General features: G+C 49.8%; 4 protein-coding genes across 6 annotated transcripts; 2 read left to right on the top strand and 2 right to left on the bottom strand.

Annotated features, from left to right (window-relative positions):
• The first annotated feature begins 481 nt into the window (after window positions 1-481).
• On the top strand, window positions 482-1,472 carry LOC103640382 (UDP-galactose/UDP-glucose transporter 7). Its single transcript, XM_008662974.1, has 3 exons — window positions 482-550; window positions 1,043-1,153; window positions 1,305-1,472. The coding sequence occupies exons 1-3, from the start codon at window positions 521-523 to the stop codon at window positions 1,470-1,472; spliced, it is 309 nt and encodes a 102-aa protein (XP_008661196.1). The 5' UTR covers window positions 482-520.
• Window positions 1,473-4,531: 3,059 nt separating this feature from the next.
• LOC100280108 (actin-depolymerizing factor 5) lies at window positions 4,532-6,638 on the bottom strand. 2 transcript variants are annotated; one of them, XM_008660295.3, is made up of 3 exons: window positions 6,455-6,638; window positions 6,042-6,301; window positions 4,532-5,204 (listed from the first exon to the last, which is right to left on the bottom strand). In XM_008660295.3, the coding sequence occupies exons 1-3, from the start codon at window positions 6,560-6,562 to the stop codon at window positions 5,054-5,056; spliced, it is 519 nt and encodes a 172-aa protein (XP_008658517.1). In that variant the 5' UTR covers window positions 6,563-6,638; the 3' UTR covers window positions 4,532-5,053.
• Window positions 6,639-11,356: 4,718 nt separating this feature from the next.
• On the bottom strand, window positions 11,357-16,375 carry LOC100283637 (26S proteasome non-ATPase regulatory subunit 4). Its single transcript, NM_001156538.1, is given in 11 exon segments — window positions 11,357-11,534; window positions 11,908-11,981; window positions 12,816-12,884; window positions 12,975-13,072; window positions 13,872-13,995; window positions 14,891-15,197; window positions 15,278-15,487; window positions 15,569-15,683; window positions 15,848-15,953; window positions 16,072-16,185; window positions 16,272-16,375. Coding segments are annotated over 10 exon segments (1,206 nt in total). The 5' UTR covers window positions 16,284-16,375; the 3' UTR covers window positions 11,357-11,534; window positions 11,908-11,930.
• Window positions 16,376-17,080: 705 nt separating this feature from the next.
• LOC100273874 (S-adenosyl-L-methionine-dependent methyltransferase superfamily protein) lies at window positions 17,081-27,457 on the top strand. 2 transcript variants are annotated; one of them, XM_020543554.2, is made up of 8 exons: window positions 17,081-17,446; window positions 20,627-20,843; window positions 21,065-21,144; window positions 24,588-24,648; window positions 25,537-25,652; window positions 25,817-25,949; window positions 26,253-26,353; window positions 27,172-27,457. In XM_020543554.2, the coding sequence occupies exons 1-8, from the start codon at window positions 17,320-17,322 to the stop codon at window positions 27,174-27,176; spliced, it is 840 nt and encodes a 279-aa protein (XP_020399143.1). In that variant the 5' UTR covers window positions 17,081-17,319; the 3' UTR covers window positions 27,177-27,457. The 2 variants fall into 2 exon arrangements, with proteins under 2 accessions (XP_020399143.1, NP_001347410.1); NM_001360481.1 differs by lacking the exon at window positions 27,172-27,457 and having other exon boundaries at window positions 17,278-17,446; window positions 26,253-26,676.
• Window positions 27,458-60,948: the final 33,491 nt, after the last annotated feature.

The raw sequence follows: 60,948 nt of genomic DNA, 5'->3' as shown, positions 1-60,948 counted from the left end.
TTAAGAGGCCTTCACCAATTTCTGCGTGCCTCGGCTCCGATTTCTGCGCGCCTCCGCTCTGATCCCTACACCGTGTTCTGCGGATCTCCGTTGATGGAAGGCTCGCTGTGCTCCCACGCCTCGACTCTGCTCGCTATGCTCCCGTGCCTCGGCTACCCTAATAACGCGCGCCATTCCAACGCTCGCGATCCGCTCTAGTCGCTGTGCTTCCGCGCCTCCGCTCTGCTCGTTGTGCTTCCCATCCTCGGCTGCCCTAATCCACAGCGACCGCTCCCATACCCGCCATGTGTGCCACAGCGAGTGATCAGAGTTTTACTTTCAGTTGTGTTGATTTGGAGGTGTTGCAGGAGCACGTCGTCACAGTGTTTTCAGTGGAGACCTGCTACAGGTACGTACAGTTAATTCACCATGCTTGTTGTTCATCAATCCAAGTTGATTTTGCAAAATTGGGTTTATGTAGAATTGATTGAGTTCATCAATCAAAAGGATCACTCCCCTTGTTGTGTTGGTGGCTGGGTGCATGCGGGGAAAGGGGAAGCCACCGACACAGGTCTTTACTCTATTTTGCACTTCCTTTAACATACAATATATTTATTACTTAAATTATACAACCCTCACTGTCTCTAATTGATGCTTGCAAAATCTGTCAAGCTTCTCTCAGCTCAACGACTATTCAGTCATGAAATCAGATAAGTGTGGATATAGCTTATCAAGGTTTATGAGAATTCTAGCCTTACTGGGTAGTATAAATCCTACTTCTCAACATTCCTGTCAATAGATCTTAATATTCTAGGTCAATATCAGTGCTTGTCTTCTGGTGGCCATGTTTTCCAGTAAAAATTTATGCAAGCTCTTTAGGTATTGCAAAAGGCATTGACAATGTAACTGACACTCATGATATGCTCTACATTCTTGTTTTGAAATTTCGTCATTTGCAACTTAAAAATCATTTTTAGGGAAATGCATTGTTTCTTCCTAAGAACTAACAGATATTTATTACTATTGTTGTTTACCACATCCTGATCAATTCAAATTGTTTTAGGTCATTCTTTCAGTTATCTGCACCGCCACTGGTGTCCTCATTGCAGCACTTGGAGATTTTTCCTTTGACCTATATGGACACTGCATGGCTCTAACATCAGTCTTCTTCCAGGTTGTGTTATCTTCTTGTGCTTTGTTCTTACAAATTTATTCTATAACTTTTTGCTTTGTTCTTACAAATTTATTCTATAACTTTTGATAGATTTTTTAGGCAAGGTTCTTTATCTTTGTAATTGACAGTCGAATGTGTATGCACTATGCAGACTATGTATTTGATTCTGGTGGAGAAATCAGGTGCTGAGGATGGTCTTTCCTCAGTGGACTTGATGTTTTACAACAACATATTGTCACTTCCATTTCTGTTTTTCCTCATTATAGCAACAGGAGAATTCCCCCATTCTCTTACAATATTACCTGCAAAAGGTCAGTGATACAAATGCAGTATAATCAAAATTTTACAAGCACATTTAAGCTAGCAATGTCTGTGTGTTCCCTTGTCTCACCCCTTTAACTCAAGAATGACTCAAAGATTGTTCTCTAGAGTTTCTGAAGCAAATGGTTTAACACTTCGCTCGTATTCATTAACACAATAGTACTCTTAAAGTTTCTGTGTCATTGTCTGTTGTATGTCTCTATCCTAACTTGCATTTGAAAGGGAAATGTGCCCTTGGGCAATTTCTATTATGTTTTGGTGATTAAGTGTCCAACACATTTAAATAAGCTCTCATGTGCTAAATAAAGAGAGAAGTGATAATCAAAGCAAATGTATGTTTCTAGACTTAGTACATTGGTTTTTATGTACTAATATATTTGTCTAAGTGGTAGAAACAGAGAAAATAAGAAGAGAAAAGAGATGCAAAAGACTTGGCTTGGTACAGCCAAGACTCAGCTCAGTCTGGCACACCGGACTGTCCGGTGGTGCACTGGACAGTGTCCGGTGCGCCAGGCTGAACTCCGATGAACAGGCCGCTCTCGGGAAAATTTCTAGCTTGTCGTGAAAATAAAATGAGAAAATAAGAAGAGAAAAGAGATGCAAAAGACTCGACAATAAAATTGTAGTTTAAGCACAAGTCACATCATAGACAGAGTGGTAGAGGATGCTTCACTTGAGAGGTGAGGTTCATGAGTTTGATTCCTAGCTTGTCGTGTACCACGTGAATTAAATTTTGCGTGAAAAATACTGCGCCTTTGACCGAGATGGACGGTCGAGTCCTCCTTGATAAAAATAGTTTTTTTTTCTAATTTTAAACCATTTTTATATTTCTGGAAAAGATTTTCACTTGTGATTTTATTATATCAATAGATAGTGGAAATCAATTTCTACCGGTGGTTTTCTTAGCACAATCGTTAGTGAAAATCAATATTCACAAGCGGTTTTAAGTTACTCGCCCATAAAAAAATGATTTATGTTGCTCTCTAATACTGACGATTCTGAGTATAAATAGGTTGTGAACCACCGGAATACAGCTTATGTAGTAACGTACGCGATCTGCGTCGGCACCGCCATAAGGAAAATATGGTCGCACGGCCGCGTCAGCCAGCGGCGCCACCATTGCTGGCCCCGGCCACCGGAGAAAGAAAGCTCTGGGATTTGTCGGCTGGATCCTGCGAGGACGGGTAGCCACCTGCTCGTCATCCTGAGGCCAGCGAGTCCGAGGTGAGCAAGCGAGGAAAAGGAACCGCATGTGCTCGGGATGCCGTGCGCCCGTGCCGTGCTGCTGCTCTAGTAGTCAGCGCAAGTGCAATGCGATGTTTGGAGGAGTGTGCAAGATATCAATGGCGGCCACGACCGTCTGGCCTGTCAACGTAAAGTCTCATCATGGTTGTTAACAAGCACCGTATCCTTGCCTTGGCTTGACTTGAGAGGCCCCACGCCCATCATCATGGTAGTCGTTCCGCGCCCATCAGTCACTTTTGCAGCCGTACAACTTATTGCACACGCAAATTCCTTCCTATTTCGTTTCACCAATATATTATAGTGCAATTGTGACCTCTGAATTTCATCCTAATCGAGTCTGAACTCGGCGGGTCTATCCGGCTAGAGCGTTGCGTGCCACCAATACAGGCGTTTACTAGTAGAAATTAATATAGGATAACCCCGGGCAGGAGAGCAGGATAGGAGTGTCGGATCGATCGGCCTTCTGCTGAGCGCCGCCGACCATTGCATCGCGTCCACAACATCTCGGTCAATTAAGTTGCGCGATGAGCTACGTAGTAAACAAACAGCTCGCGCAGCACAGGTTCACAAAATCACAAGCGAAAAGGACCTCGCGGACGCGGACCGTGGCGGCGGCAGCCTTTTTAAAAAAAAATGCCGGCCCCGCGCACCGTTCCGGCCTCGGCTGGTGGCTCTTGCATTGCAGTAGTGCCGCGCCGTCCGACGAAATAGTGCCACTCGTCCTCGCGCGCGCGCGTGCTCGGCATGCTGATTTTAATTGCCGGGCTCCTCCTCGCATCGCAAGGGGAAGAAACTTGCTGCCACTCACTGCTCTCGGCTAACTGAAAACGAAGCCACACGTTCTACTCGCTGGTCACATTCATGGGCACGCACAGCACAGGCACAGCAAACCTCCCACTTTCGAGCCTTGCCATCACGGGCGACGACGGAACGGAGAGTTGAGAAGGAGCCTGTGGTCTGTGCCAACGACAGCACGGGAACATGCCGGCAGAGTTCGTTCGCACCGACCAGCAGGGACGGGTTCGTTCGTTCGACGCGCCAGCATTGGAAAATTCGGGAACGGGGGAAAGGGCGGATGGATCGCAAAGAGCGCATACATTGGGCTGCGTTTCGGCCTACGTACGATCTCATCCTCTCAAAATGGAGTCCCAGTGGTGCAGACGAAAGGCCGAAAGCGGAGAGTGTGCTCAGACAGAGTCGGTTGGCTGTTGGGCCATATTATTCTGTTCTGCCTTCCGTGCTTCGTTAAGGAATCGGACTGATTCCTCACATGTTATTTAGATCATCCTTCCTCGTTTCTCCCTCATTCCTCACATGTCACCGCCTCTCGCCTCCCCTCGACCCGGCCGTGCCTCCCACTCTCCCTCACTCGCGTCGACACCAGCCCGTCCCTGATTCGCTGCCGTCGTCGGTGGTCCCTCCCCCTCCCTAACGCGAGGCGTTGTCAGCTTCTCTCTCCTCCTTGAGACATAGCGTTAGCACGGCTAGTAATAACTAGTCAGTCAGGGGTAGTATCCTCCATATTAGCAATATCTGAGCTGGAGTAAAATCAGGAGAGAGAGAGAGAGTAACAAGCCGGCGGTACGTAAACTTGTCGTTGAGTTGAAACTAACGCTACGAGAAAACATCGTCTTTCTTGCATCCCAGTGCAAGTGATAGAGCTGCTATTTCGTATCCCATGTTTTGATCCCGTGCTCCACCATACTTTCCTCGTGCCAAATTGGCCCTACATACATGCTGCATTGGTGCCTATGGCGATTCCATCGCTGGTGAAGACTGCAACGGCGAGTATGGCCCTACATACATGCTGCGTTGGTCGCCAAATAGTTGCTGTTGTGTTCACTGTTCTCTTCAGATCTGAACACTTTGCATCCTTTCGGTCGGAGAGCAGATTATTCTCTGCATACCTCAGGAATTGAGACTGGCGCCCCTCCCTACTACTTTACCTGTCCGTTTTATGAAATTAGAACACACAAACTCCGACATATATTCTTCGAACAAAAAAAAAAAACGGATCATTCACAAGCCCATAACAACTCTGGTCGGAATTGTACGTAGAGAGGCGTTGCTTTCTAAACAAATCTGAAGCAGCAGCTTATGGTGCACTGGAGCATTGTTCAGTGGAATTCTACGTCGCGGAGATGGACGTTTCATTAATCCGCTGCCACTCCCTCAGCTTCTACTCCAGTAACTCCACCCATCAGCATCAGCACACCACGCCCCTGCACTGCACCATCTCTCGGAAGAACCGGGGGGAAAGCAAACACACGCGAAGCCTCGTCAGACCGGCATCATCGGGAGGCTCAGCTCATCACACCAACGCCAATCACGCTCTCATTGCGCGCGGCCTCTGATGACGTCGAAGCCCATCTCGGAGGGGTCGGTGGCCTGCACCTCGTAGTGCACCCCGTCCAGCAGCCGCCGCAGGCCCTGCTTCGACGTCGCGTACAGGATCTTGGCCCGTATCCTCGACGCCGCCGGTGACCTGCGCGAAAGAAGAAGGAAAAAAAAGGCGCGGCGGCACCAACCGCCGAGCAAACGAATCCCACCCGTCAGAACACCTAACTGCCTGCGCACCAGCAGAATCATAGCGCTTTAACAAGTGGACACTGGAGCGAGTTGACAAGCTAGCAGTAGTAGAATAACTCGGTCGGTATCGGTACTGCTTGCTCGTAGCGATGGGATCCTGATTTGTTTGCTGCTGCTCTTGTTGCCGGACACGGACAGATCAAGAAAGGTAGATGTATATAAAATATAGTTGCTCTCATTTCTGCTGACGGGTTGCTACTAACTTATTGTCAAAAAAAAAAAATTGTATGGCTGGCGGATTATTGGACAGTTTTGCCTATATAGCTGTCAACTGTCATCGTGGGCGCTGCGTGCTTTCGGTGGGCTGACAGATCTAGGCAACAGGTGGATTCAGGCTAGATCAGATTTGATAAAATAACCGGCGACCTTAACTAGCGCTGCAGGGTTTCGGACAAAAAAAAAATGATGCGTGCAGAGAGCGCTCGAGGCAACAGTGATATAGGGAGGGCTTATCAGGAAAGCTTTTGGTCCCCCCGTCATGATCCCGACCGACTTAAAGGCAGCTGGGATGATTGCCGCAAGCAACAAGCACTACTGATTGAACAGCCATTGGATCTGCAGTTTTCTAGTAGTCAATTGTGAGCTGTGTGATGCATGCCTTCCTGCACTTGTAAGGATCGAGAGGACAGGTTTCTTTTCCTTCAGACAAACGACAGGACATGGTCGAAGTCGAAGGCGATGGACGGGAAACTGAAGGCGCGAGCAGCTCAGGAATTCGTACGTACGTACGTACCAGGCGATGAAGAAGATCTTGCTCTTCTGGCAGTTGTCGACGCTGACGAAGTCGAAGTCGAAGACGGCGTAGCGGCAGTCGTCACCTGGCAGCGCGGCCACGAGCTCCTCGTACCCCTCCCCGGGGCCGCCCACCCTGTCCACCAGCACGGCGCGCGACCGCTCGTCGATCCTGTACACCACGAAGCGGTGCACCTTCTTCCACTTCATCTCCATGAACCAGCGCTGGCACTCCTCCTTCACGTCCATCCCCTCCGTCGCCTGCAAATCAAAACCACGAGCGCAGACGCACGCGCACAGCGTCATCAGCCATGGCTGCTTGCATGCGTGGTTAATTTCACGAGAACAGAGAAGCGGCTGCGTGCGCCGCCGCCGCCGACACGCATGATCGGCCGGGGGCGCGCTGGGTTTTACCATCTTGTAAGCCATCGCCATGGCTGTGGCCTGTGGATCGTCGCGGATCGGATGGACGCCCTGGCGACGGAACCGTGGTATTCTCTGCCTCCTAATCCTATCTCGCATGCAGTCACCCCCCTTGCTGCGGGTCCTTTTGGCTTTATAAAAAGAGTGCGGCAAGCAGCCTAAAATTCTCTTCTCTCCTCTCTCTCATCGAACGGAGAGGGCAATAATTCAATAGACACGTACCATTTGCCCGCCCCCACGTGATTTTTTGCGCTGGGTTACTTTACAAGTAAACCTATAATAAAAAAATATTTTCCAACATAATCATTCGCCTGTAATAGTATACACACTCGAACTTGTGACTTATATGGGCAAAAATATCCTCAAAATCTTGATGCGATTATTAAAATCTATACAAAAAAACAAGTAAGAAAAGTCACATCTTATATTGCAGTTCCACACTCTAAAAATTGCCGTTCTTATGTTAGAATTAGAAGGCGGTTTTGGTTTATAATTAAGGTTAATAATTGTTTAATTAAGGTTGAACCTTAGATTCATAGATGGACAACAATATCACGGCGACAATAGGAAAAGCCGCTAGGCGGTGTGGTTAAAGAAAAAAAAAGGGTTTGGTACATATATCATACCCCTATGTCCTAAATTAAAATTCGTTTTAGAAAGATAGTAGATTCATACAACAGTAAATGTTTTTGTTTTATTATAGAATTAAAAAAATCAAAAGCTAAAACGACGATTATTTTAGGACGGAGGCAGTACTTAAATAATGAGAACGTGGTAATTCTGTTGCCACTCTTAATGACAGTTGTCCGAGAGCAAAAGCTTAAAGCTCACCACCACTGTTGCCTCTGTGATGGCTGATGAGGACGGGCGGTTTATTTGATGGGATATCCCACGATTTGAGAGCGTACATCACAGAAAATAGACTATTTGAAGGTGAACTTGTCGGAGGTACACCTACCAGAAAAGCATTAGGGAAACAGATATTTACTACGTTGAATCGGAAAAGCGCAGCACATTGGGTCTGTTTGGTTCAGTTTTTTTTACCAGCTTTTTCGAGAATCTGGCTATGGAGAGAATCTGGCTGTGTAGAGAATCTAAGTATTATTAGGATTACGTGCGGAGGAATATAAAGTTGTCCATGGGGCTCAGGATCTATAAAGTGACGGATTATTGCTATTGCGACGACTCAACCGATTATATGTTTATGTTGATTTTGAATGGTTTTTACCCAAACGAATTTTATAGAAGCTGGCTGAAAAGCTGAGTGTTTGGCAGTCCGCAGCAGCTTTTGGTAGCCAGAAGCCGAAACAAACAGGGGCATTGTTTCATCATCGCCATGCTAACGCAGGAACCAGACTGCTCGACTCACTAGTTATAATCCGTAGAGACAAAATACTGTACAAGCCACAGCGAAACAAAGCCTTAATTACCGGACTTGCGACGTTGGACACGGCATATATAGAGGCTACTGGTACTAGCCTACGCGACGCCTAGGATACCGTCGGCGAGGCTCGTCATCACGCATGGCTCATGTGCCCTGGCCGTTGCAGTCCATCCCTTTAATTTCCAATCGAAGGCGAGCACACACTGGCCAAAAAAAGGGGGGAGAAAGCGCGCATGCACGGCACGGCGGTGGGCGGGGACGTTTAGCACGGCCGTTTCCCGGTTCCGCTCGTCTCTCTCGCCGCCGGAGCAGCTGCTTCACGGGCGGGCCTTTCGCAGCACGCGTCAGCGCTCGGATTTCTCGGTGACAGCGTGTGCGTGCGCGTGGATTTCTCGGTGTGATACGAGGAAACTCGACCGTGCGAGCTCGAGAGCTGCGCGGCACACGGACGGGCGGCAGGGCCGTCTCTTTTGCTTTTGATTCCTGCGCGCTAGCTAGCTGTGTTCAATTCCGACGACCACTTTTATTTTCTCTCTCTCTCTCTCTCTCTCTCTCTCTCTAGAGCATTGTTGATGACGCTGAGAACGACGACTTGCTTGCTTGTAATGCATCGAGATGTTCGTATACACAAGTACACAACTACGAGTGAAAAGGGAGAGAGAAATTAGGTCGCAAGCCTAGCCAAGGGCAAACGGACATATATGACCACGCACGGCACGGCACAGGGATATGAATCAGAAGCTTCATGGGACGTCGCAACTTGCAATACACGTTGCTGGTACGATCTAGCTAGCTAGAGAGAAAACACAGAACCATGGGCGGGCGACTACTAGATTGCGTACGTAGCATCATCGTAGCTGTCGCCGCCGCTATTGAGATTTGGCAGGTATATATTTTAGCGTCTGGATCGAGGTTGCCCGGAGAATAATATGCGCTTTTCATGTAACGATAAGCACGATACGAGTCGTAACTCCGGCACGACTTTTTCATATACGAACCTTTCATTCGATCGATCGTAACTCCCGTCCTTCGCAGTTTGCTGGACTCAGGCACTCAGCGGCAGCGCAATGATTGAGCGAAGATGTGATGTGCAGCACTCCGTGTACGTCCACGCAAACAGAGCGCTGCGTCCCTTGGACGAATCAAGAGCTAGCCTGGCCGGGGTTAGTGGTCCCCATTATCTACAGAACGGCTGAACGGCGACGGCGACATGTTATCGGAGAATCATCGACAGCAGCGTACGGGCGATCAGCACCCCGACGTGCGATCGACTTCCGACGACGAGGAAAGCCCGCCAAACACGACAGCTTATCCCGACCTGCGCCAACGACTGCTGGGCTCCACTTTCCATGGCCTCATGGGCCGGCCGACATGGCCGTCCGCACGCGCGAGCCGACGAGGATCGGAACGCCCGTCCGTCCGTCTGCAGTCTGCACAGCCCCACGCAGCAGAAAAGGGTGGACACACCATCGGCCCAACCTGATTGCCCGTCGATCTCGCCGAACATGACCGAGATCTCGCCGATGTTAACCCAAAGTCTAACCTCTGCTCTGAGTAGTGATAGTAATGGATCACGATTCAAACGTCTCTTTACAAAATATTAAGATCCTTAAATAATTTTAGTTTAAAAATAAATAAGAATGGAGTCCGATCCTAATCCGATTCGATCTTTAAAATTTATAGTGTAAAATATAGAGTTCATTACCACCTCTAGCTCTTAGAGATTTTCATTAATGTATCCCGACAACGAATACTACCGTCGCTATATCGACTAAGTGCCACAACACAAAAAGAGAGCAGTCTAAATGGTGATGTGAAGGAGAGAGAAGAGAGCAGGCTGTAAACTTATAGACATCTTAAAGGCTTCGTGAAAAAGACAAGTAGGGTCATATATTAATAGTGACTAGTATAATGTATGCTCGTGCGTTATGACCATACATAAATATTTGATACATTTTAAGGCACACCAATTACATTAAAAACGAACAATACATATAACATCACCAACCTCAATATCTCACAATTTTTTTTGCAAACAAGCAATACAAAATTAAACTCCACTGAGTTTCTAGAGCACCTCCTCTTTCTTTCCCTCAGTTGTGCATGGTATGGAGAGTCGCGATATTGGTTTGAAATGCTTATCGATGGGGAAGTTAAAGGCACCGTCGCGGGCGGGTGCGACGACAACAACAAGGAGGAAGCACTCATGGTGCTTGAATGGTTGGTTACACATGCAAGGAAAAAGTAATGATACGAGAAGGGGAACAAACTCGTGTTTTGTGCATGACGTAGCACGACGACGCGCGAAACTGGTGTTTTATGAGTCGAGAAGAGAAAGTTGAGGTTAATATATAACAACGACGAGGAGGAAGTGCTCATGATGCTTACATGGTTGGTTACACATGCAAGTAACAGATAAGGCTTATCTTATTTATCAGGCCAGGAGCGAGGGTACACTTTTGTGCTTTGTAAGTAACGCAAGAGTGGGTCGAAAAAGGAGATTTAAAGAAGTAAAGAAGAGAAGAGCGTTGACTACTATATAGATGGGCTAAAAGGTAGGTTGTAAATTACTTACATCCAACAACCTGCTATATTATTAACCTTGCTCTAAATAGTCGAATTAACTGAAAGAACAACATTAAAACTACTCCCTCAGCCAGCCATTCTAATTAGAACTACTCCCTTAGTAAAAAAGTACAACTATAACACCGAATTTAAGTAAGGGAGTTTAGTTTATAAAAACTAATTTTTAATCCCTCTATTTTATTCTATTTTAGGGTATAAATTATCAAATACGAAAACTAAAACTCTATTTTAGTATCCATATTTAGAAAGTTATAGACTAAAATAAAATAAATTGGAGGGACTAACAAATAATCCATAGAAACCAAACACACTATTAAAGTCATAGTAAATGGTATTAATATTTATATATATAAATAAAATTATTATTAAATATATTCTCTAGTGCTACTTATTTTGTATAAAAACTTTATAATTTTATATAAATTTAATCAAAGTTTGGATTGTTTAACTTTAAAAACCAGAATTGCTTCATATTAAAAATATTTATACTTACTATATTTATTCATATAAATTTAATCGAGTTCAAACTGTTTGACTGTCAGAAAGCAAAAAAAATGCATTCTCTTAATAACAAAGAGTAAAACACTGCATTTCTCTATATTTAGCAAAACTACGCAGGTGCCACTAGGTATCAATGTACGTGAGCAAATGTGTAGCGCATTACAGATATTATGGCTACTTTCGGAACCTCAAATTCCCTTTGGGACTAGAGGGGATTGGGGTGGAAATGAACTAATTTTCTCTCTAATCTCCTTCAATCCCGAAGGGGATTTGAGTTTCCAAACTAGCCCTGATTTAGATACCAGCCACCTCCCATGTCGCTGTAAAATTCTAGGGCAACGCTTATAACCGAGCAGATCCGCCGCATACGGCATACACGAGATCGAATGGCCTGGTTACAGCTTGAAATAAACACAAGCAAATAGAGCTTGAAACACGAAATCACTTGAACATTTATGACGAGAAGATTGTTGCAGTCACAATACAAATTCCCTCGGCATTAAGTTATAAACAAAGCACTGTTACATGAGGATAAGCAAATTTCATAGCCAAGAGAGTAAGCGCAGCCAATGCAGACCAATGTTCAATTTCTTTGTGAGCCTGCAAAGTCAGAAAGAGATGTTAATTTCCTGCTTACAGGGGAGCTAGAGCAAGGAATGATTTGTCAGTGGTCACACTAACACTAAACAGAGTTAACTTATGTGCCTCCACTACCCAAAGGCCAAAGACTTGAATGAAATCTTGGCACTTCAGTGTAACAAATAACGCTATTCGTATTCCTATATTACCTAAAGTACTTTTACTTTACATCAAACCAAACAGCATCTAAAGCCTGAGAATAGATAGGCACACCAGCTCTTCTTTTAAATCAACGTTGAAACAGCAGATAGGAGCTGAGCAAGCTATGCTGAATATGGATTTCAACAGTGGATTCTGGATAGACAGAAATATGTATGGAATAATGAACTCTTACATGGAAGCATGAACATGGCTACATCAGTTCTTCTCGTCTTCTGTTTTGTCTGACTTGTCTTCCTTCTTCTCTTGCTGTTTAAGAAGAGAAATAAAGAAACCTTCATATTTCCACATACATACATTACTAGACTAGTCAAGATTCGTAAATACAGGATAGCAGTTCATGTGAACTGGGTTTTGTTGCTTTGGGCATATTTCATTTTCACCAAACCAGTGTATCCAGACCACAAATGGGTACACAACAATTTGACTCAATACCTGCTTTGTATAAGGTATTTGTGTGCTCTCACCAGATAATGTTCTACTATTTCCATTCCATAAGATCAATTGTGCTTGTGGAACATAAAGAACTCCATATGCTATCCTAAACAGCAGGGGCAGAGCTCAGAAATCGGTGGATCCTGGAGCTGTGGGTTGTTTAGTTGAGTTGTTTTCTTTCTATTCTACATAGAAGACAGCATATCAAGATCCTTCATTGGAGCATACAAAGTCCAGATAAGGTGGAGCTCAGAGCTGGGGCTAAACGTGGGCCTTATGCCCTGTTTGGATCCATTAGCTGCTAATAGTTAGCTAGATAATAGTTCATAGCTAATATTAGCTAGTTTGATCCAACTAGTGAAATAGTTGTTAGTTGGGTATTCAGATAACAATTAGCTAGACCTGTTTGGATCCAAGGAGCTAATTATTAGCATCTAATTATTAGATCTTGCAATGGTTTTTTTGTAGCTGTGCATAGTCATTGCTTGCATATACTAACTGTGTATTTGCATGAAGATTTGGTGACAGATAATATATTAATTCTTATTTAGTCAAGGTGAAGCTGAACAATGCTATAGTCTAGAGGCAACATGAATTTCATTGCATCACAATACTGAGACCTTCACTGGAACCCAAAAAAGAACATACCTCTCCCTGGCTGTGCAATGATGCCAGCAAATCTTTAACAGATGGATCATTGGGATCAACACCAGGAAGCTGTTATTTTACACATAAAAAGGGCCAATAAATTATTGAAGCTGCAGCTAAAATGCACCTGTATGCCATTAGTTTAAGAATAATACATACCGAATTAAGGATAGATGACACAAACGTTCTGTCTTCAAACACCTTACTCATATCAGTGTCACTGGACATGTTTGCATCCTGGACAGACATTTGAAGAGCTGCATATAAATAATCAGAGTATGGGAATGTTAGATAATGATGTTGATAAAAGAAATGAACTGTAATAGTATAGGTATTAATACAAAAGAAAACAAGTGAAGCGAAGAAAATCAATGAGCAACATTTTTGAGTTATGTGAAGATGTGATGTTGGATGATACAATCTATTGGACAGCCAGAACACAGACACACATGCTATTTGCCACCCTAGGTGAAGCTTCACCCAGCCGGTAATTACTGAACGATCTTCAGTAGATCGTTCAGTAATTGCTGGTTAGGTGAAGCTTCAACTAGCGTGCGTGTGTTAATGAGTTATGTACAGTTTAACTGTTCAAGAGGGCTTGTCTATGGGAAAAAGGCAGATTAGGTGCACATTAACAGAACTTAGAAATGTATAGGAATGAAATGAACTCACAAAGGAAAAATAATTCGGTGCCATAAAAAAGAGAAGTGTTTGGGGATCATCTGATATTAGGATGAGGTGTTGGCCCTAGGAACATATCACCAATCCGCTGGATGGTTGCTTTTTCAACTTATTGTTTCTGATGACTACTGAATTATTGATCAATACTACGCTTGATCAAAAACCTTATGTTTAAGTTAATGCTGGGTGGAATAATTACTGAAGATGTTGGTTGTTTATATGTTCCCTGTTGGAACAAAAAGTGTTAACATTCAAGTTTTCATGTGAACACTAGAAAGCAGTGGTTTTTCATTTGTCACTACCAGAATTAATTGATAGCAACAAATACCGTATGCGCTAGAACTGTAGAAGCTGCAAACATAAGAGAAAACACACCCAACGCTAAGTCAGGGTCAACTGCACCAGCTTCTGCCATAGCGGAGTCAGTCACAGCTGCAGATCCTGAAGCACCGCCCTCCATTGACATTGCAAGTGCCTGCTGTAGTAGATCGTCATCATCCTGTGGTCACAGCTATGTTAGCCTTCTGACGTCCACTTGAACTACATCAACTATTAATACAAATAAATAATATACAATACAAATAGTAGAAATAGAAGATAGAATCAGCATTTTAATTGAAAAGAGTCTTTGGTACTTGCAAGTTTGCAACATTTATAAACAATACTGCAACAGAAAATAATAGTATAAATTAAGTAAATCTTGTGATTGGAAACTTCATCAGTTATAAAGTTAAGCAAGAACAAGGCACAAAAAATCATGGCACTATGCCACTATCATCAACTGAACAACACCAAATCGACGGTTGATGATAATTAATTATACGGTGACCAGAGGGTCATAAAGGAGCTCTATATTGAGCCGTGGCCCATTTTATTTGGTAGAAAGAAGTGTCAAGTTGAAATTTATATGCAGAGCACCCAAAAGTTGGCAAAGATCTCCACTAGATATTACTCCTATAAGGTTTCAACTTGTATGTGCATATGTGCCAAAAAAAAGGTGCACCTCCAAGCCAATATCTTCCATATTTTTCTTTGTCAAGCACGAACAAAAATAGATTATGTAATTAGAAATATGGGTGGGGGGGAGGAGTCAGCACATGTACCAAGCTACTTTAGAATCAATTAATTAATGCTCTGGCATATACAGGGCTACCTATAAGGTTTCAACATATGCTAGTATTGGGTGTGCTTTAACAACAATCACTAGCAGATCATCATCGAAGTTTTAATAGTCGATCCAGAAAGTATGTAAGCAAATGCACACTCAGTTTTAAATGAAATCACGGGAAAGAGTTCAGGAGAGTACATACAACCAGTCATCAAAACTTGAAGCATTTGAGGCAGGTCAGGGCATTTTTAGTTTCAACTGATGGACAGTGATAAACTGAAAATACCTTTGGCTGTTCTTGCTTGTCACCAGCAGCAGCATTTGAGGCAAGTTCTGCTTCAGCCATAACAGAATCGCTGTTTGAGCTTGAGGCATTGATATTTTCGGTATTAGATGTATCTTCTGCAGCCTTTTTTGCAATAGCCTCTTGCCTTGCTCGTTCTTCTTCCATAGACAACCGCAGGGCGAGTGCCAACTCTGGATCTACATTTGGGTCCACACCAAATTCAAATCCAGATGCTCCAGTAGCTACGGCAGCTGCTGCGGAAGCAGCAAAACCACTTCCACCTTCTTCACCAGTAAATATAGGAGTGCTGGATAAAGAAAGAAAAATAAGGTTAACATATATGCAGCATAAGAAAACTTAGAACGCAGGAACATGGCACCCAATTACCTTAGGAGGACATCAGAGAGAGCATTTTCACCAGGAGGGACATGAACAATGTGACTGCTATCACTGCTGTTAACAGCAGCGATCAATGCTTCCAGTTTCTCAGGCTTTTCATCATCAGATTCACCAAAGTCAACAATGTCAAGAGCAACATTGTTCTTTTTCAGCTTCTTCCCGATTGTCTCCAAAATTTTCTTGTCGTACTTCACAGGACTGATACACATGACGAGATTCATTAACCTAAATTCAAAGAGAATTAATAATTGTCATACAAGTTAACCCACCCAGGCCTACCTTCCGATGAATGCTATAATCCTCTGCTGCTGCCTCTTGTTCTGGCGATGCTTTAGCGCAAGCTGAGCAACCTGGATTGCCGCAGCCAAGTTTGCCTCAGCACCAACTTCCAACCCTATACAGCACATTGTTGTGCACCAACTGGTCAGGAAACTACAAGTACCATGATCTAACAACTTATGAGACAGCTTAAGCAGCTGCACTGAATCCCTAAACTAATTGGCGAAATTCGCCCAGCACAATAGTAAAGCAAAGATTTTGGGATCGATGTGAGCTTACCGTGCATACAGGCGAGAATCTTCCCGAGGTCGCTGGTGGGAGTGACAAGCACGCGGACGCCCTTCCCGGCCATCGTCATCACGCCTACTGTGTTCTCCGGGTTCGACTGCACCCACTCAACAACCAGAAGCAATCAGATCCGGAATCCCAGAAACCCTAGCCCACAGGAAACATCGAAAGTTCGATCGATTGAATAGGTGGATGGAGAGACCGCCGGTTGGCACCTGGGTCTTGGCACCGCATATGAGGTTGACGGCATCGGCCTGCGCCTGGAACCGCGACGGGGCGTAGTCGCCGTTCCGCATCCACTCCGAGTTGTCTATGCAGATCATCGTCGCCTGCAGGGGAAAGCCAATCGAGGGGAGGAGATTAGTTGGGGATCGAGTTCACGGAGCGAGAAACGGCAGCAGGGCGCATGTCGTACCTCGAGCACCATGTCGCCGCCGCTGTCAGGGAAGGGCTTGCGCTGGTTTGCGGAGCAAGAGAAGAGAAACAACTTGGGAAAGGCTCAGGTGAGCTCTCTCTCCTAGACGCCCGACCGCGAGAAATTCGCTTGATGCACAGTGGTAGCAGGTAACAGACCACCGAATGCGGGCCCTTTCGTAATTCAACTTAGCACAGCACTTTTGGGCCCAGTCCGTGAGAATGTGAGATCTATAGGCCCAAAAAACTCCTGGAAGCCCAACATGCGCGGCGGCTGCGCCTCTGGCGAGTGGCGACTGGCGATGTGAGCCGAGAGAACAGAGAAGCCGAGCTCGATCCGCCAAAGAAGGCGGCGTTATCGATCCCTGCAACTGCAAGCTCTAAGGTCCTGTTAGAGAACAAAGTTTTTGAAAACCACAGTTTTTAAAATACTATAATATACTTTAGCCATGATAATACCGTAGTTTACAATACCGCAGTTTTGAAAACTGAGGTCCAGACCTAAGTTTAGAATACCTTAGAGCATCTCCAACAACGTGACCTATAAAAATACCTTATAATTTAAAAATAAGTAAATTTTATATAATTTAGGGCACCAACAAAGCACCCCGCTCCAACAGTAAAGCCTCAAATCTAGATTATAGGGCAGCTCACTACGGTGTAGTATATTTGAGGCATTTGAGAGGATGCCCTATAGTTTTTTGACAAAATTTGTTGAATTGAGTCACTGTTGGAGTGATTTTTCCTGTGTAGAGCCCTATATTTCAATTTGAGGCACTAGTTTAAGGCATTGTTGGAGATGCTCTTAAGACAACTATAGTATTTGCAATACTTCAGTTTTGAAAACAGAGATTTTAGTCAGCTTGTCAAACACCATTCTGTATATAATACTGCAGTATTTGAGAATACTGCAGTATTTTTCCAAAACTGTGAAAAAACTTCACTCCCAAACACCCCCTAAATCCGAATGACCAAATCGAACTAGTCCTCAATATCTCTCAGGTGCTCGCCACGAACAAACGTGACGCATCTCGAGCTCCGAGCCTCCGATGGACTCTTCCTCTCCATCCCCATCGTCAGCGCCCAGTGGATCCCGTGCCGCCTCCAATGCCACCCAGCGGTGGAGCATCCTTCGCCGCGCGCTGCTTGCTCGTTCCTCCTCCGCGCGCGCCCTAGGTTCCGCCGATTCCTTCCCTTATTTACCCCATGCAACATTTGCGTCCGCTTTGTTTTGTCGTTCATTCGCATCCGCTTCATCTTCGTCCGTCGAGCGATTCAAGAAGACGGGAAGACGTGCCTGTATAACAAGGCAGAAGGCAGCTTGCTCCTGCAAACAAGGAAGGCCCAAACGCTGCTCCTTGTGTTGTGGATTTTAGTTCAAGGCGATTAGTTTTGTGTTGAGATTTGAGCTGTTGGCCCTCTACTACACAATTAGGGGATGTTTGGGGCTACTGATGATAATGGGAACATTGGCATTTTGAGCCATCCTTGACTTTTCAGTAACGGTGAAAGCAAAATCCGTGCAGTAGTGATCCATTTCAGCTTTTAGCTCCCGTGTTTTGTGCTTGAACAATTCTGATCAAATGGTTTTAAATGCTCAGGAATATATATCGTCGCATGTCATGTTGATAGGTTACTGGGTTAATGTTAAAGCCTTAAGGGAGTTACTGCAATCTGATTTGGACTGAATACCTTAGCTTCAATGTGATGTTTAGGATTATTGTTTGAATAGTATATACTTTTGGAAATTATGTTAGTGCACATTTAAAATTAGTGTTTACCATGAAAGTGTAGGTGTAGCATGCACATTTAACCAGCGAAATAGAGTAAAGTGCGCTGACGGTCCCTAAACTTGTTCAAGTGGGTGTCAAGTCGGTCCCTAAACTCTCATAATGGCCGATTAGGTCCCTAAACATTGTTTCGATGTCATTTTAGTCCAATCGGCCGAGAATACGACCTGGTTAGCTGACGTGGTCTTGCCACCGTGTCGTCCACGTCGCACGACATGATTGGAGCAGGACGCGGCAAGGACCAGGCGGCGGCCATGTGGCAAAGCCGTGCCACGTGGACAACACGGAGGCAAGGCCACGTCAGCTACCCAAGTCTTGTTCACAGCAGATTGGACTAAAATGACATCAAAATAATGTTTAGGGACCTAATCTGTCATTCTGACACACCTGAACAAGTTTAGGGGCCGCCATTGCACTTTACTCCAGCCAAATATCATTATAAATGTTAGACTGTGTGTGTGAGTGGATCAGCACCACCGTTGGGCTGCCGGCCCATTAGGGTTAGGGTTGTGAGTATTCTTACATGGCATCAGAGGATTAGGGTTATGTTTCTCCTCCCACCCCACAGCAACAGCCGCCACTACTCCTACCTGAGCCGCCCCCGCCCCCGGGAGGCTCCTCCCTCCCGGGGCGGCACCTGCACCCGGCGCGGCGCGGCCCTCACGGCCGTCGGCTCCCTCGTGGCCACCGCGCCTCCTCCTCCGTAGCCGCCGCCCCCGTAAACGCCCCCGCCGATGGATCTCCGGCCGCCGCCCCAGCTACCACCGTAGCTGCGACCGCCGCCGCCAGATCAGTCGTCGCGCGGGCTCGCTCCACGCCGATAGATCTCCGGCCGCACGCGCTCCGAGACCAGCCGCGCCCGCTGCCTCCCCTCCCCTGCTCGGCGGCCGGTCACGCCCCTCACTCCCCTCTACTCCCGGCCGCGCTCGATGGACCCTCCCCGGCGTCCGTGCCCCCATGCGCAGGCCCCCCTCGACGTCCGCGCCCCACTCCCCCATGTTCGCCGTCCGCCGCCGTCCCACGCCCGGACTCGGCGTCCGTGGCCTTCCTGCGCGCCCTACGCGCCGCCGCCCGCCGCCCCCGCATGCTGCGCCCTCCTCGGCGTCCGCGCCCCCATGCGCAACGCCCTCCCCGACCTTCCTGCGCGTCACCGCCCCCACGTGCAGTGCCTTTCCCGGCCTTCCTGCACACCCTGCTCGCCACTGCCCGCCGCCGCGCTAGGCCTCTACCCACCACCGCCGGCTCCCTCTCCACTGCATCCTCCGCCGACATCTTTGCCCGTGCTGCCCCTCGTCATTGCGCTGGCCACCTCCTAACTGCCCGCGATGACACCAGCAACGTCTCTTCACGCCCCTCTTGTCGTCGTCGTCAACCCGTCCTGCCAGATCCGGCGCGACCCCCTGTCCGGCTGGAACCGCCCTGTGGCCCTCCCCTTCATCGCCTTCGTTGGATCTGTCGCTGTCGCGGCCTTCCCGGTCGGATCCATGTTGTCGCGGCCTTCTCGGCTCGATCCGCTGTCCCTTTGGCCGGATCGCGTCTTCCCGTCCGGATCCGTCGCTGCCGTAGCCTTTCCGTTCGGATCCGTCGTTCCCCTTCTATTCTGCCGCGGGCGCGGACACCATGACCGGTGCAGACGCGTGCGCTGTCGTCGACCTCCCTGGCAAGGCTCCTTGACGTCCGGACGATCGAAGAAGCAGGAAGGTCGGCCTGTCGGTGCTCTTTTGTTGTGTCGCCCTGCCGATCGTTGACGCTCGAACGTCGACCCCTCCCGAAGAACAGGCTCCTGTTGCATGTCTCCTGACCTCGGCGACCTCGACTTCGGCTAACTCGGCATTCAGGGGCTATCGCCTTTTCGAATCCACACTGGTCTCTTCTCCAGCCGCAACATTCGCACCCTCACGACGCTGCGAGGGGATTTCAACCCGTCGGCTCCTACCTTCGGCCTCTACTCCAGTCTCATCGTGTGTGGTGCCCCCGTTGCGACTGCGGGGGGATGTTAGATTGTGTGTGTGAGTGGGCCGGCACCACTGTTGGGCTGCCGGGCCATTAGGGTTAGGGTTGTGAGTCTATATATTGTACCTCATCTATTATCAATACTACAGTCACTTTCGTATTCTTACAATAATTACCACAAAGTTCCAGTCTAATATGGTCCTTTTAAATTTTTACCACTTCAAGGACAAACTCCATTTTTTGCTCTGTGAGTGAGCATGGGTACATTGACTTGCGTGTGCTCACACAAAAACTCCATGTCACTCTGTGTTTGAATGATTTCTTTTGGATCCTTCATTCCGTATCGCAGTACTGCCGGACTATTAAGTCTATTATACATAGGGATGCTGATTCATTTTATCATATTAGTTTTTTTAATGGTAAAAGACCATTGTAATTTTCCATTCCTGATATTATGTAACCACATATCTTTGTTAATGTATCATCTGTTTTAAACATGGCAGCTGTAAGCAGCTTGAATTCAGGTTTATACTGCTTAAATAGTTCACATTTGTTAATTGTTTTTTATATGTTATGCCATGTAATTTTGTTTTTTATGTTCATTTGCACGCAGGGGGAATTTCTAGTGACCACCAGATTAAAGATGGTACCAATAACATTTCAAGAAAGGCTTCACGTGGTTTTAACCTGATCGAATGCCACTCCTTGCCAATTTCACAGCTACTGAAATCACTTGGGAATTCATTAAACGAAAATGATTTTGAATGCCAGAAGGATGTTTATGTATGTTATAAGCTGCCTTGTAGAGGTTCCTCTAAACTTGATCTGGTGTAAGTAGTCTATTATTTGCCCCTAGTTCGCTGGCACACTGAATGTAGTTATCCCTACCTGTACCCCCCCCCCCTCCTCCTGGTATAACTGGGAATCATATTGTTTTATAATCTCTGTTGTGACAACAAATTAAGCCATCATGAATTGTTTAACCAACAACTCAACAAGAAAGGTTGACATGCTATTTTCAGTTGCTTATTGTTTTAGTTCATGATTCCAGATGTAGAAAAGAGGATTCCCTTGAACTAAATGACATTGAGGCTTCGAACAAATACAATATCGACACTACTGGACTAGTATGTAAGTTTTGTTCAAGCAAGTTTATTCTTGTTGTTGAAATACATATGATTTCATGTGTCTGCATCAGTTCATGTGTATGGTCATGTTCCTGGCATCTTTCAACTGCTGTCTGTTAGTACCTGCCAGGTTTTTTGTGCCTTTTGCTAATTTGGGAATCATGGTTTTCAAGTCATCTGATTAATCGTCCGGGTCGGTTTGTAGAGTCGTTAGGTGTGCTGATCGTCCAATTGTCCGAGTAATCGTCGCCTAATCGAGCGATCGGGAGGTTTCTGTGTAGGGATGTAATATGGTTCGGAAAATATCCGTCCGAATCCGGATTCAAAGATGGTGAACGCCGGTTCGGATGGAATTTTCGGATATCCGGACTTTTTTCGGATAACAGATAAGAATACGGATATTCTGTTCGGATATCGAATTCGAACAATATGTCTGATATCCGTCGGATATCGAATATCCGGATATTTTCTTGGATAAATCTTCTCGGATATCTGGATAGTTGTGTGCATTTTGTTGATTTTTTTAGAAAAAAGTTAATAATACACAAATAGCCTTAGAAATTCATGAAATTTTATGGAGGCATAATATATGTCCAAATATAATCCTCTAAAATATTTGGACCATAAAATCCACAATATGCTAGTGTTTCTTTCATTTCACTTGTTGCGTGATTACATGTGAAATCATTCTAAGTATCCAAGTTTCAACATAATCAATACTTCACTTTATCATTTTCATGTGGAGACTTGAGGTTATATTTTTATAGAATGTTTATTAGTCTTGGTAACTTATTTGCATTTTGATGATTTTATGCACAATAAATTAATAATGCGCACATAGCCTAAAATTCATGATTTTTTTTTTAAAACGCGACATATGTACACATATAATGCTAAAAATGTTTGGACTTAAGGAGTGGATACATGATTACAACCATGATATGTGTGGAATGATGTCTTACACGGTATCCGACAAAAAAATCGTTACCGACAATATCCGTGTCCGACTAGTTCTGTATTCGACACACAGCTATCCGTATTTGTATCCGAGAACATTCGTATTCGTATTCGTATCCGAAGTTATCCGTATTCGAATTCGAATCCGAATAAAAATATAAAAACAAATATGGTTTCAGTGATATCCGTCCGTATTCGATCCGATTACATCCCTATTTCTGTGACCTGAATATTTTGGAAAGGTTTTCGACCTGGCGCCTCATCCAGGCAGGCCCGCAAGGGTTTCCTTCCCTGATTGCAGTTAATTAGGAAAGCAAAGCCTCTGATTGGTTGATCATGCCGGCTAGTTTTCCGAATCTCGTTTTTCTTTCATCTCTCCTTCCTAGCGGATCCTCTCTCCTTACTGGCGGCGGCTCCTCCCTGATCAACCTCCGGCAGCTCCTCCCTGATCAATAACCGGCTACAGGAACTCAGGAAGATGATGACACTGACCAACACAGTTCAAGACGATGACACTGAACAACAAGATGATGCAGCTTCTCAGGAAGACGATGAAGAAGAAGAACATCCACTACAATCTGACGGAAGATCAATGGAAGGGGAAGAATCTGTCCTAGGTGGTGTTGGCGGGTCAGCTACTGCTGATGCATTCCATTTGGATTAGGATCTGCTACTTTAGGTCTTGTAAGTTTGATTAGCTACTGCTGTTCAGATTTTAGAGGTGCTATTGCTTCTGCTATATGATGTTTGAGTTTGATATTCATATTTCAGACCTGATGTTGCTTATATACTGTCTAATATCTTTAAAATCTGATTCAGAGAATCATATATATTATATATCAAGTATATTATGTAGTATATAACTATATACTGTAGTGTATATATATGTCCTGAACAGGACACGACAATTAGGACGACCAGGGACTGACTAATCGTCCAGGTTGGCGTCTTGATCGCAATTAGTCGGTTGGTCGGTCACCTGGATGACTGGACGACTTGAAATTCATGATGGGAATAGAAAGACACTTGCATGGAAATGAAATGTAAACATGTGTGTAAATTGTATTGTGCATTCTGGTGTCTTGGCCACTTTTGGAATGTGGCGCACAAGACTTCTATGCATGACATTTTTTTCCTTCTTGGACTAAGAATTGTGATCCCATACACCTATGAACTTGTGAAGTTAACTAATGCAAAGTTCCTTATACTTGCACATAGACTATTCCCTCCGGTCAATGTTCATTTAAGCTTGCATATGGCCTTTAGAAGTAGGGAAAAATCAATATTGAGTTGAGAGATTGGTAGAAGAGTTGAAAGAGTAGTGCTGTCTACTGATAACATGCTGTTCTGAATTTTGTTTTGTTCCTTCCACTTTTGCATGTTTAATCCATCCATGATACTCTCTTCGTTCCCAGTTATAGTTTACTTCATATTGTCTTAAGTCAAACCTATTTAACTTTGATCAAGTTTTTAGGAAAAAATATTGGCATCTATAAGTTAAAATAAAACAATAAATGCACTATCAAGACATATTTCATGGAGAGTTTAATGAAACCAATTTGATATGAGATGTGACTTTGTACTACAATTAGTGAGGATGGAGATGTAAGCTTGGGAGGCCAGGTAGTACCAAAGAAGGACATCTTCCGATATTTGGGATCGATGCTACTGAGAGATGGTGATATTGATGAAGATGTTAGCCATAGGATCAAAGCGAGGTGGATGAAATGGCGTCAAGTATCGGGAGTCCTATGTGAAAAGAGTGCCACAGAAGTTGAAAGGCAAGTTCTACAGGACGGCGATTAGGCCTGCTATGTTATATGGGACTGAGTGTTGGCCTACTAAGAGACGACATATCCAACAACTAAGTGTCGCAGAGATGCGTATGTTGCGTTGGATATATGGGCACACAAGATTGGAGCGAGTGAGAAACGATGACACGGCTAGGAGTAGTGCTAATTGAAGAAAAGATTATTCAACACCGGTTGAGATGGTTTGGGCATGTACACCGGAGACCCCCAGATGCACCGATGCACAGAGGTATCATAAGATGGGACAATAATGTCAAGAGAGGTAGAGGACGGCCAAACTTGACATGGTAGAAGACAATCAAAAGGGACTTGAAGGAATGGAATATCTCAATGGACTTGTGTTTGGATAGAAGTGCTTAGAAAGAAGTTATCCATGTGCCCAAACCGTGATTAGGCCTTTCCCTTTTATTGCTCTCAAAAGTTTTTTCCCCTTCCCTTTCTCTTTCACTTTTTGGTGACTTCTTGTTGGGTTTCAACTCTAGCCTACCCCAATTTGCTTGGAACTAAAGGGCTATGGTGTTGTTGTTGTAGATGTTGATGCATTTTTCTATAAACTCAGTTAAAGTTAGAGAAGTTTGGCTTAGGACAAAGCTAAAGTGAACTATAATTAGGAACGAAGGGAGTATGTTCAATATAAGTCGGTTCAGTTGCAAGTTAACACGAGTTTTCGTCCCTGAAGGTTGTTGGCCATCGGAAGAGGTTCTTGCCTACTACTGTATTAACCACTCGGATGTGTTCAGGTTTGCCGTTGCCTCTTGTTAGATTAGATTTATTACACATGTGACACTCCTGCATGGCTGCATTAGTATGGATTGTTTTGCTAAGATGAAACACTATTGAACCTTAGTTACTCTACGTTGTTGGCTTAAAAATTTTTATTAGGATTCAAGGACATATGTGAATTGCATATTCAACAAACATTGTGTTTTGTGAAAGAAAATAGGCTGATCTGGTTTGTGTGTTGAATCAGACAGGATCATAGGGTGCGTTATTGTCTCACACTCATAGCATACTGTGGTAGTGTGTCCTTCTAGGATAACCTGTAAGACAAATATAATATAATGATATATAGGTCCTTGTTCCTGTCAATATTTTTAAAAGTTGTTTACTGTGGTATGAAATAAATCCATGAGAGGTTTGAGCTGTGTATGTTGTCTGGGTTTTATAGTTACTCTTGCACTAGTTTTCTGTCCATGATATTTTTCATCATATTTTCTCGATGAGATCAATCAAGAGCAGAAAAATGAACAGATATCTGAGTGCTACATTAGTTCATGGTCTTTTTCAGTTGTGTCAGTTGTTTTATGTTGGAAAACTGACTCCTATTTAGAATTCTATATTAGTATGTACCTTTTGTTATGCCACATGAACCTATGGCAACAGCCTAATTCCATAGCCCACATTACCTTCAAGGCAAAACCTTTCCACAATAATAGTCCCTTGAAAACTTTTGCCACGACAATACTTCACTGCTACTTGGCCCCCCTTTGGAATGCAGGAATTGTATAGGATTCAGTTGTCACATGAAAAACATAGGAAAGAGGAAGACATCTCGCATTTCAATGGGGGGCTATAAGTTCAATTTTTATTATATATATCCGATTAATTGAATATTTAGTTCATTACAGGTCCAAGAAAGTGCTTGAACTTGGATCTGGTTATGGATTGGCTGGACTTGTTATTGCAGCCAGTACAAATGCTGACGAGGTTGTTATTTCTGATGGCAACCCACAAGTAGCTGAGTGTATCCTTCTTAATATAATGTATGCACAATGGAGAATGGAGTTTTTGCCAATATTGTGAACAGATCAATCATTCCAAAACTTAGCCCGTTTTGTTTTGTTTTGTTTTGTACTTTTCTTATTTCAAAAAAACATTTGTTGGCCTTTGTAAACCATTAACCCGCAGACATTCAGAAGAACATATCCATCAATGCAGAGACTTTTGGTGAGACCAAGGTTAAATCTTTGATACTGCATTGGGACAAAGAGCAAGCTTCAGAAATGTTGAATACTTTTGACATCATTGTTGCAAGTGACTGGTATGTTGACCCCCTTGATTCTTTGATATTCTTGAATACTGGTTATCTTTTCAATTCTGTACTGCCTTAATGTTTGACGCGTGTCAATGATATGCTATCAAACTTGTTACTTTGGCATGAACACATATAATCAGGAAATGTTTTTTATTTAGTCAAAAGCTATATCTTGTGTCTGTTAGTTCATAGTTGGTTTCATATGTACACTGATTACACCATCCATATTTATTAGTAATAAAATGGCTATCATATTATTAAGTTCCATTAGGACTTGTTCACATAATCACATTTTTGCCTTTCTTGCAGCACATTTTTCAAGCAATTCCATAAGGGCCTTGCCCGAACAGTCAAATCCTTGCTGAAGCATTCGGCAACCTCACAGGCCATCTTCCTGAGCCCCAAAAGAGGTGATTCTCTAGACAAATTCCTGGGAATTATTAAAGAGAATGGTCTCAGTTGTGAGTTGATAGAGAATTATGATCCTACTGTCTGGAATCTGCACAAAAAATTGGTGGCTGGTGAGGATAGAACCTGGCCTAATTATGACAAGGAGCATTGCTACCCTCTTCTGGTTAGAATTGGCTATTTTAGTGAGTTCTAATTTTCTTACATTTTTTTATCTTGGATGATCTATTTTGACATGAAGGAGGCAGCAAAATGAGATTTAGAAGTATGGAATCTACTTAATTGTCTAGACCTGAATATATGAGTGAATGGAAAACAGTTATTCATGTGTCTGAACATTGATCGGTGGCTTCTCTTATGTTTCAACTCTAGTCTACACGCAAACCACTAGTAAAGACTTAACCGATATGGGATGGATATATTATCTTAACTTCTTGTGCCATTAGATACCGATGGTTGTTTTATCGGAAAAAAAATATTGATGGTTGTACATAATTCTAGTTTGGAAATGATTTTGTTTAGGTAACTTAAAAGGTTATCCCTCAAGTAGCCAAAATTTTGAGTAAGATGATTATTAGTCCCCCCTCCCCTTCATAGAAGGGTTAATTAGAAATGTTACTCAAGCTTGTCTGGCTATCAAATCTTGCACAGTAGAGTTGCATATTGGCTATTGAGGCATGCAGTGCACCTGGCGTTTAAACAACTGCAACTGGAGTAGCATGCATAAGTTGGCAGTGTAATATATTTGATTTGCTTTGGTGCTTTGACAGCTACCTATGCTTAATGGTTGCTTGTTTATCTAGTAGATTACTGGTTGCAGGTTGAAAGCAATGTTATTTGTTGCCGCTTTCTACGACTTCGCATCTGCTAGGCTGACGTCTTGACCAACAATGATTGATAAGCTGACGTCTTGACTAACGACGATGATTGAAGACTCGTGTTATCTCATTCTATAGTGTTTGCTGCATCACGGCACCCACACATCGGTTTATTGGCCGATGTTACTGCTGTATGTGTGGCTAATTAATCTCTTCACAAGTTGCTATCAAACGGCTGTTTGGGTATCTTCATGATTGCTGACCGGATGAAAGCACTTCATTTGGCGATGTTAGCAAGGTCTCATGGATAACTCATAAAAAATCGACCTGGTAAAGACAGCCCAGGCATATCTTCTCACGCAGGTCGAGAAAACCTCCAAAATACATGTCCCTCCCTCATGTTATAAGTCGGCACCGTAGGCTATGTGAGAAACGACCGTGCTTTAGCATGGGACAAACAAGACGATTTTTTTTAAGTTTTAACCACAGCCTAAAAATTTGCTCCCACGAAGAGTCGAACCCAGAATCTGAGAAGTGCTATTCAGATCACCTAACTAAATCGGCTAGAGGTTCTTTCGCCCATTGATAACTCATAGATGCTAATGTTCTCGTAATTCGCTATGCCAGCAAGTGCATGATCCACGCACATATCCTTCTGCATTCGAGTTTATTCACGAGTGGATGCATGCACAGTAGTATTGACTTCCGTACCTTATCTCGCTCAAGATAACTAGGCGCATGTCGTGGAATGCTCGTGAACAACGATCAGCAATGACAGGTACGGTGAGATCATTGAAAAAAATAAATACTTACTTTAGAAGGGCTGTCAAGACGGGCGTGTTCGGCTGGCTACAAGCCGACACTGTTGCAGCTGTTTGGACTGCTGCAGCTGCAATCCATAGAGAGAAAAATACTGTAGAAGCCGCAGCCGCAGCCGGATTGCAGCCGCAGCAAGCCGCAGCGAACAAGCTATCGTTTGCACTCGCTTTAATTGATTTCTTTATGAACCGCCTCATTAGGTGCGTTGTTCTTGTCAGTCGCCATCTATGAACTTTGCATGGTTACCGTAGGATTAATGGATATTTTTGCTTGATGGATGTGTGTGCGTGAATGCGTGATAGTTCCAAGAACATATTTACAGTACACTGCCCAGAGCTAGCAGCTAGCAGCTAGCAGCTCCTTTTTTGCTCGTCCATTGCTACTACGCCATTACAAGAAAAGCCTCCAGCAAATCGTTTCCTTCTGTCTGTGTGTTGCCGACGCCGTGTGCGACAGTGCGAGCTTATATGAGCTGTCATGACACTCCTTTTCGTATAAAATTATACCAGCGTGCTATGTAAAATGTCCTGATCTTTCAGAAGTGAAGCTTGATGGGAATCTAGGACGAACTCTCCTGCTACAAAATAATAGAATGTCCATGGAACTGCTGTTTAAGTTGTGCCAATGGATTCATGTTCCCGAAATTCAAGTCATGTCAGGGGAACGTCTCCAACATATCCAATAACAAGAGCAAAGCTGTAGTAGCAGTAGCCTTATTGCTAGGCATGTGGGGACACCGACGCAGAGCAGACCAGCACGGCGTGTTCCATTCCTTTAACGACGAACCAACGATCGAAGGCTGCTTGTGCAACCTGCGGTCGGGTATGAACCAGTTCTACTCCTCTTCGCCTTCCTCCGTCCACCTATCCTCCTTCCTTAGCATATTTCTCGCAGGATTGTTGTCAGTACACCCATCTTTTTTGGCTCGAGATTCCTCCGTCCGGTTTAACAAACCCAAATCACGTGTAAAACTGTCCTACGTGCCTCCAGAGCTGGCCTCAGTTGCCTTGCTAAGTGTCAAGGGCGTTAAGCCCTCGAGCGGCTGGACCGCGGCTAAGTATTTCGTATCCGCCGTCCGTCTTCTTGGGCGAGGTATGTAGGCTTTAGAGAGTACAGAGAGATGGGAGATTAAGATAATATCTTTATTATTCCCTTCATTGTCTCACGGTTCCATATAAATAGGTCACCGGCCTGACCAACTAGGTAACTTCTAATTTAGGTAATAACTTATTTGGAAACCAACTCCCCTACAATTAAGGCCTATCAATTTAGCCACTAATCTAGCCACTTTCCTTGGACGGACCTTCCTTGGGTGAGCTGCTGCCACTTTTCTTGGACGAACCTTCCTTGGGTGAGCTGTTGTTGGCGCCCACCTTGAACGCCCAAACCTCAGCTCTCCTGGCGTCGCGGGCCCACGTATAGGTGCAGCCCCACATGACATCTCTCCCCCCCCCTCGAGGTCCAGCTCGTCCTCGAGCTGAAAATCTGGGTAGGTGGCACAAAACTTGTCGAGGTCCTCCCAGGTCGCTGAAGTTGCTGGTTCGCCCCGCCACTGGACCAGCACCTGTTGAACACCCCGTGCCAGGCGAGCGCGTTCCACCCGAGCTAGCTCTGGAACAATCGCCCATGATGGATGTCGGGTAGGGGCGGTGGGGCGGATGGAGGTGCCCCTACAAACTTCTTCAGGGTGCTCATGTGGAAGACGTCATGAATGCGGGCCTGTGGTGGCAGCTCCAGGCGAACGACGACGTTGTTGATAAGCTCGATGACGCGGTATGGCCCTAGGAAGCGGGGCTTCAGTTTACCCGTTGTCTGTTGTGGCAGCGAGGACGGAGCTCGCTGGCGAAGTCGAAGGAGCGCCCAGTCGCCGACTGCGTATGTCACTGGCCGATGTTGCTTGTCGTAGTGGTGTTTCTGCACCGCCTGTGCCTGCTCGAGGCGATAGCACACATCGGCGAGGAAGGCCTCGCGTTCCTCCATATCGCGTGCGACCGCATCCACCCTTGTTTCACCAGGCTCATAAGAGCGGATGGAGGGCGGGTCACGACCATACACCACCCGGAATGGCGTCTCCCGAAGCGAGGACTGGTATGTCGTGTTGTACACGTATTCGGCCCACGGCAGCCAACGAAGCCATTGTCGAGGATGGTCGCCTGTGAAACAGCGGAGGTACATAATGATGATGCGGTTGGCCGCCTCCGTCTGGCCGTCTGACTGTGGGTGGAAGGCGGACGACATGTGCAGCTTAGTGCCCATGAGCCGCATGAGCTCACGCCAGAACGTCGAGGTGAACACCGGGTCGCAGTCAGACACCATGGATTGCGGCACGCCATGGAGGCGTACAATGTCGGCGAAGAAGGCCTGTGCCACCGACTCGGCGGTGTACGAGTGGCCGAGGGCGATGAAGTGGCAGTACTTGCTGAAGCGGTCGACGACGGAGAGGATCACCGACTTCCCGTTGACACGGGGCAGTGCTTCAATGAAGTCGAGGCTGATGTCTGCCCAAACAACGGTGGGGATCGGTAGTGGCATGAGGAGACCTACGGGGTGAAGATGCTTCGACTTGTACCGCTGACAAGTGGGACATGCCCGTACGAAGTCCTGCACAACACGACGCATGTTGGGAAAATGGAAGTCACGGTGGAGGCGGTGTAGTGTGTGCTGGACGCCCTCATGTCCATCAGTATGGATAGCCGCCACAATCTCCTGCAGAAGTGGCGAGGACTATGGGATGTACAGGCGCCTGTCATAGAGAACCATGTCGTCGGCCACCGCCCATGGAGCAGTGTGTGTGCCTGCCCTGACTTCATCGTGGATGGCGGCCAGAGCGGGCTCAGTAGCCTGGGCGTGTTGGAGGCGGCTGATGAAGTCGAAGCGAGGCGCTGAGATTGCCTGGAGAGTCCCCGTGTCGTCCTCGTCGGTGTCGCGACGCGAGAGCGCGTCAGCCATCGTGTTCGTTGCTCCTGACTTGTACTCAACAGAGAAGTCGAACCCGAGGAGCTTGCGCACCCAATGATGCTGTGGAATGGTCGCTAGGCGCTGATCGAGGAGGTACTTGATGCTGTAGTGGTCTGTCTTGACGACGAAGCGTCGCCCCCACAGGTACGGCCTCCAATGTCGTACGACAAGCACAAGCCTGATGAGTTCATGCTCCTAGGCGGTAGGGAGCGATGGCGAGGTGCCACCGATCGGCTGAAGAAGGCGATAGGATGAGCCTCCTGTATGAGCACCGCCCCGAAGCCATAGGTGGACGCGTCGCACTCCACGACGAAGGGCTTGGTGAAGTCCGGTAATGTCAACACCGGTGCTGTCGTCACTGCCCCTTTGAGGGCACTGAAAGCGTTGGTCGCCTCGTCGGACCACACGAACCCCTCTTTCTTCAGGAGTGTCGTGAGGGGTGATGCAATGGCGCCATAGTTGTGGACGAACTTGCGGTAGTAGCCTGCCAAATCGAGGAAGCCATGCACGGCTCGCGTCGATCGAGGTTGGGGCCAGTCGTGGATGGCCTGGACCTTTGCGGGGTCCATAGCGACGCTAGCCGCTAAAATGACGTGGCCGAGGTAGGCGATGGAGTCAACACCAAATGAGCACTTGGACCTCTTGACAAAGAGTCGGTGCTGGCGCAGGGTGTTGAGGACGACGCGGAGGTGCCGGAGGTGGTCCGCCCATGAGGTGTTGTATATCAAGATGTCGTCAAAGAAGACAAGCACAAACCGGCGGAGGTAGGTTCACAGGACGTCGTTCATCAAAGCCTGGAATGTGGCTGGGGCGTTGCACAGCTCTGAAAGGGAAATGTGCCCTTGGGCCATTTCTAAGTATTTTGGTGATTTAGTGTCCAACACAAGTGCCTAAGTGTGAAAAGGTGGACAAAGTACAAATCAAGGATAAAGGTATGTTTCTTAGACTTAGTACATTGTTTTATGGACTAATGTATTGTGTCTAAGTGCTGGAAACAGGAAAAATCCAATTGAAAATGCCTTGCTCGAGCAGCCAAAGTATGCTCAGTCTGGGAGCACCGGACTGTCCGGTGGTGCACCGGACAGTGTCCGGTGCGCCAGGCTGGCTCTAGCGAACAGGCTGCTCTCGGGACTTCGACGGCGGTGTACGACTATAATTCACCGGACTGTCCGGTGGTGCACCGGACTGTCCGGTGGGCCGTTCACAGGCGAACTCGTCGCTCTCGGGAATTCGTCGGCGACGTACGGCTATAATTCACCGGACTGTCCGGTGTGCACCGGACTGTCCGGTGTGCACCGGACTGTCCGGTGAGCCAACGGTCGGCAGGGCCAACGGTCGGCCGCGCGATCTGCGCGGGACACGTGGCCGAGCCAACGGCTAGAAGGGGGCACCGGACTGTCCGGTGTGCACCGGACATGTCCAGTGCGCCAACGGCTCCCAGGCTGCCAACGGTCGACTGCGCCATTTTTGGAAAGAAATCGGGCACCGGACAGTGTCCGGTGTGCACCGGACTGCCGGTGCGCCAGTCGACAGAAGGCAAGATCAGCCTTCCTAGATTGCTCTCAACGGCTCCTAGCTGCCTTGGGGCTATAAAAGGGACCCCTAGGCGCATGGAGGAGCACACCAAGCATTCCTACAACATTCCTAAGCACTAAGACATCGATTCCGCGTCTTTGATTCTTTGCAATAGCAATTAGAGCTCTAGTTGAGTGGTGAACTCATTGAGTTGTGTTGTGAGCTCTCATTGCGACTTGTGTGCGTGGTGTTGCTGTGATTTCTTGTCTTGAGTGCGTTGCTAATCCCTCCCTTGCTCTGTGCTTCTTTGTGAATTTCAAGTGTAAGGGCGAGAGGCTCCAAGTTGTGGAGATTCCTCGCAAACGGGATTGAGAAAAGCAAGCAAAACACCGTGGTATTCAAGTGGGTCTTTCGACCGCTTGAGAGGGGTTGATTGCAACCCTCGTCCGTTGGGACGCCACAACGTGGAGTAGGCAAGCGTTGGTCTTGGCCGAACCACGGGATAACCACCGTGCCATCTCTGTGATTGATCTTGTTGGTTATTGTGTTTTGTTGAAGTTTCCTCTCTAGCCACTTGGCGGTTATTGTGCTAACACTTAACCAAGTTTTTGTGGCCTAAGTTTTAAGTGTTACAGGATCACCTATTCACCCCCCCTCTAGGTGCTCTCAATTGGTATCAGAGCCATTCTCTTCACAAAGGGACTAACCGCCCGAAGAGATGGATCCTAAGGGGAAGGGTATCGTGATCAACGATAAAGAGAAGGAATCTTTCGTCAACGAGCCGAAGGATGACAAGCCTACCGACTCAGGCTCGGGCCATAGACGGAAAGATGGGAAGAAGAAGAAGAAGACAAGGCGCATCAAGGAAATTGTCTACTACGACGACAGCGATGAGTCTACTTCTTCCCAAAAGGACGACGACCACAACGACTACAAGAGAAGGAAACCGGTCAATTCGAACTTTTCTTTTGACTACTCTCGTATTCCTCAAAGTTCAAATTCACATTTGCTCTCCATTCCTCTCGGCAAGCCTCCACACTTTGATGGGGAAGACTACGGATTTTGGAGCCACAAAATGTGTAGTCACCTATTCTCTCTCCATCCTAGTATATGGGAGATTGTAGAGAGTGGAATGCACTTTGATAGTACGGATAGTCCCATGTTCATTAATGAGCAAATTCATAAGAATGCACAAGCTACTACTGTTCTTCTAGCTTCATTGTGCAGGGATGAATACCACAAAGTGAGCGGCTTGGATAACGCCAAGCAAATATGGGACACCCTCAAAATCTCTCATGAGGGGAACAACGTCACCTTGCTCACCAAGATGGAGTTGGTGGAAGGCGAGCTTGGACGGTTCGCAATGATAAGGGGCGAGGAGCCAACCCAAACATACAACCGGCTCAAGACCCTTATCAACAAAATAAGGAGCTACGGAAGCACGCGATGGACGGACCACGACGTCGTCCGACTGATGCTAAGGTCCTTTACCGTTCTTGATCCTCATTTGGTGAATAATATTCGTGAGAATCCCAGGTACACCAAAATGTCACCCGAAGAAGTCCTTGGAAAATTCGTAAGCGGGCGAATGATGATCAAGGAGGCGAGGTACGTGGACGACGCATTGAATGGTCCAATCAACGAGCCTCAACCCCTTGCTCTCAAGGCAACAAGAAGCAAGGAGGCGCTACCTAGCAAGGTGGCACAAATTGAGGCGGCCAGACTTAATGATGAAGAGATGGCCCTCATCATCAAGAGATTCAAGACGGCGCTAAAGGGTCGCAAGGGGCAACCAAGCAAGACCAAGACAAAGGGGAAGCGCTCATGCTTCAAATGTGGTAAGCTTGGTCATTTTATTGCTAACTGTCCCAACAATGATAGTGATCAGGATCAAGGGAACAAGAGGGAGAAGAAGAAGAACTATAAGAAGGCAAAGGGCGAGGCACATCTTGGCAAGGAGTGGGATTCGGATTGCTCCTCGTCCGACTCCGACAATGAAGGACTCGCCACCACCGCCTTCAACAAGTCATCCCTCTTCCCCAACGAGCATCACACATGCCTTATGGCAAGGGAGAAGAAGGTATGTACTCGAAACTCTACTTATGCTTCTTCAAGTGAGGACGAATCTAGTGATGAGGATGAAATAGATTATTCATGTTTATTTAAGGGCCTAGATAGAACCAAGGTAGATAAAATTAATGAATTGATTGATGCCTTGAATGATAAGAATAGGCTTTTAGAAAAACAAGAGGACTTGTTGTATGAAGAACATGACAAATTTGTAGAAGCACAAAAATCTCATGCCTTAGAAGTTAAGAGAAATGAAATGCTTTCTTATGAATTATCTTCTTGCCATGAGACGATTTCTAGCTTAAGGAGCATTAATGATGATTTGAATGCTAAGTTAGAAATAGCTAGTAAATCAACAACTTGTGTAGAAAATGTTGTTATTTGCAATAGATGTAAAGATTTTGATATTGATGCTTGTAGTGAACACATAGCTTCTATTGCAAAGTTAAATGATGAAATGGCTAGTCTTAATGCCCAACTTAAGGCTAGCAAAAGTGATTTTGATAAACTAAAATTTGCTAGGGATGCCTACACGATTGGTAGACACCCCTCAATCAAGGATGGGCTTGGCTTCAAGAGGGAAGCCAAGAACTTAACAAGCCATAAGGCTCCCATCTCCGCCAAGGAGAAAGGGAAGGCCCCTATGGCAAGTAGTACTAAAAAGAACCATGCTTTTATGTACAATGATAGAAGACAGTCTCATAGGAGTTGTAATGCTTTTGATTCACATGCCTATGATTCTTATGCTATGTTTGCTCCCAGTTCTTCCTATATGCATGATAGAGATATGCCTAGGAAAAATATTCATCATGTGCCTAGAAAGAATATTGTTCATGTTCCTAGAAAAGTTATGAATGGTCCCTCTACAATTTATCATGCTTTAAATGCTTCCTTTGCTATTTGTAGAAAGGATAGGAAGATAGTTGCTAGGAAATTAGGGGCAAAATGCAAGGGTGATAAAACTTGCATTTGGGTCCCTAAGGAAATTGTGACTAACCTTGTAGGACCCAACAAGAGTTGGGTACCTAAGACCCAAGCCTAAATTTGCCTTGAAGGTTTATGCATCCGGGGGTTCAAGCTGGATTATCGACAGCGGATGCACGAACCATATGACGGGGGAAAAGAAGATGTTCACCTCCTACGTCAAGAATAAGGATTCCCAAGATTCAATCATATTCGGTGATGGGAACCAAGGCAAGGTGAAAGGTTTAGGCAAGATTGCAATATCAAATGAGCACTCTATCTCTAATGTGTTTTTAGTTGAGTCTCTTGGATATAATTTACTATCTGTCAGTCAATTATGTAATATGGGATATAATTGTTTATTTACAAATGTAGATGTGTCTGTCTTTAGAAGATGTGATGGTTCACTAGCTTTTAAGGGTGTACTAGATGACAAACTTTATTTAGTTGATTTTGCAAAAGAGGAGGCCGGTCTAGATGCATGCTTAATTGCTAAGACTAGCATGGGCTGGTTGTGGCATCGCCGCTTAGCACATGTGGGGATGAAGAACCTTCACAAGCTTCTAAAAGGAGAACACGTGATAGGTTTGACTAACGTGCAATTCGAAAAAGATAGACCTTGTGCAGCTTGTCAAGCAGGTAAACAAGTGGGAGGAGCACATCACAGCAAGAATGTGATGACCACTTCAAGACCTCTAGAGCTGCTGCATATGGACCTCTTCGGACCCGTCGCCTATCTGAGCATAGGAGGAAGTAAGTATGGTCTAATTATTGTTGATGACTTTTCCCGCTTCACTTGGGTGTTCTTTTTGCAGGATAAGTCTGAAACCCAAGGGACCCTCAAGCGCTTCCTAAGGAGAGCTCAAAATGAGTTTGAGCTCAAGGTAAAGAAGATAAGAAGCGACAACGGGTCCGAATTCAAGAATCTTCAAGTGGAGGAATTCCTTGAGGAGGAGGGGATCAAGCACGAGTTCTCTACTCCCTACACACCTCAGCAAAATGGTGTGGTAGAGAGGAAGAATAGGACGCTCATAGATATGGCGAGGACTATGCTTGGAGAGTTCAAGACCCCCGAGCGCTTTTGGTCAGAAGCCGTGAACACGGCTTGCCACGCCATCAACAGGGTCTACCTTCACCGCCTCCTCAAGAAGACTTCATATGAGCTGCTGACTGGTAACAAACCCAATGTATCTTATTTTCGTGTTTTTGGGAGCAAGTGTTATATTCTTGTGAAGAAAGGTAGAACCTCTAAATTTGCTCCCAAAGCTGTAGAAGGGTTTTTATTAGGTTATGATTCAAATACAAAGGCATATAGGGTCTTCAACAAATCATCGGGTTTGGTTGAAGTCTCTAGCGATGTTGTATTTGATGAGACTAATGGCTCTCCAAGAGAGCAAGTTGTTGATCTTGATGATGTAGATGAAGAAGATGTTCCAACAGCCGCAATACGCACCATGGCGATTGGAGATGTACGGCCTCAGGAACATTTGGAGCAAGATCAACCGTCTTCCTCAACTATGGTGCATCCCCCAACCCAAGATGACGAACAGGTACCTCAAGTGGAGGCGCATGATCAAGGGGGAGCACAGGATGTTCAAGTTGAAGAGGAAGAAGCACCTCAGGCACCTCCAACCCAAGTTCGAGCGACGATTCAAAGGGATCATCCTGTCGACCAAATATTGGGTGATATTAGCAAGGGAGTAACTACTCGCTCGAGATTAGTTAATTTTTGTGAGCATTACTCCTTTGTCTCTTCTATTGAGCCTTTCAGGGTAGAAGAGGCCTTGCTAGATCCGGACTGGGTGTTGGCCATGCAGGCGGAACTCAACAACTTCAAGCACAATGAAGTTTGGACACTGGTGCCTCGTCCCAAGCAAAATGTTGTGGGAACCAAGTGGGTGTTCCGCAACAAACAGGACGAGCACGGGGTGGTAACGAGGAACAAGGCTCGACTTGTGGCAAAAGGTTATGCCCAAGTCGCAGGTTTGGACTTTGAGGAGACTTTTGCTCCTGTGGCTAGGCTAGAATCAATTCGTATCTTGCTAGCATATGCCGCTCACCATTCTTTCAGGTTGTACCAAATGGATGTGAAGAGCGCTTTCCTCAATGGCCCGATCAAGGAGGAGGTGTACGTGGAGCAACCCCCTGGCTTCGAGGATGAACGGTACCCCGACCATGTGTGTAAGCTCTCTAAGGCGCTCTATGGACTTAAGCAAGCCCCAAGAGCATGGTATGAATGCCTTAGAGACTTTTTAATTGCTAATGCTTTCAAGGTTGGGAAAGCCAATCCAACTCTTTTTACCAAGACTTGCGATGGTGATCTTTTTGTGTGCCAAATTTATGTCGATGACATAATATTTGGTTCTACTAATCAAAAGTCTTGTGAAGAGTTTAGCAGGGTTATGACGCAGAAATTCGAGATGTCGATGATGGGCGAGTTGAACTACTTCCTTGGGTTCCAAGTGAAGCAACTCAAGGACGACACTTTCATCTCCCAAACGAAGTACACGCAAGACTTGCTAAAGCGGTTTGGGATGAAGGACGCCAAGCCCGCAAAGACGCCGATGGGAACTGACGGACACACCGACCTCAACAAAGGAGGTAAGTCCGTTGATCAAAAAGCATACCGGTCCATGATAGGTTCTTTGCTTTATTTATGTGCTAGTAGACCGGATATTATGCTTAGCGTATGCATGTGTGCTAGATTTCAATCCGATCCTAAGGAGTGTCACTTAGTGGTTGTGAAGCGAATTCTAAGATATTTAGTGGCTACGCCTTGCTTCGGGATCTGGTATCCAAAGGGGTCTAACTTTGACTTGATTGGATACTCAGATTCCGACTATGCTGGATGTAAGGTCGATAGGAAGAGTACATCGGGGACGTGCCAATTCTTAGGAAGGTCCCTGGTGTCGTGGAATTCTAAGAAACAAACTTCCGTTGCCCTATCCACCGCTGAGGCCGAGTATGTTGCCGCAGGACAGTGCTGCGTGCAACTACTTTGGATGAGGCAAACCCTCAGGGACTTTGGCTACAATCTGAGCGAAGTCCCACTCCTATGTGATAATGAGAGTGCTATCCGAATAGCGGAAAATCCTGTTGAGCACAGCCGCACAAAGCACATTGACATCCGGCATCACTTTTTGAGAGACCACCAGCAAAAGGGAGATATCGAAGTGTTTCATGTTAGCACCGAGAACCAGCTAGCCGATATCTTCACTAAGCCTTTAGATGAAAAGACCTTTTGCAGGATGCGTAGTGAGCTAAATGTCCTAGATTCGCGGAACTTGGATTGAACTGTAGCATACATGTGCTTATGCCTTTGATCATGTTCATTCTGCATTCTGTTGCTTATTGTGGTGCTCAAGTTGTACAAACACTCCCTGGACCTCACAAGTCCTTTTTGCAAGTGATGCACATATTTAGGGGGAGCTGTGCTACAACTTGACCCTTTGAGACTAACCATGTACTTGAGTTTGGTTGTTTTAGTCTCAAAGGAGGTTTGAAAGGGAAAAGGTGGACTTGGACCATGAAAGACTTCCACTGCACTCCGATGAGAGGGTAACGTATTCCAAGTTCATCTCATGTACTCTTATTGCCTTTGTGTTCTTATTTGAAGATTTTGGTGAGGCAATGGGGTTAAGGGGCCAAGATTGATCCCGTTTTGGTGCTTGATGCCAAAGGGGGAGAAAATAAAGGCCAAAGCAATAGATGGATCAGCTACCACTTGAGAAATTTTGAAAATAGTAGATTAGAGCTTTTGGTTTGTCAAAACTCTTTTATTGTCTCTTATGTCAAAAGTTGGTCTCTTGTGGGGAGAAGTGTTGATTATGGGAAAAGGGGGAGTTCTTGAAATCCTTGATCAAATTTCTTTGGAATACCTCTCTTTATGTCTCTACAAGTGGATTTGACTTAGAGATAGGAATTTGAGTTTAATTTGCAAAAACAAACCAAGTGGTGGCATAGAGTGATCCATATATGTCAAATTGAATCAAAACAATTTTGAGTTCTTATTTGAATTGATTTTGTACTTGTTCTACTTGCTTTATGTTGTGTTGGCATAAATCACCAAAAAGGGGGAGATTGAAAGAGAAATGTGCCCTTGGGCCATTTCTAAGTATTTTGGTGATTGAGTGTCCAACACAAGGGCCTAAGTGTGAAAAGGTGGACAAAGTACAAATCAAGGATAAAGGTATGTTTCTCAGACTTAGTACATTGTTTTATGGACTAATGTATTGTGTCTAAGTGCTGGAAACAGGAAAAATCCAATTGAAAATGCCTTGGCTAGAGCAGCCAAAGTATGCTCAGTCTGGGAGCACCGGACTGTCCGGTGGTGCACCGGACAGTGTCCGGTGCGCCAGGCTGGCTCTAGCGAACAGGCTGCTCTCGGGACTTCGACGGCGGTGTACGGCTATAATTCACCGGACTGTCCGGTGGTGCACCGGACTGTCCGGTGGGCCGTTCACAGGCGAACTCGTCGCTCTCGGGAATTCGTCGGCGACGTACGACTATAATTCACCGGACTGTCCGGTGTGCACCGGACTGTCCGGTGAGCCAACGGTCGGCAGGGCCAACGGTCGGCCGCGCGATCTGCGCGGGACACGTGGCCGAGCCAACGGCTAGAAGGGGGCACCGGACTGTCCGGTGTGCACCGGACATGTCCAGTGCGCCAATGGCTCCCAGGCTGCCAACGGTCGACTGCGCCATTTTTGGAAAGAAATCGGGCACCGGACAGTGTCCGGTGTGCACCGGACTGTCCGGTGCGCCAGTCGACAGAAGGCAAGATCAGCCTTCCTAGATTGCTCTCAACGGCTCCTAGCTGCCTTGGGGCTATAAAAGGGACCCCTAGGCGCATGGAGGAGCACACCAAGCATTCCTACAACATTACTAAGCACTAAGACATCGATTCCGCGCCTTTGATTCTTTGCAATAGCAATTAGAGCTCTAGTTGAGTGGTGAACTCATTGAGTTGTGTTGTGAGCTCTCGTTGCGACTTGTGTGCGTGGTGTTGCTGTGATTTCTTGTCTTGAGTGCGTTGCTAATCCCTCCCTTGCTCTGTGCTTCTTTGTGAATTTCAAGTGTAAGGGCGAGAGGCTCCAAGTTGTGGAGATTCCTCGCAAACTGGATTGAGAAAAGCAAGCAAAACACCGTGGTATTCAAGTGGGTCTTTGGACCGCTTGAGAGGGGTTGATTGCAACCCTCGTCCGTTGGGACGCCACAACGTGGAGTAGGCAAGCGTTGGTCTTGGCCGAACCACGGGATAACCACCGTGCCATCTCTGTGATTGATCTTGTTGTTTATTGTGTTTTGTTGAAGTTTCCTCTCTAGCCACTTGGCGGTTATTGTGCTAACACTTAACCAAGTTTTTGTGGCCTAAGTTTTAAGTGTTACAGGATCACCTATTTACCCCCCCTCTAGGTGCTCTCAAGCTCGAACGACATCACCAGGAACTCGTAGAGGCCGTCGTGGGTGCGGAACGCCGTTTTATGGACGTCCTCCTGCCGCATCCATACTTGGTGATACCCCGACCGCAGGTCCAGCTTGGTGAAGAGGCGTGCGCCATGGAGCTCGTCGAGGACCGGGATCGGGAACGCGTCCTTGACAGTGAGCGTGTTCAACGCGCGGTAGTCGACACAGAAGCGCCACGGTCCGTCTGGCTTCTTGACGAGGATGACCGGGGACAAGAACGCTAAGTCGCTGCGGCGGATGATGCCCTGGTCGATCATGGCGGCGCACTGCCGCTCAAGTTCGTCCTTGTGCGCCGCAGGGTACCTGTACGGTCGCACCGCCACCGGGGAGGAGCCCGGCTTGAGGACTATGTGGTGCTCACGGCCTCGTGCTAGAGGTAGTCCGATCGGCTCGGTGAATACATCGGCGAAGGCGTGTAACAACCCGTCGATGAGGGTGTCGTCGGTTGTGGCGGCGAGGAGAGTCGGCGCGGATGGAGGTGCCACGCCGCGCCAGCAGACGTCGCGCCCCTCCCACTAGAATGCCATGGTTCGGGCGGTGAAGTCCCATACAATGGGCCCGAGCGTGGCCATCCAGTGCGTGCCGAGGACGACGTCGTACCCGGCTAAGGGCATTACGAAGAGATCGACGCCGAATACCATGCCGCCCACGTCGACCGGAGCTTGGCGAAGAACGCTCGGGCAGGCCACGCGCTCCCCATTGGCCATCGTTGCCGTGAGTCGAGGCCGTGGCTCGATGGTTAGCCTCGAGCGTCGCGCAACCGCTTCCCCGATGAAGCTGTGTGTTGAGCCCGTGTTGATGAACGCGACGAAAGTAGCGGCACCGATGACCACCTGCAGTTGTACCGTATTGCCGACGAATACCTCGGCAACGGCGTGAAGGGAGAACACCGGCGTCTCCGTGTCGTGGTCATCCCCCGTGGCGGACTCGTCGGCGGTGTCCAACTCGACGCCGTTGATGTAAAAGATCCGCGTACAGACGCGGTTGTGCCCCCGTGTGTAGCGCTCGTTGCAGTTGAAGCAGAGGCCCTGCCGTCGGCGCTCCTCTTGCTCCTGCATGGATAGGCGCTTGCGCCCATCTGCCATGACCGAGGGCGTGGCTACCTTCTCAGCCGGCGGAGCAGGCAGAGCTAGTCGCGATGCAGGTGTCGGGCAGCAGGCCACGGGGCGCGCCCTTGGGAGGCGTCGGTGTATATTGCTCCCGAAGCTCTAGCTGGCGCGCCAGGCTCATGGCAGCCGCTAGGGACTGCAGGTTGTGTACCTGTACGTCAAGGCTGAGCGGGGGACGAAGACCCCCCGTGAATAGTTGGACCCGTTGTGCCTCGTCGAGGGGTCCTGCCCGTGGAAGGAGTGCCTGGAAGCGGTCCTGATAGTCTGCGACGGACCCCGTGCGGCGGCAATCAACCAGCTCGAAGAGAGGCGCGACGCGGAGAGGAGGGCCGTAGCGCAGATTGAGCAACTCCTTGAACCGGCGCCACGATGGAGTACCCTCGTCCGCCTGGACCAGGATATACCACATCTGCGCCCCATGCTCCAAGTTGTAGGATGTCATCCAGACCTTCTCCTCCTCCATGATGCGTTGCTGATGGAAGTAGGATTCGCAGCGGTTGATGAAGATGAGAGGATCGGTTTTACCATCGTACCGGGGAAAGTCCAGCTTTTGGAACCTCGGTGGCCGGTCCCCATGGTGCTCGCCGTAGCCGATCTTGTGGCCTGAGGCGGACGTGCGGTCGGCTGAGGCTGGCGATGGCCTGGGCGTTGGCCGCGACGGACGTCTGCAGTGACTTGAGAGCCTCGGCGAGGGCCTCGAAGTCGTTGGAATCACCCATGGCTGGAACGTAGGACGCAACAGAGGACGTCGGTGAAGTTGGTGCGGCGGCTGGGGGCGGTGGTGAGGTGGTGGCGGCTGGTGTAGTGGTGGACCGGGAAGAGGATCGCCGGGATCGTGATACCAGGTTGTCAAGGGCGTTAAGCCCTCGAGCGGCTGAAACGCGGCTACGTAGCTCGTATCCGTCGTCCGTCTTCTCCGGCGAGGTATTCCTCCGCCGTAGGCTTTAGAGAGTACATGGAGATGGGAGATTAAGGTAATATCTTTCTTATTCCCTTCATTGCCTCACGGTTCCATATAAATAGGCCACTGGCCTGACCAACTAGGTAACTTCTAATTTAGATAATGACTTATTTGGAAACCAACTCCCCTACAATTAAGGCATATCAATTTAGCCACTAATCTAGCCACTTTCCTTGGACGGACCTTTCTTGGGTGAGCTGCCGCCACTTTTTTTGGACGAACCTTCCTTGATTGAGCTGCTGTTGGTGCCCACCTTGAATGCCCGAGCCTCAACTCTCCTGGCGTCGTGGGCCCGCGTGTAGGTGTGGCCCTACATGACACTAAGCGACCGGGAGTCAAACGAAAAGGTGAGCCCTTAGTTCACGATCACGAGGGTCGTGCAGCCGGGCAACCACAGTCCAGCGGTGCACAATGGAGTGGACAATCACTAGCAGAAGCAATGGCGTTTATAAGTATTTGACAGAGAGGCGACAACACACTGCTGCCTCACGAAGTCACGACTAAATGCTGAATCATACATGAATCAGAAAGCTCCTTCGTTATGTTTCAGGCAACGCGGTGTCCTGACGTTTCTTTTCTATTAGGTAGCCAACTGACTACTGATGCTGCTGTAGCCTGTAGCTGTCCTTATACACGTTCTAATCAGGGACCTGTCGCGTATCAGAATTGGCATCGGGCCTTGTGACTGACAGTGGTTTTAACGGACTAATTTTTAGTTACTTCGTTTTATTTTATTTTAGTTTCTAAATTCTGAAAACTAAAGCTCTATTTTAATTTTCGTATTTAGTAATTTAGAGATAAAATATAGGAAGTAAAGTTTAGTCCCTAGAAACGACTGGCGGGTGGCCGGTCATCGTCACGGCCAGTGTCGGTCACTGGACTGGACATCCTCATTTCTTGCTGATGGGTGCCTGTCTGAAAGCCACATGCGACCTTCGCGTCGCGTCGGCCAAATTTTTTTGTATTTTGGCCCTTTAATAGGAATAAAATCACATTTAGACCCTAGAAAATTTTAATCTTATTTTTGGACCTTTAGCTCGGCGCCATAGCCATCTCGACGCCATAGGCTATGGCGCCGAGCTCTGACGTGGCGGTGGCGGCCAGGGCTGATGTGGCAGCCCATATGGCACATAGCTCGGCGCCACAGATCTTGACGCCGAGCTAGGATTTAGTCGCGCGGGCAGTTTTCACCGTGGTTCTCTTCTCACTGTGTTTTCTCACCAAGCCACCTCTCCTCGTCACCGCCGCCGCGCCGCCCGAGCGCGCCCACCGCCGCCGCGCCCCCCGAGCCCGTGGCCCTCCGCCGCGCCCCCCGAGCGCGCCGCCGCCGGCTCGCTCCCGCGACGCCCGTCGCGCCGCCCCCGAGCCACCACGCCGCCCGAGCCACAGCCGTCAGCTGCTCTAGGTATTTTTTTCAAATTTTAAAATAATTTATATGTATTTGTTTGATATTAATTGTTTAGTTAGTTTTTAGTTATTTATAATTAGTTCTCATGCCATGTGCCATTTATTTGATATATGTATTTATTTGTTAGTAATGAGTTAGGTTTAGGTATTAGTTATTAGTTAGTCGTTAGTGAGTAGTCATTTATTTTGTAGCATAGTTTAGGGTTTATGGTTTACTTGTAAGGTAGTAGTTAGCGTTAATTAACATTGTTTAGCATTTATTTAGCCTTGGGTTTATTTAGTACTTTTATATGTTTAGCCATCGCGCTGAAGGTTTATCTGCAGGTTTTAGAAACCTGACCATATAGGGGAGGTGCTGCCCATTTTTTACTTGATAGTGTTAGTCAGATACCATATTTAATGGATATCGAGTTAGTAATATGTGTTTGCAATAGATGGACACCCTAGTGATACTATACCATGGAGGAAGCGTGGAGATAGATGCTTATGAGAATGTTAGTTTTGCTGGTATGAAGATCGTGACCATGATGTTCGATGAAAGACCATCTTTTGACAAGATTTTCGCTCGAGCTTGTGAGGAGATTAGTTGCAACATAAACGACCCTAGAATATCAATTCAGGGTTTGTTGTCCCATATTACATATGGAACAGTTGTCCGACGGTTGATCTCCATTGTCTCAGAAGATGATTGGGTGAGATATGTAAGAATTGTGAAGACGATGGTTCCACCATGTTTGGATGTGGTTGTTCAAAAGTTATTTGTTAGTCACTGCGATGCTCCAGTCGGGTTGTCTCCACAAATGCCAAATGCATCTCGTATTGAAGCTCCTTTGGTAGAGCTTCCGGAAGAAGTGGTTGTTGTGCCCGATGCTCAATCCAAGCCGCATGAGTATGAGATTTCTCGTCCTCTTCCTGGCGTTTGTGGGGCTTCTAATCCGGTGGTACCCCCCAAGAGATCCCATTGACCCAGGATCCAGTTCAGGATCATCCTAGTAAGTGTCTTTAACACGTTGTTCATATCCGTCGTTATTTTGTTTGATTAGACTTTTAAATGTAGTATTTCCTACTTCGACCCGATGCATGATCTCTACAAATAGATAATGGTGATCATCTTGATGTGCCTGTATCATATAATATGAACAACATATGCAGGGCATCAAATAGTGTTGATGTTCAGATTGAGGATGAGGAGGAGCCATATGAGGCTGCACGGGCCTTAGATTCTGATGATGTCTGTCGGTGTTTCGGACCCGAGGGACCCTCAACCGAACCGACTAGTGAATTTTATGCCGCGTGTCCCAGTCCAGATGGATTGATGCAAGATGAAACACAAGGTTTATCCTGGTTCGGGCTAAGAGGGCCCTTCTTCCAGCGGAGGGAGGATGAGGCTTATATTATCTTGCACCAGGGTGCTTGTAGTAGGGGATACAAGCTTTGCGAGAGAGGGAACGGATCCCAGGTCTCTTGAGAGATCTGGTGTTGTGGAGCGAAGGTTGCACTGGCGAGTTCTTTGTTGGTGTTGCGTGAGCCATATCGGTGAGCTTTCAGAGCGTGTCTTGGGAAGGTCCTAGGCGTCTCCTTTTATAGGTACAAGGAGGTGACCAGTCTATACAAATGGGGGTGCAGCTATGCGCTAATGTGAACGGCGGAGAAGTGCTTGAGCACTGTAGAAGCGTGGCCGGCGGTGCGGCCCCAGGTCCCGTCCCCTGTAGCGGTGCGACCGGCTCCACTGAGTTGAAGCCGAGCCCTGTAGCGTCGTGGCCGGTGATATGGTTTGGTCGTCGAGGTGGCCTTGAAGTTCGTGTCCTGCTGACGTTTCTTTAACTTTGTAGAGAGCTGCGGACAGTCGATGTCATGATCGCGTACCGGGGATCATCATTACCTGTTACTGGAGTAATTTGATGTGACACCGGTCTTGTTCCTTCGTAGCCTGAGGTGGCTAGCTAGGGGAAGGACAGTGATGTATTCCTCGTTCGCGTAGTTGGTCCGGGTCCGTCTCGGGCGAGGCGGTGATTTCTGCCGAAACCACTCCCGAAGCTGAGGCCTAAGTCGGGTGAGGCGAAGATCTCTTCTCGAGGCCGAGGATGAGGCCGAGGCCTGGGTCGGGCGAGGCGTAGATCTCCTCCCGAGACCGAGGCTGAGGCCAAGGCCTAGGTCGGGCGAGGCGGAGATCCATCCCGAGGCTGAGCCCGTGCTCGGGTATGGTGACAATTCCTCCCGAGGCCGAGGCTGGGGTCGGGCGAGGCGGAACTCCCTGTTGCGCCCGAGGCTGAACTCAGGAGAGGCGGTACTACTGTTGTTAGTCTTACCTTGGTGGTTGGCATAGTGGTCGGAACGGGGGTGAATAGTGTTGTTATCCTATCAGAACGATCAGTAAAAGGGTGAAGTGATTGTGGTCATTTCGACCTTGCCAACCGCGGCGCGCGTGTCAGGATAAGGTGTCAGGTGATCCCTGCATTAAATGCGCACGTGATACGGTCGATGGCAAGGCGGTTTGGCCGAGGCCTCTACCCGACAAAGTTTATCCGAGTTTTGCCTCAGGCGAGCCGGGGGTGTGCTTCCTGCCTGAGGGGACCCTTGGGCGAGCCGTGAATCCGTATGGTACTACTGTTCTTGCCTGAGGTTGGGCTCGGGTGAGTCAGGACCGAGGCCCTTGGTAGACGAGGCCTTGACTTGAACCGTGCTTACCAGTCTTGATGGTTTTGTTTTAAAGGTGTTTTCAGACACATTTAGGAGTACTGGGGGTACCCTTAGTTATGGTACCCGACAGTAGCCCCCGAGCCTCGAAGGGAGTGCAGGCACTCGCTTGGAGGTTCTACCGGATTTTTGCAAGGTGACTGGTCTTTTTGCATTTTGTTCTGATGGGTGCGCGCGAGCGCACCCGTCGGGTGTAGCCCCCGAGGCCTCGGAGGAGTGGTTTGACTCCTCTGAGGTCTTGACACTCTTCCTGTGATTCCTTGGTCGGCCTTGTTGTTCTTTCATGCGGCTTGGCCGCGGCCCTGGGTGCATAATCGGGCCCCAAGTTTTTAAGTTTAGTTTGTCGACGCTGTCAACAATTTAGTTGTAGCCTAGTGCGAGAGCAGCCCCCGAGCCTCTGCACGGAGCGATAGGACGATCAAGGACCGTCTCGGCTTTTTATAGTACGCCCCTTCGTCGCCTCTTCGCAAGGAGGAAGGGAGGGAATGCGCCATGTTACCCTCGGTGGGCACCGAACATGGTGTTTCCAGTGAGTTGCTAGAGGGTGATCCGAGTGGACGCCCGAGCCCTGTTCGATAAGGGTCGGCTAGTGGCCCAGAGGCGCGCTCCAAAAGTACCTGCAGGTGATTCGCTGGACCCAGACTCATTCGATAGGGTCCGAGGGCTCGGTGCCTCCCTCCGGTGGGATTCCATTACAAATCGTTCCTGCTGGTCTCGGAAATGTCCTAGGGTACCTCGAGAGCGTAGCCTGAGCCTCGGCCATGTAACGGACGTACCCAGGGTCATCCCTGACTCTGCATGCTCTGGGGTGGCTGTCGAACCCTTCCGAGGGGCCAGCCTTCGAACCCCTGATCAGTAGAGGACTCGGGCCCGTTTCCTTTGCTGAGAAGGACTCTTTCGAAATATCTCCTTTCCCGATCCCTGTGGAGAGAGAGAGAGAGGGGAAAGGAAATAAACTAAAACAGTGTGGCGCACCTTTTTGAGGCGGTCAACATGGTGGAGGCAAAGCGGCGCCCACTCGCCTGCCAGGGGAGACGCGTGTCCTGCCAAGAGAGTTAATGCGATGGGACGGGCGACTCGCGGTGTGCCCGTTGCGCGTGCGCGAGCCATTCGAGGAACGGAAAAAACCGTTTTCATTTCGAATTTTAAAATTCACGAGGGGCTCGGGCGAAGTTTCGGGTGGATTTTCCCCAGGTCTTTGTATACCTGGGAGAGGGACCGACAGCGGTTCTTTACCCTGCCATTTGTGCTTCCGTCCTTACCTTCTGCCTTTGCTTTCGCAGCCTGAGAGAGTAGACAGAGAGAAGAGAAAACCGCGCACCTCGTCCCCTCCGCCTTCACTGCTTCCGCTCAGCAATGGCTGACAAGGCAACCGTCATTCCGCCGCGCGACCCGTGGCCCTTCTCCACCGTCACAGTGGAGGATCTGCAGGCCCTTGTTGCCGAGGGTCTGCTCTGTCCTCTCTCCGGCGGGCCGCAGCCTGAGTGGTTGGCCCCCGGGAGCGAGGCCGACCCGACTCCGCTGCCGGGGTACGTGGTCAGCTTCACCCCTTTTCATGAGCGGGGGTTTGGGATGCCGGCGAGCCGCTTCATGCGGGCGCTCCCGCACTACTACGGGGTGGAGCTTCACAACTTCAACCCCAACTCCATCGCGCAGGCGGCCATTTTCGCGGCGGTTTGCGAGGGGTTTTTGGGGATTGACCCACATTGGGACCTGTGGACCCATCTCTTCTGCGCGGAGTTCTCCGCCGTGTCGACGGACGTGAAGAAGGTCCGTATGGCGGTGCGGGCTGGTGGCTGTACCCTCCAGCTGAGGTCGGGGCGCGCATAGCAGTACATCCCCGCTTCCCTTGTGTCTTCGAACAAGGGGTGGCAGAACCGATGGTTTTATCTCCGTAATGACGACGGGGTGTTGCCGCCCTTTTCTCAATGAGTGGTGACCGCCGTCGGCGATAACTGGCGCTGGGGGCCACACGCGAGAACCAGGAGAAGCTCCAGCCCCTTCTCCGCGCCCTGTAGAAGCTCCAAGCCGAAGGCCTTACCGCCGTGGGGGTCGTCACCGCTATCCACCGCCGGAGGGTGCTCCCATTGGCAGAGCGGCGGTTGCGGCTTTCAGAAATGAAGCCGGGGGTCAATTTGGAGGGTTCACAGATGTCCTCGACCCCCTCTCCACTGATGACCTCCTCAGACGGATAGTGGGCATGGTGGGGAGGCTAGATGCTGGTGTCCTTAACTAGCCCCCGATGCGTCCTGACCACGGGTATGTGTCCCTGGTAAGTGTCCGACCCTTCCTCTGTTTTGTGCCTTGTTTCTTACGTTTTTGGCTCTTACCCTTGGGATTTTTGCTCGTCCCCAGGGGCTGAGGAACTTTAGAATTTCTCGGCCACCGGTCCCAGAGGACGCGGCGGGCCGAACCGCTCGTAGGCTCGCCGCGGAGAAGGATAAGCAGAAAAAAGACGCGAAAAAGACCCGAGCTCACGAGAGGATGCGGGCTCGGGATGCCTTGGAGAAGCGTCGTCGGAGGCAAGAAAGGGACGGACTCCCATTGGAGCCGTCACCGGACACGCCCGACGACAACGATGATGATGATGATGACGATGAGGACGATGATATGGCGGCCCAACTTGGCCTCAATCCGGACCCGAGGCTGGGCCAGGGGTCGTTAAGCCAGCCTCCAGGTGGGCTAGCACCACCAGTGTGTGGGGCCGAGATGCTAGGGTCCCGGTCCGAGGAGCGAAGGCGGGCCGAGGGGGTACTTGACCCCTTGGCCGAGATAATTGGGGCGCCTGCGGGCGGTCAGGCCGACCCTTGCGTCCCCCGGGAGCAAGTGCCCGTGGCAGCCATGCGGGAAGTTGTTCCCTCGACTGTCGTGACATCGCCCGGGCAGGCCGCCCCCCCGGCGCCTCGGGCGTCTGAGGTGGAGACGACGTCGAAGCCGGCCGCTGGCCAACCTTCGGTGGCGTCTGCGGAACCTGGGGCCCGAGAGGTCTCCCCGCAGGCGCGATTAGTCCTGCCCCGGAGCGGGTAAGTATCCGAGGGCCCCTTGTTTCAGACATTTTTCTGTTATCTTGATTTTGTCTTTTCTTCCTTTCAGCAAGTGGAGGCAGGGCTTGGCTGGTCTGGCACCCACGAAGGTCCTTAAGACGGGGCCAGCCTCTTTAGCCGGAGCTACGGCGCGCCATGCTGGTTGGTTGGCCTCCGCGCAAGGCGCCCTCTGGTGGGGGGCTCAGGAGGCACAGGCTGCCATGGGGCAAGCCTCCCAGGTCGACCTCCCCGTTGGAGCGGCCATCGTGCCAGGGGAGGCCGTCGACGTGGCTGCGGCCTTGAGCCCGCCTTCCTCGACACCGACGCCGACGTCGATTCCTGCTGGGGCCGCCGCTGATGTGCCCTTGGATCCGCCTGCCGCCGCCGATGTCGAGATGGCTGAGGTGCCTTTGACCCCAGCTCCTTCGGTCCCGGTCATCCCCGGTTCCCCAGTTTTCGACCATGGGGAGGGGGCGGCCGTTGTTGCCGAGGTTGGTGAGCAGAGGCCTGGCGCCTTGATCAAGGAGAGGCCCGATGCGTCGGCTGTAGAGGGACCCGAAGCCTTGGTCGCGGGGCGTGCAGATCCTTGGCCTGCCATGGGGAGCAGCGGCCTCATCCCCACGCAGCTCAATCCCAATGAGTGGGGAGTGCAGCCGCTTGTGTTCTGGAGCCGCGATACCTCAGAGCCTCTCCTTTCCCTCAGCGGTGAGGTAGAGGAAAGGTTGCGGAAGGTTTTCCGTGACTATAGCGAGCCAGTGATGAGCTCGCTGAAGACGGCCACAGATGTCCTTTCCCAAGACATTCCCAGGGTCTTCCAGGTAAGAATTTAGACGCATACCACGCATGGTTAGAACATTCTTTGTGACATTCTATTTTTCTTTTCAGGAGCTCGCGGACATAAGCACTGCTAAGTCGCTGTTTCTCCGCCGTGAGAGCAGCGTTTGGGGATCGCTGCGGCAGCAGGGGGTCGTGCTTGCCGAGGCCAACAAGCGCCTTGCCCAACAGAACGCCGAGGCGGTGGACCTTCGGCTGCTCTGTGAGGAGCTGAAGTCGGAGGCGGTGGCGGCGCAGACAGAGGCGACGTTGGCATGGACGGAGGCTTCGTCGGCTCGGGAGCAGGTGGCTTCCCAGGCCGAGGAGATGCAGCAGTGGCAGCTGGAGCTTGGCCAGGTCTCCAGCGAGCGGGACCAACTCCGAGGCCAAGCTGTCGAGGCCGCGAGTCAGGCTGAGACCTTTAAGGGACAGCTGGCTGAGGTCACGGAGCGGCTGGCTGAGGCGACTGCTCGGGCTGGGATCCTTTCGAAGGGCCTGGCTGTAGCCGTCGGGTCAGCCTGGTCCACCCAAGCTATAACTTCACAGCAGAGCGCCCGGGCCAAAGGTATGTTTTGCCCGCTTCGTGATTTAGTTTTAGCTGAACCCTTCTCCTCGTGTCTGAATTTTGTCTGGCTGTCTTCAGGGTTCGAAACGGCTCTTAACGAGTCCGTTAAGAACTGCAAGGCGCTTGCCCAGGTGGCCGAGCAGAAGGAGGCTGACCGCGCGGCCTTGTCCGAGGCCATTTCGGCCTTTTGCCAAACCTTTGGTCTTGATGACGTCCCCTCGGGCAGCTCCCCCCAGAGTCGCCTGCGGGCCTTGGGCGACCACATGCGCAGCAGACTCCGCGGGGCGCTGCATCACAGCGTTAGGCGGGCCTTCGTCATCCTCGCTTCCCACTACGACGTGGACTTGGAGCGGGTCAGCGAGGGCTACTGTCTACCTGACGACGAGGACGCCGCCCTGGCCGAGGCCCAAAGGCTTAATGCAGTTGCCGAGGGTCCAGGCGCGACGCTGGCTTCCTTTTTTGAGGTGGAGATCCTTTCGCCTGCGTCGCCGTCCGAGGCCGGGCCACATTCTGCTACCCCTGCCAGTGAGGCTGCTTTATCTGCCGCAGGTGGAAACAACACCGAGGGTGCTGCTCCTCCCCCTGCCGACGCCTGAGTCTATGTAGAATGGTTATTTTAAGTATGTGTATGTTTTCTGCGGCTGCTGAGGCCTGAACATTTGGGTGTCTAAGTATAAAGCAGCGTTGCTCTTGAGTCGTGCAGTAGATCCCAGGTCACGAGTGCCCTTGCGTTTCTTTCCTCTCGTTTCGAGCATTAGGACTTTGTTTGATAGTGGGATCACTTATCCGAGCGTGAGTTACCCTTCGCGGAAGGCGGTGAGTGAGGTATCCGTATCCCGGAGGCGTAGGAGTCCCTTGGCTCGGTCGGCCTTGCCGTTCGAGGTCTCTCTCGTTCGTTTTTAGGATTCCGTTATCGATATAGTCGAAAGGCACGAAAGTCGTGTTGGTAGAAAAACTTTTCTGAGGAAAGGGTGGCACGAAAAGGAAATTTTGACGTAGAGGGGGTTCCCCCCTTCTAGCCCTCGAGGGGGGTCGGTTTTTGCCGAGGCAAGGCCGATCCTCCCTTGACGGTTAGACTTTATTTATATATGTGAAGGAATCGAGATACATGAACGGCTTGAAACATTTAAGGGTAAAAGCGACGTAGTTGTTCGATGTTCCAAGCGTTGTTGTAGACCTCACCTTGATCGTTGGCCAGCTTGTATGTCCCGGGCTTCAATACTTTGGCGATGACGAACGGCCCTTCCTAGGGAGGGGTAAGCTTGTGGCGTCCTCGGGTGTCTTGTCGTAGCCGAAGCACCAAGTCCCCAACTTGGAAGCCTCGGGGCCGAATCTTTTGGGCGTGATAGCGTCACAGAGACTGTTGATACCGTGCTGAGTGCAGCAAGGCTACGTCCCGAGCTTCTTCTAGTTGGTCCAATGAATCCTCTCGGCTAGTTTGGTTGTTTTGGTCGTTGTATGCCTTTGCCCTCGGGGAACCGTATTCTAAGTCCGTGGGTAGGATGGCCTCGGCCCCATAGACCAGAAAAAACGGCGAGAAACTCGTGGCTCGGCTCGTTGTTGTCCTCAGACTCCAAACCACCGAGGGTAGCTCCTTTATCCACCGCTTGCCAAACTTATTGAGGTCGTTGTAGATCCTTGGTTTTAGTCCGTGCAAAATCATGCCATTGGCGCGCTCCACCTGTCCATTCGTCATCGGGTGAGCTACGGCGGCCCAGTCCACACGGATGTGGTGGTCTTCGCAGAAGTCTAGGAATTTTTTCCCAGTGAACTGCGTGCCGTTGTCGGTGATGATGGAGTTTGGGATCCCGAACACCACTGCCTGCTCGGACCCGATGCTGGTTAAGGGTCAGACTTCGATCCACTTGGAGAATTTGTCGATGGCGACCAGTAGGTGCGTGAAGCCCCCGGGTGCCTTCTGTAAGGGACCAACGAGATCCAGACCCCACACAGCAAACAGCCAAGTGATAGGTATTGTCTGTAGAGCCTAAGCGGGCAGGTGTGTCCGTCTCGCATAGAATTGACACCCTCGGCAAGAGTGTACAATCCTAGTGGCATCGGCTACCGTGGTCGGCCAGTAGAAGCCTTGTTGAAAAGCGTTTCCTACAAGGGTCCGAGGTGTTGCATGGTAACCGCAAGACCCCGAGTGTATTTCACGTAACAGCTCCTATCCTTGGGTGACAGATATACATCGTTGGAGAATGCCTGAGGGGCTATGATGGTACAACTCTTTTTCGTCACCTAGTAGAACGAATGATTTGGCACGCCGAGCCAGTCGCCGGGCTTCGGCCTTGTCGAGGGGCAGCTCTCCTCGGAGGAGATATTCCAGGTACGGGGTCTACCAGTTTAGGACTGGTGTGACCCCATTCTGCTCTACCTCGACGTGCAGGGCCTCACCCTCGGCGGCCGAAGGTACCTCGAGCTGGGCCGAGGTCTCTTCGGGTCCGGGTGCATCGTTGAGTTTCACGGATGGTTGATATATGTCTCTGGAGAAGACATTCGGGGGAACCATTGTCCGTCCCGAGGCTATCTTAGCCAGCTCATCTGCAGTCTCGTTGTACCGTCGAGCAACATGGTTGAGTTCCAACCCATAGAACTTATCTTCCAAGCGTCGAACCTCGTCACAGTAGGCCTCCATTTTCTGGTCGCGGCAGTGAGAGTTCTTCATGACTTGGTCAATAACGAGCTGCGAGTCACCACGAGTGTCAAGGTGCCGAACCCCTAGCTCGACGGCGATGCACAACCCGTTCACCAAGGCCTCGTATTCGGCCATGTTGTTTGACGCCGGAAAATAGAGGCGTATTACATAACACACATATTCTCCGAGGGGTGAGATGAAGAGCAAGCCGGCGCCTGCTCCGGTTTTCATAAGCGACCCATCGAAGTACATGGTCCAAAGTTTGGCCTGGATTGGTGCTGTTGGCAATTGGGTGTCGGTCCATTCAGCTAGGAAGTCGGCCAAGACTTGGGATTTTATGGCCTTCCGAAAGGGCAAATGAAAGTGTTTCCCCCATGAGTTCCACTGCCCATTTTGCTATCCTACCCGAGGCCTCTCGGCACTGGATGATCTCCCCCAGGGGGAAGGATGACACCACAGTCACTGGATGAGACTCGAAGTAGTGTGGCAGCTTTCGCCGCGTTAGAATCACTGCGTATAGTAGCTTCTAGATTTGCGGGTAGCGGATTTTGGTCTCGGATAGCACCTCGTTGATGAAGTAGACTGGCCTTTGGATGGGCAGCGCATGCCCCTCTTCTCGTCTCTCGACTACGACCGCGGCGCTAACCACCTGAGTGGTCGCGGCTACGTAAATCAAGAGGGCTTCTCCCGCAGCGGGGGGCACCAAGATGGGTGCATTAGTAAGGAGCGCCTTAAGGTTTCTGAGGGCTTCTTCGGCCTCGGGAGTCCAAGTGAAGCGTTCGGTCTTCCTTAAAAGGCGGTACAAGGGTAATCCTTTCTCGCCGAGGCGCGAGATGAAGTGGCTCAGAGCCGCAAGGCATCCCATGACCCTTTGTACTCCCTTTAAATCTTTGATGGGTCCCATGTTGGTGATGACTGCGATTTTCTCCGGGTTGGTCTCGATGCCTCGTTCGGAGACGATGAATCCCAGGAGCATGCCTTGGGGGACTCCGAAGACACACTTCTCGGGATTGAGTTTTACGCCCTTTGCTCGCAGGCATCTGAATGTTACTTCTAGGTCGGAGAGGAGGTCAGAGGCCTTCCTTGTTTTGACAACGATGTCATCGACATAAGCCTCTACCGTTCTGCCGATGTGCTCTTCGAACACATGGTTCATGCACCTTTGGTATGTAGCACCTGCATTCCTCAAGCCAAATGGCATAGTAGTATTGTCGGTGTTTCGAAACCCGGGGGGTCCCTAGACCGACGAGTGAATTGTCGCCGCGTGCCCCAGCCCAGATGGGTCGACGCAAGGCGGAACGCGAAGGGGGGAAAGGAAGCAGCCGGAGGGAGGCAGACGTGAGAGAGTGGATCCCGCGGCCTCCGTGTTAACCCCGCGCCTGAGTCGGGTGCGCTTGCAGTAGGGGGATACAAGCGTCCACGCGGGAGTGGGAGCGAGCGGCCTTGCGTGAGCGCCGTCCCGTCCTTCTCCGCGTGGGCCAACCCTCTGTAAGAGGGCCCTAGTCCTTCCTTTTATAGGCGTAAGGAGAGGATCCAGGTGTACAATGGGGGGTGTAGCAGAGTGCTACGTGTCTAGCGGAGGAGAGCTAGCGCCCTAAGTACATGCCATCGTGGCAGCCGGAGAGGTCTTGGCACCCGGTTCGTGTGGTGTCGTGGCTATCGGAGGAGCGCTGGAGCTTGGCGGAAGGACAGCTGTCGGGGCTGTTGAGTCCTTGCTGACGTCCTCTTGCTTCCGTAAGGGAGCCGAGAGTCGCCGTCGTCACAGAGCGTGCGGGGCGCCATCATTGCCTATTTGGCGAAGCGAGCCAGATGGGACGCCGGTCTTGTTCCCCATAGCCTGAGTCAGCTCGGGGTAGGGTAATGATGGCGCCTCCTGTCGACGTGGTCGATCCGCGCCCTAGGTTGGGCGATGTGGAGGCTCCTCCGAGGTCGAGGTCGAGTCTGTCTTCCATGGCCGTGGTCGAGTCCGAGCCCCTGGGTCGGGCGAGGCGGAGACTGTCGGCTGAGGCCAGGGCTGAGTCCGAGCCCTGGGGTCGGGCGAGGCGGAGTTCGTCGTCTTCCGGGGTTGAGCCCGAGTCTGAGCCCTAGGTTGGGAGGAGTGGAGTTCGCCGTCTTCCAGGGCTGAGCCCGAGTCCGAGCCCTGGGTCAGGCGGAGCGGAGTTCGTCGTCTTTCGGGGCTGAGCCCGAGTCCGAGCCCTGGGTCGGGCGGAGCGGAGTTCGCCGTCTTCCGGGGCTGAGCCCGAGTCCGAGCCCTGGGTCGGGCGGAGCGGAGTTCGCCGTCTTCCGGGGCTGAGCCCGAGTCCGAGCCCTGGGGTCGGGCGAGGCAGAGTTTCCTATGACGCCCGAGGCCGGCCTTGGCTGCTGTCAGCCTCACTCTGTCGGGTGGCTCAGCAGTCGGAACGGCGCAGGTGGCGCTGTCCTCTTGTCAGACCGGTCAGTAGAGCGGCGAAGTGACTGCGGTCACTTCGGCTCTGTCGACTGGAGGGCGTGCGTCAGGATAAAGGTGTCAGGCCACCTTTGCATTAAATGCCCTTGCGATTTGGTCGGTCGGCGTGGCGATGTGGCCAAGGTTGCTTCTTGGTGAAGACTGGGCCTCGGGCGAGCCGATAGTGTGCCCGTTGCTGGAGGGGGGGGGGGTCCTCGAGCGAGACGTAGATTCTCCGGGGTCGGCTTCCCTTGCCCGAGGCTAGGCTCGGGCGAGGCACGATCATGTCCCTTGAATGGACCGATCCTTGACTTAATCGCACCCATCAGGCCTTTGCAGCTTTGTGCTGATGGGGGTTACCAACTGAGATTTAGGGGTCTTGAGGGTACCCCTAATTATGGTCCCCGACAGTAGCCCCCGAGCCTCCAAGGGAGTACTAATGCTCGCTTGGAGGCTTTTGCCGCACTTTTTTGCAAGGGGACCAGCCTGTTTTGGTTGCATTCTGTTCCGGTGGGTGCGCGCGAGCGCACCCGCCGGGTGTAGCCCCCGAGGCCTCGGAGGAGTAATTTTACTCCTTCGAGGTCTTAGGACGCTTCGCAACACTTCGACTGGTCTAGTTGTTCCCTCATGCGAGCTGGCCGTAGCCCGAGTGCACGGTCGGGTCCCAAGTTCTCGGGCTGGTATGTTGACGCTGTCAACGGTCTGGCTGGAGCCGGGTTTGCGAGAGCAGCCCCCGAGCCTCTGCACAGGGCGAGAGGATGGTCAAGGACAGACTCGTCTTTTTACATATGCCCCTGCGTCGCCTTTCCGCAAGGAGGAGGGGGGAAAGCGCCATGTTGCCCTCGGAGGGCGCCGAACATGGTGTTTCCGGTGAGCTGCTGGCGGGTAATCCGAGCGGACGTCCGTGCCCCATTTGTTAGGGGTCGGCTAGAGGCCCAGAGGCGTGCCCGAAAGTACCTGTGGGTGATCTGCCGGACCCGGTCCCCTATCGACGGGGTCCGAGGGCTCGATGCCTCCCTCTGATGGGATTCCGTTACAAGATCGCTCCCGCTGGTCTCGGAAATGTCCTTGGGTACCTCGGGAGCGTAGCCCGAGCCTTGGTTATGTATCGAACGTACCCATGGTCATCCCTCGCTCTGTGTCTGAGGCGACTATGAACCCTTCGAAGGCCAACCTACGAACCCCTGATCAGTAGTGGGCGCAGAGCCCGAGTGGCCTGAGGCGGCCGTTGAACCCTTCGAGGGGCCGGCCATCGAACCTCTGACCAGTAGTGGGCACAGAACCCAATCGATATGAGGCGGCCGTTGAACCCCTCCGAGGGGCCGGCCTTCGAACCTCTGATCAGTAGGGAGGCTCGGAGCCTGTTTCCTTCACGGAGAAGGGTCCTTTTTGGGGTATCCCCCTTTCCCGGTCCCTGTTGTAAGAGAGAGAAAGAGGAAAAGGAAAAGGATGCGAAGTCGAATGATGTGGCGTACCTTTTTCGACGCGGTCATTATGGCGAGGGCGAAGCGTCGCTTGCTTCTCCCGCCTGAGACGCCGTCTGTCCCGCCGCGGAGTTAATGCGACGGGGCGAGCGGTTCGCGGGGCGGCCGTTGCGTGCGTGCGAGCCGTTCGAGGAACGGATCACGGGCGCGCCGTCTCCACGCCGTGAGAGAGGGCTCCCCCGCTGCCCCTGGATGGGATGTGAGCTTGGCTGACGACGTGACCGCTGCTTCTGCCCGCCTGTCACCACCATTACTGCCGGCCCAATTTTGACCGCATTTGACCGTCGCGCTTGGCTGGCACTGCAGGGTTTCCTCGAGTCACGGTATTGACTCCACAGTCGAGGAGGCGCGGTAGTGGCGTGAGTGGCGGTGCAGTTGCTCACACGTAGCAACCGGCGCACCGGTTGCATGACGCGTGGGCCTGGACCTCCATGCTGGGCGCGTTGGAAGTTGGAGAGGTGCGCCCACTTGGCGCGGTTGCATGCCGCCTGCATGGCTGCTCGCCCTTTCGCCCGCTGGTCTAGGCAAAAGTGGAGAACTGCTTGTAACCGTCGGGCGGTTGCATGCACCGCGCGCGCGGCCGTTTGGCTTCTTCTCCCCTGGACCGGCTTGCATGACGTGTGGGACCCAGCCCCCGCGCGGTGGGGGGGGAGAATCTTGGAGCGTGCTGGAGAAGGCTCGACCCGCAACGGTTGAGGGCGCAAGTGGGGAGAGCCGCCTTTAAAAGGGGGGCGACCCCTTTGGAGGGCAACCATGTCTTCGCGCTCCCCACATGCATCGTGTCTTTCCACCTTCCGAGCCCCCGGGCGGGGGACGCCCAGAACCCTTCCGTCTTGTCGTCGGAGGAACGCAACTTCGTGGAAGTTGGTACCTTTCAGCCATCGTTCGGCTTCAAGGATTTTCATCACGCAGCCCGGCTGCATCCCCTCGCCGGTGGTCACCCAAGACGGTGACCACCAGCCTCTAGGTGGGGAGGAGCAAGCCAGGCTGCGATCTTGGTTCCGCCCTCAGCTTTAAGGATGTTCATCATCCTTGCTGGGGCGGAGGCCGGGCTGAGCCGGAGCTCTACCTCCTGCGCGGGCCGACTGGCCACCTCCTCTTCCAGCTTTTGGTGGTGAAAACCATCCTCCAGCCTTGCGGAGGAGGCGTCCTCCAGCCATGCCGGGGAAGGCGAACTGTTGCTGTCCAGCTAGGATGCAACATTCCGTCCTTCTCCTCGCTTTCGTGGCGAGGACGGGAGCGAGGACCTGTCGGTGCGCCTTGCCGACCGTCGGCGTTGGTGGAGAGGCGGACGCCGCCGTCCGTGCTGATGTGGTGGTAGCCGGAGGAAGCTCCCCCCTCATTGAGGCCGTCGGCGCCGCCCACGGGCCGGCCCCCGGCTCTTTGGCTTTGATGTCTGTTTCGCGTCCCTTGAGTAGGGACGCGAACGAAAGCCTTCCGGTGGCCGCGCCCGTACTGGGATCATGGCTACTGCTGTGGGGTCGGAACCGGAGTTCCATTTGTAATGGCGCCTTGAGCGCCAGTGTCTTGTTCAATGCGGATGTCGAGGCCTGAACGTGTACGTATTTTCGGCACGGAGCCGTGTTTTTTTTTTTCATTTCGAGCACTGAGACTCGCCTTGTCGATTATCTGAACCGCTTCACCGAGCGTGAGTTGCCTCGTGCAAAGGTGACGAGTGAGGTATCCGTATCCCGGAGGAGTAGGAGTCCCTCGGCTCGGTCGGCCTTGCTGTCCGAGGCCCCTCTTGCTTAGTTAAAGGAACCCCTCGGCTGCCCTTCGATGAGCCAAAGCCGGAGGTAGCGGTGTCAGCACGGATGGAGGCAGAGTTGGCTTCGAAAAGGAGGTGTAGTTGGCCAGAGCCTGGCCGGGTCGTCCACTGGCGGAGCCGACGCCGGAGTTGAGTTGCCGAGGCCACAAGCCGAGCTGATGTCTTTGGGGGTCAGCTGGTCGAGGCCTCGGGGTGGCCGGCCGAGCCGCCTGCTCGGGCCAGATTCTCGAAGAAGACCCTGGCGGCGATGGCCCGGGTGTGGTGCTGATGTCGTCCTTCAGAGTGGGGGCCCTCCGACCGCGTCGCCGTCCGAGGCTAGGTCAGACCCCGCCGAAGGTGTAGTTGATGCCGAGGGTGCTGCTGCCCCCTTCGGCTGTCGACGTCCGAGCCTGCAGGATCAGGTTGTCTTGTAGTGTGTGTATGTTTTCTGCGGCCGCCGAGGCCTAAACACACCGTCGTCGTGTTGTAAAGCTGCGTCTCTTTTCCTCTTGTTTCGAGTATCCGGACTCATTTGTCGGTAACAGAATTGTTTGTGCGGGCGAGAGTTGCTTTTCACGGAAGGCGATGAGTGAGGTATCCGTATCCCGGAGGCGTAGGAATCCCTCGGCTCGGTCGGCCTTGCCGCTTACGCGCGCTCTTACTCGTCCATAGGGTTCTGTTACCGACGCAGTCGAGAAGGCCCGAAAAATCATTTCGGCAGAGGAGCTCTCGAGCATGAAGACTTGTTCGGTCCGCTGAGTCACTTATCCGAGCGCGAGTTACTTATCGCAGAAGGTGATGAGTGAGGTACCCGTATCCCGGAGCCGTAGGAGTCCCTCGGCTCGGTCAGCCTTGGCTGCTTACGTGTACTCCGTCGTTTTCAGGATCCACTTTTGAAGTAGTCGAAGAGCACGAAAGGCATTCTGGCAGAAGGATTTTTTTTCTTTTTTCGAGGAAAATTTCGACGTAGAGGGGGTTGCCCCCTTCTATCCCCCGAGGGAGGGTCGGGCTTTGCCGAGGCAAGGCTGACCCTTCCTTGACAACCAGACTTGGTGTGTGAACGAGGTATACGAGCAACTTGAAAGCATCTTAAGGGTAGAAGCGACGTAGCTGTTGGAT

Source organism: Zea mays, chromosome 9 (assembly GCF_902167145.1).
Source record: "Zea mays cultivar B73 chromosome 9, Zm-B73-REFERENCE-NAM-5.0, whole genome shotgun sequence".
Taxonomy (NCBI): domain Eukaryota; kingdom Viridiplantae; phylum Streptophyta; class Magnoliopsida; order Poales; family Poaceae; genus Zea; species Zea mays.
This window is presented reverse-complemented; position numbering and strand designations above follow the sequence as displayed.

Bases quoted from the DNA above. Each gene is read 5' to 3' on its own strand.
- LOC100280108 (XM_008660295.3), bottom strand. From the start codon at position 6,562: ATGCGAGATAGGATTAGGAGGCAGAGAATACCACGGTTCCGTCGCCAG. The intron at 6,302-6,454 runs GTAAAACCCAGC...TTTGATTTGCAG, and splicing joins TGGCGATGGCTTACAAGATG to GCGACGGAGGGGATGGACGT. The intron at 5,205-6,041 runs GTACGTACGTAC...TCTTTCGCGCAG, and splicing joins AAGATCTTCTTCATCGCCTG to GTCACCGGCGGCGTCGAGGA.
- LOC103640382 (XM_008662974.1), top strand. From the start codon at position 521: ATGCGGGGAAAGGGGAAGCCACCGACACAG. The intron at 551-1,042 runs GTCTTTACTCTA...AAATTGTTTTAG, and splicing joins AGGGGAAGCCACCGACACAG to GTCATTCTTTCAGTTATCTG. The intron at 1,154-1,304 runs GTTGTGTTATCT...TGCACTATGCAG, and splicing joins TAACATCAGTCTTCTTCCAG to ACTATGTATTTGATTCTGGT.
- LOC100273874 (NM_001360481.1), top strand. From the start codon at position 17,320: ATGGACTCTTCCTCTCCATCCCCATCGTCAGCGCCCAGTGGATCCCGT. The intron at 20,844-21,064 runs GTAAGTAGTCTA...TCATGATTCCAG, and splicing joins TCCTCTAAACTTGATCTGGT to ATGTAGAAAAGAGGATTCCC. The intron at 21,145-24,587 runs GTAAGTTTTGTT...TCGTCCCTGAAG, and splicing joins CGACACTACTGGACTAGTAT to GTTGTTGGCCATCGGAAGAG.